We start from the raw sequence: 72,089 nt of genomic DNA on the forward strand, positions 1-72,089 counted from the left end.
TGGTGGTCAAGATGGACGCTGGAACAGCTCGCTCGTTGAATTTTGTTTGCTGGGAGTACTTGAATAGCTAGCTGTTCGTTTAGTAGTGATGGCTTAGTGTTTTTTTTTCGGCACTCACACGTATTGTTACGTGAAGTGCGCTAGGAAACGAGAAGTGGGACGGAAATGGGTAGATTTAAATATGGTTGACAGTTGGTCCAGACAGGTTGTTGAAATATGAATGTACTAAACCTTAAATAAATAATAGTCAAAGTGATGAGTAGATCCAAAATGACACGGCAAATGAAGGTAAAATACGAATTCCACTTGGTTTTATATGTGTTTCGGGATAGCATAGACTCTGATAGAATGAATGACTGGATGTGTCTCCCTTTTCGCTTTGAATTTTCATAATGTATAAAGTCGAACGCATGTATATGAGTTCAATTGTGCACTGAAAAGTCAGTCTGTTCTTTCTTTCTGTTGATTTTTCTGTCTCTCCTTGAAATACAATAAAATCGGGAAAATTGACGATGCAAAAAGAAAAAAAAAATCATTTTTCGGTTAGTATGCTCTATTTCCTTAAAGGTTTATGAATAATTTTGTATTAAAAAGACTTTCGATATCATTTTCATGTAATATTTTTGTTGATGGATAAATCAAATAAGTTAATTAAAGGCCAATAAAATATTTTTTAAATTTATTTATTACCAGCGTTAGCCCAAGTTTTAAAAAAGCTAGTAAATGTACTGATTTTAAATTTACTTCACTACCTACCTATGTACATTAATTTAGGCATATGTAATAATTAAATAAATTAGTGAAGAACTCTATCGTTTTTATTTCTTCTTTTTAAAGAAACCGCAGTATTCTTTTTTAATTTTTTAGTACAAGTACTTTTATTTTTGTGTTTATTTGTTTTTTTATGATAACAACCTGTGTTTTTTTTATTTTTTTTATTAGAAACGCGCGGCATTTATTCTTAGTTTGGCGCGATCTTTATTATGTTAATTTTAATCTTTAAAATTGAATAATTTACATTTTAAAATTGTTTAAAAAGTTAGTAAATAATTGTATTGAAACACTTACTTTTCCATTTCTACTTTTTGTTGTGACACTTATAAGATTAATATGCAGATCCCATTAATTAGTGTCTTGACGAAGAGACGGGTACGTCTCGAAACCGGTACATAGAAAAGTCAGTAAGTGGTTACAGACAATAATTAACTAACATTTTATAAAATGTTTGACCACAAAGTTTATCTTTTCAATACTATTAATATACATTGTCACCCTAAACTGTAATCCTCGTAACTCCATGAACAACAACTTTTCAGGAGAGACTTAAAATGTAATTCCTCAATTATTATTTTGATGAACAAGGATTTTTTCCAAAACACGTTTTGTTTTTTATTTATTGTATTATAATTTTTCGTTTTTACTATTGTATATATTTTTATTACCATTTTAGAACCACTAACGGAGTTAAGAGGTTTACACTTTAGAAAAACAAACACGACGTAGAAATTACAAGCTTTTTATTTTATGTAATCAAACATCAGAAAATTCAATAATAACAATTTAAAAATGAGTAAACAATACAGGAAAATTATAGATATACAGGAAAATTATAATATTTACTTCGATTTTAATATATCTGACAAATTATAAATTTTTTGGAGGGCAATTGAGAATGTTGATGAAGACAGTTGTTTGGACTAATAATTCACATAAAAATTTTACAAAGTTGTTTTAGGGGCCCATTTTTAAATAAAATATTTTTTATTTGTAAAAATAAAAAAATCCAATTAAAAATAGTAGCAATGAACCAGACGCGCGAAAATTAAGAGATTTCAATATAAAATGGCCGGAGGCAAAGAAGTTACGAGTATTGCATTTTGACTTATAAACGAGATGGAGTTTGAAGGTTTGAATTTTGATGTCTAGTCATCTAAAAGTATTTTATACATTTTCAAGGTCACCGCAAAAATATTCGATAATACTTTTGGCCCTCAACCAGTTAATAAGTAATAAGTTTTCAAAAATGACGATGTTTCGCGCTGAATCAGCTGTCATTTCGTATTTAAGTAAGAAAATCAAACCAATTAAATTTAATAATGTGCATTAAACTTTATTAAATAAATATCTAAGGTCGTGAGTTGCAGTTTGTTTTGTAAGAAATGGGTAACATTGTTTCCATCAACATTAGCCAGGCGCTCAACGCAATCAGTTCGGCGGAGTGTAAACTGTTTGCATTTCGGTAGTTTTAAAACGTGTTCGAATTCGAAGTGTGATTAAGTTATATCTTTACTAACAAAAAATAATTTCATCAATATAGATAATTAACAAAATGTTCAAACAGTGATAAACTTTAAACCTCAGTTAAGGGGCCTATAGTAGTATGGAACATTTTTTTAAATAATTTTTAGGTTCAATGTGATCCAAAATGGAACTTTTCAGACCCCTTGTACTCTGATTTCTAAACAAATAAAAAACTTCATACATCATTGGCTCACCTCTAATGTACATGCTTCCACTTTTCATCATGTTGTATCCCAACTCAACACAGGGCTCTTGGCCTCATAGAGTTAGGATACGTTATTATTATTTTTTGAAATATGTATGCATTTGAAAGAATAAAATAAACAAAAAAATATCTCTACCTTAGAGGATAAAACGCGGGAGTACACTTTTTGCCTTTTTGAAGTTAAAAATGCAATAAGCCATTCTTTATGTAAATAAAACACCAAAGACCACATTGCTTTTTGCTTTTTCAAGTAATAAAAATAATAATCAAGTCCACTTTCTTTTAATCCAAAAATCATCCAATCAAACAGTCCCCGATTCGCTATTTTACAATATAATTTTATTTTCAAAATATTTTTTTTTCTACATTGAATGTTCCTGCTAGATTGAAATTATCTCATTTGGTTCAAATGTTATCATATTTTGGAAATCACACAATCACAAAATCTTATTTCCTGAATATTTCGTTGAATTATCGTAACATAACGATAATTTGGATTATTTTAAATGATGACATTAAACATGATATAGTAAATATGATGTCCTGTAAGTAGTATCGCATTTGCTTCATACTATCTGGTAAATTTTCTTTCCCGGTCTTGAAAGGACCTCTTATACTTAAGGCAAGTTTTTCCAAATCCGGCAAAGTTCTCATAGAATTAGAAAAATAAGCTTAGTTGGCGGGTGGAAAATTTACCCTAAAACCTCCATAATTCGACATGTTTCTTTACTCCCGAGGTAATCCGTGAACTAGCTAACTTCCACATACTTCCGGATTAGATAACTGATCTAACTACTCCTTCCTGATGGAACCCGTCGGACCTGGAGAATCCATTAGCCATCATTTAGCTCTGCCAAAATCAAGGATGCCAAAAACACGCGAGGTTTACTTGAGTTTTACAAATTACAACAAAGATGACGAACATTTTAGAGAAGGATAGTGGAAGTGAAAATATTTGCAGGACTCATGACCTGTCATTGGCAGGCCATAACAGTAAAGATTTCTGCTCGTTTACTTAACTTTTTACTTTACCTACATAAAAATACTTTTTAATTACAATATTTGAGTTTGTCCAAATGTTCGTAGACAAAAGACTTAAACCAGCCAATGACAGGTCATAAGCCCTGTAAATGCCTAGACTTCCATATTACCTTATTTAAGGTATTTTCCATCCCTGTTGTAATTTGTTATTTTTTTATTGTTGTTCTTCATCTTAGATCAGCTAGTTTTATAAACAATATTTTTTATTTTTTTTAATTTTTGGAGAAATGAACTGGATTCAACCCCCTTGGGAAGTATTTTTATTAATATATTACAACAGAGATAATGAACATTTTTAATTATTTATTTATCTTACAGAAACAAACATTTAACAATGATACAATAACATGAAAAAGATACGGTTTATAGTGATGGAGCATTATCTTTAATGTTAAAAAGTCAGACATAAATTGTAAAAGAACAAAAAATAATAAAAATAAATAAATGTGTTTAAGTTTAATATTTAGTATACCCTGTTAAGACGGAGTTCTAGTGCCAACTCTAATGTATGGGAGCGAAGTATGGAATTGGAAAAATAATGATGAAAGTAGGTTGAATGCTGTCGAAATGCCATCCCTCGGGCGAATGTGTGGTAAAACTATGTATGATAGGTGCCCAAATGTCGAAATTCGTGAAGTGTAAAAGACTGAGACATGCATTATCGACAGAATCAAGAAAGGGGTGCTGCGTTGGTTCGGACATGTAGATTGAATGGACAGCGAAAGAACAGCTAAATGGATCTACGATGCGAATGTTGATGGATGCATAACACGAGAAAGACATGGCACGATCAAGTCCATAAAACATTTAAATATGCTTGCATGAGAAGATGTATGAATGTAGAGGATGCGAGGTCTGTATGCCAAGATAGAGTGATGTGGCGTTTTATCCTCTCTGCCTACCCCTACGGGGTGGTAGTTTGTTGTTGTTGTTTTTAAAATAAAATAGAATAAGATTCATTTGTATATTATACTTTGATACAGAAGCTTGTGTAGATTCGAAACCGGTCGGTAGAAAAAATAAAAAAATACAAGTGGTTTAAAAAAAAAAGTTTTATTGTTATATAAATCGTAAGGTGTCTGCGAATTTTTTTGAGTGTATATTAGTGAAATTTAGAATATTTTCAAATAATTATTGCTGCGCTAGATGGTTAAAAAATAATTCAGAACCCTATTGGTACATATTGTATACTCTTTCTATGCCTACAATAAAGGTACAAAGTACTGAAGCTCCGATAGAAAGGTTCTAATCTTTGTTGCTTCCGTTAATTAATTTAGATTAAAATTGATTCATTATTTTAGAAATGGGTCAATTAGTGTTTAAATACGTTCCGAGGAAAATCTATATTTACAATATACGCAACATGTATCTTAACGCGATTATCAATTATTCGTAAAATGGTGCGTAGCAAGTTTAAAAATAATATTGCCATTTAAATACTATCAACAATATTTTGAGTTTGTCCAAATTTTTGTAGACAAGGACTGGGTTCAACTCCCTGGAGAGCTGTTTATATTAACATATTACAACAGAGATGAAGAACATTGAAGAGAAGGTAATATAGAAGTCTAGGCATCTACAGGGCTTATGACCTGTCATTGGCTGGTTTAAGTGGCCACTTTACCCACTGTGTAACATTCACCATTCTGCCCATATTTGAATGTCTATATTCCTTCAATTCTTTCATCTGTTGATGTTTGTGAAGTTAAAGAGCTGAAACCTTTATTTATATGGGTGAGATTCATCTAATTAAATTATTTCACCTGCATACTAGCTGGGCAACGCCTGAAAATGTTATTTTTTCAATTTCTATACTTCTTCATGGACCAGGTTGATTTATCAACAATATTTTGAGTTTGTCTAAATTTTTGTAGACAAGGACTGGATTCAACTCCTTGGGGAGCTGTTTATATTAACATACTACAACAGAGATGAAGAACATTTAAGAGAAGGTAATATAGAAGTCTAGGCATCTACAGGGTTTATGACCTGTCATTGGCTGGTTTAAGTGGTTACTTTACACACTGTGTAACATTTACCATTCTGCCCATATTTGAACATCTATATTCCTTCAATTCTTTCATCTGTTGATGTTTGTGAAGTTAAACTTCTATATTACCTTCTCTTAAATGTTCTTCATCTCTGTTGTAATATGTTAGCAAAAAATAATAAATTTTGAAAATCCTTTGTTAAAGCCGCTTAGTTTTTAACATGCGATATTTTTGTCCGTGCCCAGGGGGATAAAAAATAGTTATATGTGTGGAATAGAATCAGAATCTTGGACGAGTGTTTTTGACTCGATGGCTAATATCAGGAAAAAATCGGAAAAAGGAAATCGAGTGGGGATAATTCGGCCTCATAGTGTAGTGCTCGAGGTATTTAGCTTTCGGGTTGAGGTCCCGGGTTCGATTCCTAGTAGGATAGACGTGAAATATTTGGTTTAACAATGCAATATTCCACTGTCCCTGGACTGGTAACTGAAGCGTAAGACTAATCTCCTTACATTTTCTAACAGATGATCGAGGTGAGCTGCATTTGGTTTTCTAACAAAGTGCCATATGCACCATCGTGTGCGGGATAAAGTTATACCTACATAATATATTTTCGTTTATTTTAAATTTAGTATTTTCTAAGTACTTTCTAAGATTTTCTGGCAACTCATCAAACACTTAAGTGATTTTGATAAAAAAGGTTGTATTGCGTTTTAGTCAGTCTCACCTTAGGAAGACTGAACGTCGTCTCCACTTCTCGCGGTGACAATTTGTGTCCACTAATTGTTAGTGGGTGAGCGCTTTTAGCGTCATTCTGTTCTAAGCCAAATGAAATTGATATTTTTTAAACTGTCTAAAAGAGACGTATTTTTTTGGAAATAAAACTTTTCATTTAGTACTCAAAAGTACTCGAGTCTAAGTACTAAGTACCAAAACCAACCAGCTAAGGGAAGGTAGCCCCGACAGAAAAAAAAAGGCAACGGGAAACCACTCTGGTCATCTTTTCCCAGGAAATCACTATGGCGAGTACGTACAATAAGCAATCGTCCTGGCTGTGGAATATAAGAGTAGCGCAGGACCTAGATGCTTTCGCTGTTGTGATCGCCAACGTCAGGGGGACCTGACAAGGTACCGCAAGAAGAAGAAGCAAATTTCTAATCAAATTTAATTCTCAAAGGGTACGTTTTAATTTAACAATTATAAATAAAAAATAATCAAGAGGGATTTCGCTGCTCTTGAAATCGATCAAAGAAGACGTTTAGATGCTAATCAAAACCTCTCACTTAAATATGAAATATTTCACCAAAGAAATTGCCGTTTACGCTTGAGTGAAGCGGCCATCAAGTCTGGAGTTGAAAACGTTATTATTTCCTGGAAAATTGTGCACTTTTTGTCGCGTGACGAGAAGTCTCTTGCTTTGTTTATTAGAGGGGACTCGAGATAAGGGCTCTTTGAGCCCAGACGAAGCACCCCTGTATCCCTCATTAGTAATTTACCTGTAGCGTGACGTTTTCAAGAAAAACAGTTTAATTCTACATTTTCACGAATTCCGTTGACTTTTGTTATGAGCGATCTCAAAAAATATTCATATTGAAAGTAAGGAGAAAAACGTACATTTATAAATTATTTTATCACGTAATTTATTTTGGTATGTGATACAATTATTTTTTTTGCACTTTTAAATTTATTTTGTATATCTTCCGTGCGCGGGAAAGGGGGCTTAAGTCATAAAATGGTAAAAATAATATTAAATGCAAAATTTACAAACCCAAAATGCTAAAGATAATTTTCGAACTATTTAAAACAAAAAATACTAAAAACAGTTTAATCCTTATGATATGAGCTGTTTTCTCGATTTTAAGGCACACTCAAAACTTTGATTGACTCTCCTGGAGAATCTACTTTTTTACTCAAGATTCTTTTTCCGCGCACGGAAGATATACAGAATACAATTCACGTGAAATAAATTTATTTATTTATTTAAGTAAAATAAAGCAAAAACCGTCTGTTTTGGAATCTTACTTATAATAATGTCGGGTTGTGGTCCCGTAACTGGTGTTGCGAACTCACGGATCAGAGATCTGAGGTATCTGGAGATGATTCATTCGAATAAAAATAATTAATGAAAGTCCGAATGTAGTCATTCATTCGAATGAATAAGTAATTGAATGAATGAATAAATAAATAAAATAATAATAATTTAAAATGTATATCTGTTTGGAAGACGTTAGCATTTTCACCTTTATTTTTTAATAGTGAGTTATTAACTTGTTGAAAATGGCCCTTAAATTGAAATATTTGGGTAAATCATAAACACGCTCATATATATATATTTTTTTTTTTACATAAAAAAGGAATCTTTGCCTTCTTATGATTTACTCAAATATTTCAATTATTGTGGCCATTTTCATTGATATTTATCTAATTTCGAAATTACAATAACCTTATGAACAAACGTTATTTATTATTCGGTAATAAAGTATTCTCAGTCTCTTAGCGGATAAATAATATCAGAAACCTGGACGAATACTTTGGACTCGATGGCAACAATCAAGCAAAAACCCTAAAAAAGCAAATTAAGTGAAGATAATTCGTATTGTAGCGGTTGGCACGTTCGCCTACCATGCTTGAGGTCCTGGGTTTGACTCCTGGCAGGTCGATGTAAAGAATTGGTTTCAAAGGTGGTTCTACACTGCAATATTTATTTGTGGTGGTATGTCTTCTTAATTTAACCCGTCATTGCATGATATATTTTTTGGGAGTTTTTTTACTAAAAACTATATTTCACAAGCTAAAAATGGTTGATTTTTTTTGTTTTTTTAATCCTAGATGGAAAATATTTTTTAAAAATAGGGATGTATCAAATGTTCTACACTATGCAATGGTTACACTGGTGAAAATATTAGGTATGAAAAACTGTACTTATCTTAAATACGTTTATTAATAAAAAGCAAGAAAGTAATTTTACTACATTTGATCATCATCATCATCCCATATCCGCTCCCTAGTTGGAACATGTGATGTCCACAAAGAGTCTCTATGCGTCTCTATCGGCTGCAAGCTTTCTTGCGTCCTCCCAAGTAAGGTTTGCGATCCGTAGTTCTGACATAAGCTGCCGTCGAATAGTCAGCAGTAGACGTCCAGGACGTGGAGAGCTTGATGCCTTGTAAAGTAGGCAAGCGTGGCTCTCAGAAGACAACCGTATATGACTCAGCCATCCGTGTCGTATTTTTATATTTTGCAAAACATAATTGTGACAATGACCTCCCTATAACGTACACTCGTATAAGATTTTTTCCTATAACGTTTTGCGGTAGTTTTTCCCTATAACGGTGGTCCCCCGTATAACGTAGTAGGTCCGTGTCCCTTGACCTTGATAGACACGTTCAGCAGAACTAATGTTGATGACTCATCGGCAAATTGCTGCTCTGTCTCAGGGATATTCACATAATACGGTAAGTTAAAACGTTCTACTTGGAATTAATTATGATTAAGTAAATCAATATACACTTGTTTTTAATCAAAACTTTACATGTAAAAATGTGTTCTATAATTTATTAACAGTGTGTGCCATTGTTTGAAAAATATTTCGTTCCAATCACTTTATTTGACGAGCGAGCTATTATTATTATTAGTGCTAACTAGCACCAACTAGGTACCAACTTCGATAAGTGGTAAACTGTGATCTAAAATAATGCATATTTTTTGCGAAAAAAAAGTCAACTGCCTTATTATGATCCTAGGGCTGAACTATGACGGTTTTGGGGTGTGGTCGACCTTACTCACTTTCAAATACGTAAGGTCAATACGTACTTTTTACTTTAATTATCACTTATTAATTTTAGAGTCCCAGTAACGCAGACCTGCGTTGTTCATTTGTTAATAGAACCTGCAATATGTGTCATCAGAAATAAAATTGTATTGATATTAATAACATATCTTTAACTTCCTTTAAAAGTGAATATTCCAAAATTAATTCAAGTTATGATGTTGCGCCTTGAATCCGCTGCCTATATTATGCAGGCTATTTGCAGTTCTGTATGTGGGCACATTATTAATGTTCACTGTATGGTCAACTATATTTGTATTATATATAATAATGTGCAACTGTATGACCAATATTCAAAAGAAGATATATTTTGAATAATATGTATTACACTTACATTTACATTTCTAGTAATATTATAAGATTTGTATGATTAGTTATTTTATGTTATGTTTAATTTGTATGTGACAACATTTACAATAACAATATTATGTGCAAGCTTCTAATTGGACGTCGGTTGGCTTTCCAATGAAATAAAATTAAAATAAAATTACACTGAGGCGTTCGGACCAGGCCCAACGTTCATGCGGTAGATGCCATACGCATTATCTCTCGATGTAGACAATACTTACTTACACAAAAAAAGTTAAACAGTCTCGTTGAAGCACCTTGCCCAAAAGTTTCGGGAAGATTTCGCCATCCGGCGCGAGTCAAGTCCCCCCTATAACATTCCCTCCGATAACATGGTACGTATCTCAACTTTATAGGGGGGTTGACTATATTTATCAAATACGATACACCATGCAATTAAGGGTTTAAACAGTTCTTTTACTGTAAAATAACCGTGTTTTTAATTATGATCTTTGTAATTTGTACCTTAACTTTGTTTTTTTTTGTTTTCGGAAAAAAAAATTTTTAGAAAAAAAAAAAAAGGTTTTACCTACTAATATTAAATTATTCTAGTGCAAATAAGGTTAAACGTGTTGAATAATATTGTTGTATTTTATTTATGCGGTCATACGAAAATAATTATTTTATATGGTTTCACGTCAAAAAGAAATGAGAATTGAGATCTTCTATTCTAAAATTTTAAAGCCATGGTTCTGCGCACCTTTTTTAAATCTAAAAACAAGTCGTTTGCAGTGGTTTTAGAAATGGAAGGAAATAAAAGCAAATAATTACAGGTTTTAATTACTTTTTGATTGAGGTTTGTGTCCGGGGGCTACGTTTTCAAGTGTTTTTGCGGAGTTTAGATTATTTTCTAAGTAATTTAATGGATACCTTTAGAATTTAAGATGACAGAATGAACAAGAAATGTTTATGGAGTGAAATGATACTTTTTTAAGGGTTAAAAAAATATCAAAAAATTATTTTTCATTTGTTTTCGTGGAAATTGTATTTTACTGCCATGTATGGACGAAAGACAGATTTTAAATTTTCTTAATATTTTTTTTCAATCTGTGATTGATTCATAGCTAGATTTTTTAATAAAATTATAAGCTCTCTAAATTAATTTTACGTCATTTTTGTATATTCTAATTTTTTTATGTTTGTGTTCATTTTATTATTCTTTGTTCTTTCTGTTTTGGTTGTTTATAAGCTTCTTATCTAACAGATCTTAAGGCCGATGTTATCTTATTTTAGTAAAAGGCCCTAATAATGGAAAAGAAAAAATATCTACATGGTTCATTGATATATATTATATTATTACTAGATGCAGAACTAAGCACCCGTCTTATGTTCCATTCAACCTAAGTTCCGTAACCTAACTTGTAGTCAGTAAACGTGGAGCAGCGTAAAAAGGCGCGGCGACATACAGCTTTGAATGCACAGTAAACTGGCATAGACAGTTAGTCTTTTTTACACCACTTCGCGTTTTGTTCAAATTAAATTAGTTTAATTCCAGGCGATAACGCTCATTTTTCGGAACATAATTTCAATCAGTCGTTCAATGATGCATCATCTCTATTTAATTATGCCTCAGAGAAAATTTCAAGTGCCTTTTTTTTAATGGAACCATATTTTATGGCATTACGTGTTTTTATGTAATTTCTTTTTTTCCATTTCTTATTTCATATTCTTATTATTATATACTTATGGTTTTACTTTATTTTAGTTTATTTGGGATTTTTACAGCTATTATATAAAAAAATAAGTAGAAATATATTAACAATACTAGAGCCAATTAAAAAAATCCACTGTAAATCTAATAATACACATAAGAAAAATAGTTTACGTAATTGTATGTGTGTGACGTAATTCATAAGACGTGATTCATGTGTGTGTATGTGAATGTGTGTATGTTTGAATGAATGAGGAAGAGTGTGCATTTGCGTGTGTGAATGAATGAGGGAGAGGGTGATAATAGAGAGGTATACACTAGTCAATAATACATTTTTGCAACTAGTGAAATTGCTAGGGTTACATCCTTGCAACTTCGTACTAGCTCCCATTTTGTTTAATCTTTCATGTTTCGCAAATAAATTATATTATTTACTCTCTTTTGACAATTCTCAATTCTCTTGAAAGAGTCCAAAAAAAATTCTTACGGTGTATAAATTTCAAACTCAGAATCTAGAATCTCTAGAATCAGTCATGAATTTTTCAATTATTATTTTTGACTAAAAACATTAAATTTGTTAAAACTTCACGATAGAAGAAAAATTATAGACCTTTTAAATTTATACGAAATTGTAAATTTACTATGGGATTGCCCTGAACTATTATCTCTCATCAACTTCAGGGTGCCTGCAAGAATGACTAGACAGGTACCACCGCTTTGTAGCAACAATTCACGGACAGTTTATACTTGTAATGCCGTATTGAACAGACTTCATGAACTCGGCAATAGTTATTCCCACGCATCGGATATATTTTTTGTAGGGTATTGTTCCTATAAAACAAACCTTTTGAACTTTTTCAAAGATGGTAAATGGTAATTATATTTATTTATTTATACATTTCCTAATATATACAATGTTTAGTTACCTTTGCCCAGCTGTATTAAACAGTACTTATGATTTTCTTGATGTATTTCTATAGAATGTTTTATTATTAAAACTTTCTAAGGAATATGCTGTATAATTTTTAGGTTTATTTTTTTAAATATAAATCTTGTATAATTTTGAGGTTTAATTTTTTTTTTATAAATCTTGGTTATACGGAAATTTATGTTTTAAATATATATATATATATATATATATGTTAATCCAAATATTTTAGTATTATTAATGTTTGTAAAAGGCAGATCTGTCAAAATAAAATAAAATAAATACATGCCCTATTCCGACACTGAAACTGAAATAAAATCAGAATTGCAAACGAGTGTTTTTGGCTCTCTAGCTACTCTTAGGTGAAGACAAAAATCGAGTATAGATACGTTCACTCTGTTCCCTACACATACCTTTCTTTATCATTTATTTATTTATTTATATATAAATACATTACAAAATGGAATATCTTAATTCATACATAAAGAAATAATAAAAATAATTAGGTAGAATTAGGTATATATTTTAAAAAAACACATTAGTGAACATAATATCCAAAGAATAATATGTTAAAAAAGTAAGAGAATCTTGTAACGAAAAACTCCCTCAGAGACGTGAAAAATGTCAATGTCCAAAGTGATATTGTTCAACATAGAGATAGCCCTTCCAACAGGCATAACCATTGGCAGGTTGGTCCTGTATATTGGAATGTGAAACAGTCTATGCTGACGCTGTCTAAGGTAATTATCAGAAACATAAAAGCTAATGCTCCGCATAATTTCAGGGTTGTCAATAATACCGCGCAACAATCGAAAGAAGTGCGTTGTTAAATACACATTCCTTCTAGTCTTCAAACTGCTGTAACCAAGCATACCCTGGAGGAACTCAGTGGGTTAAAGCCACAGATAATATCCACACTCCCTCATGTAGAGAAACCGAAGAAATTTCTTCTGAACCCTCTCCACCATAAGAGAGTACTTCAACTCACACGGTCCCCAAATCATCGAGCCACTCTCGAGTCTACTTCGCACCAACTAGTTATAAAGAATTCTCAGTACTCGTGTCCTACCAAAAACCCTAGCAGTACGCGAGACGAATCCTAACATTTTCAATGAACTACTACAAACTGTTTCGATCTGATCATGAAATGTCAGGGAACTCATAATAGTGATGCCTAGATCTTTAACCTTCGCAATCCGCATAAGATTCTGGTCATTCATCCTTTCCTTTCCTTATCCTTTCAATATCTTTCTCAGTCATTCCATTCCTAGTAAACATAATTCCCAGATACACAAATTCCTGTACTTGTTTTAGTATAACTCCATTCACAGTGGTTTCACATTAAGTCATACTTTCATTTCTTTCAAAAACCATCACATTCGATTTATCGACATTCATCAGCAAATTACTTCTCTTGGTCACTATTTAATCCGAAAATTTAAGCCGTATTCTGCTTGTTCTTCATCTTTTAAGAGATCCTATGATCTGTGTGACAGAAAACTGGTTAATCTTCTGAGATGATGAGGTCCAACTGTTCCTCCATATTTTCGGTGGTCTTCCATTCGGTCGTTGTCCAGATGGGATTTCACTGGCTGCAGTGTTCGCCGCTTGAGTTCATTTTTAAAATAACGAAAACCATGCTAAAGGTTTTAAGTTGGATTCCTGGCAAGGGTGCAGCGTCATAAAATATATGTTTTAAATGTGTTTTAAGACTGCAATATTTCACTGTCCCAGTAAAAGAGAAAACCGAGATAAAAATCCAAATATGCTGCAATTGGAGTACCATTGCAGTTTCCTATGCACCACAGGATGTGGATAAAAAAATGATGGCGCTTTTTGAAATCGGTAGTCAGATGCCAGTGACCATCTGTAATTTTTTTAAATGTTCGGGAGAGCTGAAAAAAGACTAAATTTCAAGACTTCAATCTACAAACTAAAATATTTTAGTGTTATTTTTAAATAACAAATTATCATTCTCAATAATGCTGTTTTTTTTTTCTATGTGTATTTACCGAAATATTTATCAAAACTTTTGAAAACTAAAACACAGAAAAAAATACAGATAGTCCCTTCTGCCATCTGACTACCGAAATATGGCTTTAAAAAACTAAAAATACCGAAGGTAAATATACAGCAATAACTTTTTAATGGTTCATTACTCATTAGGTACATATATTTTTGCTTACACGTAACTCGACTATATTTTAATCTAGATCTAAATTAAATAAGTTCTTCGTTTCCGGAAATAATTAAATATTTCATGTCCACGGTGTTAACTCTTAAAAGGCTGTAGGAAAAATACCTTTGCCCACGGTGCTGTAACATCGTATCACCTCAAGCTTAAACGGAATATTCTGAAGATCAGACATTTGAAAAAAAGGTTAGACACACATAATAATTTATTTTCCATGATTTAAAAAAATAAAAATGTAATTTAGCCCGGTTATAGCAAATTTAATACGCCGGTCACCTTACATGCTTGCACCTATGCTCACAGCCAATAACCGACTGAATCTCTTTAACACAAACACTGGCCACAAAACAGCGTCTCTGTCTTCCTTTTTATAAGTTATATCTTCGAGCTTTCTCTTATTCTGATTTATTTCTTTATTGATGTCACATTCTTTCTCATTCATGGATAAATATTTTTTGTATAAAAATCATGCATAATTAAACAAATTTTGCTTTACAAATCCGGTGTGAAAATGTCCATTTGGAGTACACAAAAAATGTAACTTCATAATTTCAGATAGCTAGGATTTCAACTCTTGTATCTTATGTAGACTAGTATGAAATCACAGCCACACAAGCATTAATGAATGGACATAAAATATTTTATAGAGTCATCATCGTCATCATTTCCTTTCTGCTCCTAGTTGTGCATAGGGCACTGCATTGGTACACCAATCGCAGCTTATCTTGACCATTTTTGTTACATGAAGGTAAGATTAATAGTAGTCTAACGCTTTAGGTCTAGAGACTATGAAATATACTAGTATAAAACACTCTTCTAAATAAACATTTTATGTCGACCCGAGACCTCTTGCATGGTGGGCAAACGGGCATACCACTACACTACAAGCGGAAAAGCTTTTTCTAAGTAAAACTGTTTTACGCTTAAGGTGATTCTAAGCGAAAATATGAAACTAATTATTCATAGATGGCGCTTTTATAATTTTTTATTGAAAAATGCCATTTTTACGTTTATTTTCAATGGAAATTTTACAAAACTTGTTTTGCGGAAACTTTACACTTTAATTGTAACAAATAACATAACAATATCATTTCGGTCCTTTTCACAAAAATGGTGTACAAAACAAACAATAAGAAAAGTTATAAAATGATAAGTTATTTTTTATTTTGTACACCATTTTGTGAAAAAGACCTAAATAATATTATCATGCTATTTGTTACAATCACTGAATAGATAATACACAAGAAGTGCCGTAAGTAAGTTTCACCATGAGAACCGATATGGCCAGTTTACAAAAGACCTTTTGGATTTGGAACGTAAATAACCAATAAGAATAGTCAGTCTTCTATTTCGTTTATACTTGCGGTAACCTTTTCTAATAGTGTTGTCCCGACACAATCGATATTTATATTTGTAAAATTCCGATTAATGACCATTAAATTAGTAATATTTTATTTTGTATGTAGTTTTCGAGTGCTTTGTTATCAGAAGTATTTTGAATTGGGTTAATTATATTATTTAGAGGGAAAAAAAATAAACATACTGTTTTATCATTAAACATAAAACATATTTATTAAAAACAAAATATAGTATATAAGAAAACACAATAATTGCAAAATACAGAAACTGCGTCAGGAAAGGAATCAATGTATTTTAGCAAACTGAATGCAATTTTAAAAATATACATATAAATAAGTATCTACATTTTATTATGTTTTTACTTACTAGATAACCTCAGGTAGATTTACCTGATGTATATGAGTTAATTATGGAATTGAAAAAACAAGGATAAAAGCAGGCTAAATGCTGTCAAAATGCGATTTCTCAGGCAAATGTGTAGCAAAACTATTTCGAGATCCATACTCAACGCTAGGCTGATTATTGACACAATCAGGAAAAGAGTTTTGCATTTATTTGAACATGTAGAGCGAATGGCCAGTGATTGAATACCTAAAAAAAATATGGTACAAATGTTGACGGATGCAGGAATTGAGGAAGACCGAGAAAGATACGACATGACTAAATTCAACAAATACTTGAAGATGGACATATCAGAAGTCAAAATAATCCGGGTGATACGGAAAGAGTACCACTTCACTATTTAGGGTGGCAGTTAAGGTGGAGATAGCCATGATGATCGCCAATGTTTACAGAGCAGACGGCACGGCAGAAAAACACAACTACTCTGGTGGTCACAAATAAGGAAAAAAGTCAAGTTAAATCGAATTGAAACTGCGATACATAAAGTTGAATATTTTAATTAGTAACTCGTTTAGTGAGAAAAAAAAACGTTGTTTTTTTGTAAAAGTAAAATTGATAAATAAACGCAAGGTCTTTAAAATGGTTTCCAGTATAAATAGTAAGAACGGCCGTTTTTTAAAACTTTAAAGGTGTGGAGTAGGAAAAAAACTGGCCAGTAAAATAAAGATATTTCTTAAAAACCTGCCGCTTTGATAAAACTGGCATTGCAGTTTTTGTAAAATAGTATCCATATATTTTTCCATTACGGCTTTAGTGAGCTCAACTATGCGGCTATTCATTGGGAGCTGCTCGTATTCGTGAAAACGAATTCTATCAAATATTCCGAAGCCTATAATATTGCTTAGTTCTTTGGTAACATTTTTTTTTTTTAAATGATAGCCTGACTTTTCTTTGATTTTTTTCCAAAAGAGGGTGCTTTATAATAATCTCATTTTTTGTACAAATATTGATCACATCCCCAGAAGGATACAAGAGCCCTCCCTTATCTTTCAATTGTATAAATTTGTTATTAAAATTAACAAGGGGGTGAAATCTAGTATTTTGTCTACAAACATTTTGACAAACTCAAATATTGTATAAATTTGTGGTTAGCGTCGATTTTATTGGCAAATAATGCACCTAAGCATGTATTTCAACCGTTTTATTATATATTCAACTACAAATCCAGCTATGTATGTTATTAATTGGTTATTATATTCTGATAGATCACCTACTAGTATTTCTAGCTCAGCTAGAAGTTTTTGCAAAAAACATATTTTTTAAATACTAAATAATAATTTTCATAAAAATAAATTTTAATCTGCAGTAGGTTTAGAAACTCGTTTTGATCATTTATTTATATTAATCAATATTTCAAAAACACAAGCTAAAAACAAAATTGCAAATTAAGTCAGAAATAAAACATAATCGATCAATCGACTTATTTTGAAATAAAAATTGATGTTACATCACCATTTTTTTAAACAATCGCATCCTAATGTCAGTTTCAATGGCGGCCTTTGACGTTACGCGACGCGGCGTTACCAGTTCGAAGCGATTGTTGTGCCGGGCTCAATCAAATTTCGTATTAGCTAAATTTTGACTAATGTTTGACACTTCACAAATCTAGGTATTTAAAATATCTGTGGTTGCGTTCAATAAAAAATAATCAAATCATCATCTACGAATAATTAGTTTCATATTTTCGTTTGGAATCACCTTAATCTTATAGGTGTAGAGTATATATTATTATATGTATAAACCGATAAACTACTTTCCTGACATCTATTGTTCAAATCCGAAAACTTTTTTATTGGAACTACCAAAAATTGGTTTTGATATAATATATTTTACTTCTAACATAATAGGTTAAGCTGGCTTTTTAATAAAAAATGACACTAGGAAGTGATATATATATAAATCTAATTTCATGTAAACTTAATAAAAAAAAATACTAAATTATTATTTATTTCTAGCAAGACTTTCCTTTTATTTTTATAATTTCCTGTTTTTATTTCAAATGTGATAATATTTTTAAAAGCAGGTACAGCTGCAAAAAGTTTTTCTTCCTTATTTCCCAAATAATGATGTAAAAATAAAACAGAATCATTTGACAATATTGCTTAAAAATTAGTTTCTGTAGTTTTAAAGCTTAAACATAAAAATATATTCATGTATTACCCCATCTATTGGATTTTTCATATTGTCGTTTTCTTTGCGGTTCATTTCCAGGATATTTTTTTACTTATTACATATAAGCGTATTGGACGTTCCGGAATTAACTAGTGTTATCAGCTGAAAGGTACCAGTTCGAAATACTCGGCAGCTAACGTTATTTTTTTAATCTCCTGGCAGTCACAATTATTATTACAATTCACCAATACCTAGACTACACCGGCTAGGTAACGAATATGGTGAAGTTGATATATTTCGTCTGTCTTTATATAATAAATAAATATAGGTTAAGTATTCAAAAGCTTATAAATTGATTTGTATAAAATTTCTTAATATTGTTCTTTATTTACTATTTTTTTTTCTCAATTTTCTCTATAATAATGTATAAGCTTATATGTACGTATATGTATGTGTGTATGTTTTCATGTGTAAATTTATTAAATATTTTTCTATGTACCCTATACCTATGTTGGTACATTTCCTGATTTTTACTTATTATTGTATCTTTTAGCTTTTCTTATGTTATCTTTAATTCTAACTAAATTTACATACTTATGTTTCACTGCTGCACTTGAATGTAATTTCTAATATATGTAAAAGCCCGTAGGGCGTGTAAATTAATAAATAAATAAATAATATTGATGTTATTAAAGAACGGGTCACAAATGATTTATAAGAAGAAATACGAAAGAGAGATTTTGTCATAAAAGATGAGATGTTATAAAAGATGGAAAAGTACTCCTACAAACAAATCATATGAAAAAGAATATAAATGGTTAAGAAATAATGTAATAAAATTAATTAAGATTAATAAAACTGCTTTTTATAGTAATAAATTTAAAACTGCTTCAATGATACAAAGAAAACTTGGGACGAAATAAATAAGTTGTTAGGAAAAAGGAGTAAAGGCAGTTACGATGAAACTATAAATAAATATTTAATAAAAAATGTAAAAAAAACAATTGATTAACAACCGCAGAGCATGAGCAAAAATAAAAAATGTCGACATAGTTAAAAATTATAAAAATAGTATATTTGCTGGATTTGATAATATTAGAATGTATGATGTAAAAAAAAAATATCGATTTATTAGGACCAGTATTAACACATTTAATTAATTGCATTATACTCCAACCGGAAATACCAGAATTACTTAAATATAGTATAGTCAGACCAATATATAAAAATGGAAAACATTCAGACATTCACTAGAAAAAAGAGAGGGAAATAAATTGTTTAGAAAGATGAACAGGAGGATGTAAAGAAAAGTTTATGTATTGTGTGTATGTATGTTTATGAATGGATTGCAAGTGCCCTGACTCAACACGGATTTTCTAGCGAGTCGGGACAAGTTTACAGGCATGGGTCGTTCCTGATTGTGTCGCTATAAACTGTGTCTCGGCCCCGAATAAATGTATGTACTATGTTATGAGTAAATATTACACGCTATCACTGACTTGTGATTATCAGAAAAGATTAGAATTTATCTATAGTGTACGGCCGATTTGTTAGTACTTTGAGTGGTATTTTTATCAGAAAAATTATAGCAGCAAGAATGCTTTGTGGTATTTTCTAACTAAAAGTTATTTCAATCCCAACACTGGAAACATCAAAGGTATTGATTTATTTTTATATATTTATAATAAATACTACCTGGTGCTCATTCAATAATTTACATCTCAACTTAAGTAAGTGCAGGGTTATGAGATTTTTTCGTCTGGAAAATCCAATCATATACGACTACTTACTGAACGATAAAATATTATCATCTGTGTCTAGTATACGAGATTTAGGTATTATACTTGACACTAAACTTTCTTTTACAATTCATATTGAACATGTTAACAATAAATCCTTAAAACTCCTTGGATTTATTAACTATTTCGCCGCTAAGCATAGATTACGTTTGTCGACACCCGTAAGCGGCGGAATATTTTCAAGCGCTGAAAATCACGAATGAGATTTTTAAATCGTGTAGTTATAAAAGACAAAGGCATTTATCCGTATAATTTATCGTTTAGTTATCTTTCCAAATACTTCAACTTCAATAATCAAATAAGTTTTTATGAGTACACAAAGAAATTACATCAATAATCATTCAAATAAAAGTATTTTAACCGATTTGTTAACAGAGCGCTAGCATTATACCATAAGTACTAATCTAATGGTGAGAATAATCGAATTAAAATAATCGAAATATTCGATTATTAAAAAGATCGAGACATTTCGAAATGCTTACAATTAATCGAGTTCACTGTACTAATCGGGAAAATAATCGAGATATCTCGAGTGAATTCATTCGAAATGGTTTTCCGAGACAATCGAGATACGAATTTGGACTTGAGATTTCGAGACCGTCGAATGGGCAACTTAGAAACCTGGACACTCCAATACATGACAGTAAAAATTTTATTGTCTTTGAATTTCATAGAGTTTTTACCATCGAAAAAAAAGAAGATTGGAAATTCGATCAACTGACAGCTGAAATTAGATGTGTATTATTTGAATAGATTGTCTATTACAGAAAAATTCTTCTTCTTTCTTCTTATAGAAAAATAAATACGAAAAATACGCATTTTTATTTTTTGAAATAAAAAAATATAAAGTAAATTAGAAGAACTAATTATAAAGAATATACATGAACAATATTAAGGAAAACACAAAAATAGAATTTAAAAATATATTATTAAGTGTTACAAATATAATCTATAGACGGGATAGCGATTAAAAATAATTGGAAAAAAGCGATAAATACATAAACATATTAAAATAAGATTTATACATAAACATATTAAAATTAGAATTATACTTACACAAAAATAAGAATTATAGATGTACAAAAATTATAATATAATTAGGCGGCTACCTACACTGATAAATTTCGAAACACCACGCATCTCGGCTTCGCCATGAATTTCTTATAAAACAATTTCGTCACGTCACAAAGTTGCCCCTGAGTAGCGAAAATATAGCGTGGAATTGGGGATTCCTAAAAAGCTTATAAGACTCACTTAAATGACAATGTCTAAAACACAATGCTTGGTGAAGGTTCAAACCAGCAAGTCAGATCCATTCCAGACGTACAACGGTCTAAGGCAAGGTGATGCACTGGCATGCCTGTTGTTTAATATTGCTCTTGGAAAATTCATAAGAGATGCAGGAGTAGAAACAACAAGAACTATTTTTATGACCTAGAGTTAATTTCCAGAACTGTCCCGGGATTAAAAGATGATTTCTTAAAGCTTGAAATGGCTGCAAATAACATGGGTCTTAAAACAAATACATCTAAGACTAAGTATATGTTTGCAAGAAAGTCACAAATAAACTATGTACAACAGGCAATCGACGTTGGGTCACACCACATAGACAATGTCAATTCCTTAAAATATTTGGGTACTGAAATGACGAATGATAACAATTATAGTACCGAGATTAGAGCACGGCTATTGGCAGCAAACATATGTTATTATGGCTTGTTTAAACATCTGGGATCCGAATTGCTCACTAGAAAAACTAAGACCATTATTTACAAAACTTTCCTTAGACCAGTCATTACATATGATGCTGAATGCTGGGTTATTACCAAAAGAGAAGAAAATATGGTATTAGTATTCGAAAGAAAAATATTAATTAAAATATTTGATACTGTCAACCAAAACGGAGTGTGGAGGAGACGGTTCAATCAAGAATCAGGGGCACTGTATGGCGAACTCAACATTGCACAGTTCATCAAAATAAGACGAAATCAATGGTTGTGCCATGTGCACAGAATGAATGATAACCGCACCCCTAAAAAGATTCTTTATTCCACTCCGGAAGGCAGACGAAGCAGAGGCAGACCAAAATTAAGATGGCTGGATAATGTGGAAGTGACATTAGAGCGATTGGCCTGACGAACTGGAGAAGATACGCGGGGTGCAGGGACGAATGAAGACAAATTCTGGAGGAGGCTAGAACCCACAACGGGCCGTAACGCCACTGATGATGATTATCAGCACTATGATTTTAATTTTGATTTAATTTTAAAATTACTCTGCGTGTGACGTATTAAGTTCACGTCTGTTAGTTTGTTTCCCGGAAATAGGATAACTATCATCATCATCATTCCCTTTCCACACCTAATCGTGCATAGGGCACTACATTTGTAAACCAATCGCAGCGTATTTTGATCATTTGTATATAACATAAAAATTTGTTTAGCCTCCTACTAGTCTGACGATGTCCGTCACGACGAAACCTGGTCACCGGTAAAAAATATAAATAAAAGTTAAATAAAACCATACACGTATTTTTAAAATTAAAATTAAAAAATTTATTATGAATTAAAACTATACAATATCCGAATTTTAATTTTTATATTTTATATATAGTTTTTCCTCATAAAAACAAAGCACATTATAGAATTTATACTTTAAATTGTCATCATCATCATAGCTTTAATCAGATTCAAATATGACAATTAGGGTTTACATAGATTTTTTTGTTGATTTTAAAAATATTTTTATTTATTCAAAGTTGTTGTTAGTATATAAAAAATATGTATTCTTCTCTGTTAAGTCAAAAATTCTCGTTTTGTTTTTATTCGAGGTTCCCTCTGCTTAAAAAATCATTTTTTTTACTAAAGGTATCCTTTCTTTTCAGTATCAAACGTCTAGAGAATATCTTCTTTTTTATACGCACTAAGATACAGTTTACCTCAACATGGCTGTAGTTAACGAAGCATGTACGCCGTGCCCGCAGCCAAACAAAGTCTGTAAATATTCCGGACTATCAGAATACCACAACCGCATTTACACTTTTGCAAATTGGCCCAAACACATGCGTCAGACTCCGGCAAAACTTGCAGAAGCGGGTTTGTTTTACTTTGGCACTGGAGATCAAGTAATTTGTCATTTCTGTGGAATTGGTATTATGAGCTGGGAAGACAATGATATCCCCTGGGAGGAACACGCCTACTTGAAAAGAGATTGCCATTTTGTATTTTTCCACAAAGGACAGAATTTTATAAATAAGGTAATAGAGTGCAAAGAAACGTGCCAAAAAGATGGCTTAAACACAATGCTTTGCCAACACGCTGATTTTCTCCAAAGAGAATCTACAGAAACCTATGCTCCAAACATAATTCTCAACATGGCGAAGTTGATGAGTGATAATGGCAACGCGTCAACATCGTCTGTTTCACAAAAAACTTGCGTGCTGTGTTCGATAAATACGCCAAATATTTGTTTTATCGAGTGTGGTCATGTAATAACGTGTAACAAATGTATAGAAGCAATGGAGAATGATAGCGCATTTTACAATTGTATGAAGTGCAATGAAAAACGACACATAGTGAAAATATTTATGACATAAATTATTAAAAATGTAAAATATGTAAAAAAGGATCAATTTACGTTGACTAGAAGAAAGAATGGCAAACAAATAAACATATTTATTGAGTTGAAGTTTATTTTGTAGAAATCCATGTTAGGAACATAATCTAAAATGAAACACTGATTTGGGTGTACTTTTTTATATATTTTTTAATCGGGTTCGATTCAGACGACTTTAATTGGTTCGGCCTATTAGGGCATTTTCAAACGAATGTCAAGATTAAGTAGACCTTATTTGCTTATTTTTTTCATCTTATGTCATATCAGGTGTCCCTGACGTTGGCAATCACTTCTAAAAATGCCCCTCTGTCTAGCGCTGCCAGGAACAAATCTTCCGCACATCTTATTCCGGTCCAGACTCTTATGTTGCGCAGCCAAGACGTTTGCTTTCTGCCAGGTCAACGCTGTTCCTCAATCTTGCCCATTAGAATAAGTTGGAGGATTATGTGGTTGTCTCCACGCAGGATGTAACCCAGATAGGAGGTTTAACAGACTTTTATACATTTTAACAACTGTCTGTTGTAATTAGATCTCCTCCAGACCTCTACATTGCTGACCAAGTCTGTCCACGGTATACGGAGGATTATTCTGTGAAGCCATCCGACGAATGCCTCCAACCGGTTCATAGTGTGTGATTTCAAAGTCCAGGATTCTGAGTCATACAACAGAACAGACCAAACATAACATTTTGCAACACCATTATCTGCCTAAGTTTTGAATTCAATGTATCTTTGTCTGCAATCTTGCGTATTCTGATACGGTTATCATTTTGTTGAATGTGCTACGGGCTATTTCGATCCTGCATTTTATCTCCACATATGGGTCTACATACGTTGTTATAATACTACCGAGGTATTTAAATTGACCTAGTATCTCCAATAGTGTTCTAGCCTTAAATAATGCTAGAGTAGTCTGCTCTGCCAAATGCCATTCACCTTTTCTTTTTTATGTGGATGCTTAACCCCTAATTCCTCTCCTGCATCATTTATTTTGTTATCAGCCAAAATAACAGTGTCATAGGCATATCCTTTATTGTTGATATATGTACCGTTAATCTTCACTCCTTTCGAAGAGTTTGCAAGGACTTTTTTAAAGACGTAATCGGAGTACTCATTGAACAATAGCGGCGACAATATGCAACCTGCCGTACGCCACTTCTGATTTTTAATTTCATGAGAACAGGCATTACCAATTCTAATTTCGGCAGTCTGGAACCAGCAAAGATTTTTTTGCAAGTTTTTTGACCTCATATAAATAATAAAGGAAATACGTAACATTCTCAAATCAGTGTTTGATTTAATATTAAGATCAAATTAACTGTTGATGCCAAATATTACGAATTTTCCATAAAAACAATTTAAAAACGCATTGAATCTTATAAGCTTAACCAATTCATCTACTAGGCGACGCCTGAAATGGAAGATTTAAGGAAATGTGGAAGTTTAATCATGGGCAGAATGGTGAATGGTACACAGTGTGAAGAGTGGACACTTAAACAAGCCAATGATAGGTCCAATACCTAGACTTTCAAATTCCCTTTTCAAAAATGTTTTTCCTCTGTATTGCAACAAATTGAAATTGTATAATTTTTTTATTTACTATATCATGTACATAAAATTATACATTTGTACAAAATTTATTGACAATCTAACCAAGTTTATGTAACCCGTTTTAATATAATCAAAATATAAAAATAGTAATCAATACATACTAAAAACAAATTTATAACAATATTTTTAGAAAAAAGTAGTACACGTAGTAAAAAACATAGTAAAAAAAAAAACAAAGTAAAAATACACAATAAGAAACACAGTTAATTACGAAATAAAATAACCTAGTAAAAACAATAAAAAACGAAGTAAAAGACGTATTAAAAAACATGGTTTAGAGGAAACAGTAAAAAACATAGTAAAGTAGTAAAAAAAAATTTAAAAAAATAAAAGGAAAACAGTAAAAAATGAAGCAAAACACCTAGTAAAAAAATCGTAAAAAACGTTGTAAAACACATTAAAAAACAAAGCGGAAAAGAAAAAGAGTACAAAGCTTATTTAAACATAAATATAAAAAAAACTGTAGTAAAAGACGTAATAAAAAACTTAATAAAAGGAATATGGTAAAAAATATAGTAAAATACGTGGTGAAAGTAAACATAGTAAAAAATGTAGTAAAAGACATTAAAAAAACACGGTTAAGAACATAGTTAAAAGAAGAGTGAAAAACGTAGTTCAATACGTAATAAAAAACAAAATAAAAAACACAGTAAAAAGAAAAGAGTAAAAAATATTTAAATATGCAACATTTCATCGACCCCTTGGAAAAACAAGGTTCCATCTGACAATGTTAACTGTATTAACTCGATGCAGTTAAAAAATTTAACTCTTCGTCAGCTGTTTTCACTCAGTAACAAAATTGTTAGTTAAATCCTTGTAATTCCAAGGGGGTTGTCCCATTTTTTTTATATATGAAGGATTAAAAAATTCGAATAGGTTGTAAAAATTTAAAACACATATATATGGTCACACATTTTATTATTTCCAAAAAAATCATCAATCTTACGAAATAAATTCACTTACAAATTATGAAAAAAAAATTGGATTATAATTTTTAAGATTCGCTTAATTTTTTAAACAAATCGTGTTTCAACTTAACAAAAATACAACAAATAATTGAATATCAGTTTAAAATATTAAATTAAAAGGTACTAAATATAAAAAAATAATATAATTGTGAGACTTAAAGGTTAAAGGGTTTTATCGATAGCAGATTTGATAGTGTTTGGTTCAAGAAACAATCCTTATTAAAATCGTTGTGAGTTTAACAAACTACCACATTACACTACTACTACGACATTTATAAGTAAAAATATGTTTCTACTTCTACAGAGTCTGATAAAATTCACATTTAATTCAATGAATTATTTATTATTCATTATCCCTTAATTAGATTTTCAAGATTCTCACAAATTAATATTAATGTTTAACACTCATACAAAAATTTTATTTGCTGTAAGAGCTGTTTTTTTTCGGCTTAGAAAATATGCTTATACTTAACAATGACATTCAAAAACAGCTTGGTCGATGTGTTTTTACAGCAAAGACAGCCATACAAAAAACAGTTCAGCTCGCTCTTTAATAGATAAAAATTGCCGATGAGGCTGTATCTTTTCTTTCTGAAATATGTCTTATACTTCAAGAGTGTAAGTGTTAAATATTTTATGTGCTAAGGCTATGCTTAATCCTGAAAATGAAATAATTAAAAGCAGCTAGGCCAAATATGTTTCTACAGCAAAGCAGCCATACAAAAAAACAGTAGAAGCTCACTCTTAAATAGATAAAACTTGCCGGTATGGCAATATGTTGTCTTTCTGGGACGCATTGTCTTTTAAGAAGTGTCATGAGGTTTAACCTCCTAATTGTTTTTTTTCCTTGTTGAAGCAATGAAGCATTCATTATATACAGATAAGGAATGATAATAAATATCATGAGAGCGCATTTGAAGCGATTTTTCACCAAAATGGCTATATGTATACAAATGAGTCAAAAAAAATTTTACACAGAAACGCTGTATCTAAAAATCAATGAAATATTAATATTAACTATCCCTCATTTCACTTAGCTACCATATTGTGTATTCATTTAAATATTATAAGAAATTTAGCTAGTAAAATAAAAAGAAACAAACGTAACATCAGTTGGGGTGAGACAATGCTGATAAAAATTCGTTGTGATGTTTCACAAATTTAATATGACTTTACGTATATACGGTATAAATTAGCCAAATATTATCATTAACCGTTTCGAATTTACTAAACCACCGTAATATGCGTAGGTTCATTGAAATGCGATTAAGTTTAATAATAATTTCAATTTATAAAAATAAATACCAAATGCATTATTAGACCAATTAAAGTCCTTAAAATATAACTTGATTAGAATGACAGCTGTCAAATTAATTTCATTAGCGATGGGAAATTAGTGATCACTGATCAAATCGATTTTATCAGTTATTTCATGCAATCATGAAACTCTGTTTCCGAAAATTGATATAAAAAACGCAAAAACAAGTGTGTTTAACACAATTATTCACCAAAAAAATGAGACATTCATACTTTTTTCATGAACATCAAATTAGTTATTTTTTTATTTGATCAATTTACATTGATCAATTTGTCCCATCTCTAACGTTTTTGTAAAATGATGTAACCTTGAAAGAACGTCGTTAATAATTAAGTATATTGTAGTTTTCTTTTAGTTTTAAAGCTGATTTTATAAATTAATGTTGATTTATGTTTCAAGCATTGTACTAAAAGAATAAATTAACACGCCAGATACAAATGATTTTTCGTGAGTCAATATAAATAACTCCTTTGACGTTACTACAAAGTTATGTCGTCACTTTTTCTGACAACTGTCATTCTAATCATGTTACATTTTAAGGACTATAGGTAAGGTATGAGGCACGCTCAATAAGTAATTGTACTAGATTTTTATATATTTTTATAAAACTGTGTTTGAAAAAATATTACAGGATATCGTCGATACATTTGTTGATTATTTTTTCATATAATTGTTATCCTGTTCTAATGCATGTGGTGGGCTGCGCCTCTTTCTGCACCTGCTTGTCGGTTGAAAATGTAATTCTACCCGCGTGTGCCTTCAGGAAGGAGAAAAGATGATAATCTCTTCAGACTTCCTTCGAATACGAATACATCAGTGGAATACGGCGGGTGGTTCAAAACATCCCAACCAAATGTGTCCAAAAGCGCCTTGGTGGCTAAGGCTGTGTGACGACGGGCTCATTTAGTTTTCCACCGAGGAGCTGGTGCAAAAAGAGGTTCTGAGGCGGGGAAAGGAGCTGGCGGGAGAGTTCTTCGAGGAGGGCGTAAAAAATCTTGTCCCACGGCTCACCTGCATTGAACGAGATGACTATTATGTGGAAAATATAATTATGCGGCAACCTCTGTGTGTAGTGGTTAAGACGCTTGACTCACGTCCGGAAGGTTCCGGGTTTGATTCCCGATAAGAACATTAAAATTTAATTTGATTTTTCTCAAGTCTAGGTTTCGTAATTCACCACTGTTATTGGGCTTTCTGACCTGTTGCAGTGCAAAAAGTATTGGAATTGAATTGTTAAAAATAATCAATAAGTGTATTTTTTAAAAAGGAATAACCCACCAAGCCTCTATTTAGAAGCTTGTCAGCCGGTGGGATATAAGGAATATGGAAGGAGGTAGTGAAAAATACATCACAACACCCAGACCAATTGAGAAAAATCTTTCTTGGTTTTTTTTTTCTTGCAACTGGCGGGAATTGAACCCGCGACGCCGGTTTCACAGAAGGCCGTCTAACCAACTGCGCCACGGAGCCTGTCAACAATATTCTGTAATAACTATTCAAAAACACTTTTTCTAAAAAAATATAAAAATCTATTACACTTATTTTCTGAACGTACCTCGCATAAAATGACCGGGAACATGATGGACGCGTCGTATCAATGTGATTTACGAAAAAAAATATCTTAACTCTTAATACTAGGCTAAATAATATCCACCTGCAATATGTATGTAACGTCGTTGTTACATTAAACAAAAAACAGAACATTCTGAAAAACAGGTATTTAAAAAAAAAATAACAGCAAAAAAATATACTGTTTTTAATTGTCTTTTACATAATTTGTAAAAACAATCATAAAATTTAAGACTGTTCTAGCAACACGACAATGTAGTTGTTTTTTTTAATTCAATTTAAATTTAAATTCTTATATCCTATGTAGACGCATGTGACAAAAGGTTAAGTTAATAATTAAAGTTAATTTGTCAAATACTTTTATTTTTCACAAAAATGGCCTCGTGTCACTAAACCAAAACAATTGAAATGCTTCTAATTTCACAGAAATGGCCTCGTGTGAATTAACCCGATGTCATTAAATCGTTTCAAATTTCACTAAAACTTTGCTATTAAAAATAAGTATTAAGTTCAGTTAGCGAGACGCAATGGCGTTGAGATCGCGCGCTAGGGGCGAGTTGATCCATACGGGCACCCCAGCAGTTGGTCGGCAATCCTACCAGCCTCACGAAGTCCGCTTAAAAATGCTCCATGGACAGTTGCCGGGTAGTTGCGCATGGTATGTTCACCTAAAATATACAAAAAATCATGTATTAAAATATTTCAAAAAATATTTTTTAAATGCTGAAATACATCTAAGAATTCACAATTATAGAAATAAGTAATAACAAATCTTTCGCTTATCAATAAAAAAATAAAAAAGCTTTTTGCATAAGAGCCCTTAACTTATTTCTAAACCATTAGAATAAATAAGTCATAACCAAATTTGAGGGTACTATTAGCAAACCCGGCATAATCCAAAATCTAAAAAAAGTGAGATATCAATTGAAACTTATTCAGAATACATTTTTTTACAATAATTATAACATTTTCAGTTAAAAATACGGCTTTATTTGTAAGAACTTTTTTAAATTATCGGGTTTGTTGCAAACATGGCAACCTCTACTTGAGTATTGCAAAGTTGAAATGCATAAAATTAAATTTATTATTTCACTACTGTTTCTTGACATAATTATGCTTATGTCATCACTGCTTATGGTATCACTGCTTACGTATAAAATATTTAGGTACTGATTATAATAAAAAAATGAGGTTTAAAACAAAAGTGGAAGTTAAGTTAGAAGTTGGTTATTGTATCAGTTTATTGTGATTTGCTCGAAATAAAGAAAAAATTAATTTTGCCGGGTTCGCAAAAAGTTCTCATTTATTGATTTTTAAAATCCGAATCTGAATAGACCAACAAAAAACATCCTTAATATAAGTTTTTTTATCTCTGACGTTCTGAGCAGTTATTTAGTTTTTCTACTAAGTTTTTCGTTTTTTCTTTTTTTTTCTCTTTATCTATCCTCGTTTCTATTGCATACACCATGATTAGTCTGACGCACGTTTTGCATATCCGGATATTGATTCCACTTCACGTGTGTTTCATCCTACCGTATGACATTTCTAAGGCATCCAGATGTTTTACTAGCTGAGATGGATATGTTCTCATTACCACTGCGGAGAGGTAAACTATGAACCGATAAGCGTTGAATTTTAAAACGGGAGTATATAGGTGAGTCAGGACTATAAAGTGCAGATAACAGACGTGAGAGGGAGTGATAGTCTATTCGCTGTCCAATTTTTAAGCATTTGAAAGGAAGAGTAGTTGTGTACCGAAACCAGTCGGCATAATATTATATGTATATATATATATATATATACATATATATATATATATAAGATATTATAGTTATTACAGTTATTAGACGCAACGGTACTAGCTACGCATCACCGGGGAGGGAGAGTTAAATAGTACCATCGTTTACTTTGTACAAACATAATGATTTACGTAGCTACGTACATTTCATTTATATATATATAAATGAAATGTACGTAGCGAAATGTATATATACGTATATATATATATATATTTATATACGTATATATACATTTCGCATATATATATATATATAAACGTATATATACATTTCGCTACGAACATTTCATTTATATATATATTTATATATATATATAAATGAATGTACGTAGCTACGTAAATCATTATGTTTGTACAAAGTAAACGATGGTACTATTGTACTGTTGTACTATTGTACCATCGTTTACTTTGTACAAACATAATGATTTGTTTAGTTAAATATAACTCTCCCTCCCCGGTGATGCGTAGCTAGTACACATTGCGTCTAATAACTATAATATCTTTATAAATGTAATAAATATTGGGTTTAGATTTTCAGTATTCCTCCATTACATATTTACGTATCGACTGAAATATTTTTTTATTAAATAATAAGTACTTATTAGGCACAAAAAAAGCATTTTATCGGAAATCGGGGATAAATTACAAATATCATCAAAAGTATACTCTCAGTCAGTCACGAGTCCAGTACTAATATAGCTACTTAGTAGCTCTCGGGAAGTTGGCGGGGGTGCACGTTTCGCCCGAGTTGTTAGCGGTTAGGTTAGGTTATGTTTTCAGCATTTAGATTTGAAATATCATCTTTGAATTAAATTATGGTTAATTAAGCCATTCCCTATAAATATTATATTTTTCCCTTTTTAAATCTCTTATTTTTTAAATATGTAGTGACTACACAGCACCGTATTAAGGACAGTTAGGGAAAGGTTAATGTACCATTTATAGTTGATAATTTTAATTACCTGCGAAAAAGAGAGTAGGATTTCCAGGAGTTAACTCAACAGGGGCCGCAAGCAGGTCGTAGTCCGTCCCGGATGATCCAACAGCGACAAAAGAATAAGAGCCCCTGGCGTACGGATCCGCTCTCCATCTTACATGGAAAAAAGTAAATTAAAATTAAAATAAAAAACCTTTTTCTTTGCCGTCCAAATTCTACCATTTTTGCTTTAAGCAACATTATTGGTATTTTATAATGATTTATGAATTATTGAATACTGTATGAAAAAAAACATATGCAGGGTTTAAAAACATTGTTTACACAACGCCAACGTACTGAATATTATATATGAAAACATTGTTTACACACGGTACGTAGAAAATATTTTTACGAGGTTTTTATAAAAAAAATATTTTTCAAATATTTATACTACAAACCCAAGTAGTAGTTTTAAATAATAAGATATATGAATTATTTTTTTATCGTTTAGTGTTATTTAAAATTGTTTGCATTTTTTTTCTTGTTTTATTAATAAATTTCATAAAAGGTACATGTTTTTAAAAAAATCTACACATATCCACTTTTACACATCTAATAAATGTTATCACTGTAACTCTGCAAAAAAAGAGACTAACTCTTGTACTTGGAGAGTGACTTACACTGTTGTAGTTGTTTATTTATAAGAGTTTTTCAATTTTAAATACGAGTACATGAGGAAAAAATTAAAACATAGGATATATAAATAAAAATCATAAAAAAATAATACATTCATACTAATTAAATTTTAATGTTGTTTTAACACGTGTTCAAAAAATTTCTTTAGGTTTACTATAATTTTTTTTTCTGACATATTGTTTTTAATAGTTTTTAGATTATTGGGAAGATTATTATAATTTTTTACACCTTTAAAGACAAAACTATTTTGACCGTGACTTGTGTGGAATTTAGGAATTTTAAAATTATGTTGGTATCTGAGTTACTTATTCATCTCGAACATGTAAGATCGCAGTTAGTTTTGTTGCAATTGCTTGGGTGAATAATTACTTTTACTACTGAATCTAAATTTGTTTTGTTGATAAAAAATGGGATAATTTTTGTCTTTTCCGTATTAAGAGATAATATATTTTTGTCAAACCATAATTTCAATTTATTTATAACGTCATTAGCTACTAAATTTTCTGAGTTCCAGTTAACTCCCTCAACTAAAACAAACGTATCATCGGCATATGATATTATTTTTTTATTTAAATTTTGACAAAATATGTCGATTTCCTTTAATATGTTTTGCTAAGTTAATTTTTTTACAGACTAATTTTTAAATATTTTATTTCTCTTACCAAATCATTATTTTTTATAAATATTTTAATAACTGGTAATATAGTTTTTATTCTGTTTATATTTTTTTTACCTCTTAATTTGTGAATAACTGTCGACTATTAATTTGTTTTAAATGCTGTACTTAACTTTAAATAATTCCACTTATATGTATCAATATTATTGTGTTTTGCAACTAATATGTAAAAGGCACTAAGTGCCGTTTATTTAAATAAAATATAATTTATTCTTGAATTGTTTAAACTTTCTACTGAATATGTAATTTATATGAATTTATAATTTTATGGTTAATTTTTTTTTATAAATCTTGTATAATTTTTAGATTTAACTTTTTTAATAAATCTTGTGTAAATGGAAATTTGCGTTTTAAAAAAATATATTTTAAGTTAACTATGTAAGTTTTATAGTTTTTTATAAAAGGCAGACATGCCGTTTATGTTAATCAAATAAATAAATAAATAAAAACATAAGCCTTTAAAGTCTAAACATAATTCTTTTATTATTTTTTTGTATATGTACTTTCGTATATTATTTTTATTTTAAATAAAATACACCATAAAACAGGTTTGTCCGTGACCGGGCGGATGAAAGATACAGTTTTATGAGAGAAAGAAAACCAGAATACTCGACGGTCACGTCGGCGTCGGCGTCGCGCGTCGGTTAAAATACTGGAAAAGGAAATCGAGTTCGCCCCGTAGTGGAGCTGTTCGTCTATTCAACTGCCATGCTCGAGTCGCGGGTGCTATTTAATCGATAACATGCGCCGCACTTGGTTCAGCAATGCAGTGCCCTATGCACCACTGGGTGCAGATCCCCTATCTGATAAAATAGATAAACGTTATATGGTAATTTATGACATTTGCGATAAAACCGCACAGAGATCAAAAGTTCAATGACTACTATCGAGGTACCGAACTAGCCCAGTAAAAATCCGTTGAAAAAACATACCTGGTGACTACGCATTCTTTGGGTTGAGGAACAGCGCTCTGGCCGAAGATTCCCTTCAAAACTGCGATACACCTTCCGACGATGACGTCGTCTGTGACGTTTTCCATTATGGCAGCTGCTTCACCCGCAACAAGCGCCAAAAGAACAGGAGCGGAATACAAATTCCAGAAAAGGAAAAGTTCGCCTGAAAATAGTAAAATTCTTTGTCATTTTAAATGCGACGATAGAAAAACAAAAACAGAACAAAATAACAACTATGACCCTGGAGTAAGAAAGCATAATCTCGGATATTGTTCTTGATATAGGAAAACAAGCATGGATCCACATGCAAAATCGATAATCTCATTACATATCGTCCTTCGTCATCTTGATGGTAAAAAACCAAAGTACGTAAGGTTTCTTTTATGTATATAATATAATATCATACACCTTATGATGAAACGGATAGAGGTTTGTCTTTATTCGGCGGAACCGAGGGACGCAAGATTGACGAGCGAGGAGTTTTTTTTATCGACTTTATACTAAAACTATTGTGTTATGATATATAATTTCCCCTCATAACAGCACTTTTGCTAGTTGGGAATATTTCGTACAAATAAAATATGTAATACAATGTAATATGTAAAGTTTAAAAAACATCGTATTTTTTCATAAATATAACATAAATGTAGGTGTTGCATTGTTGATATTTTTCCTTTAACATGTTAAAATATTTTATTTACTTGTAAAAATCAAAACAATTCTCTAGCGGTATAAAACATATAATAATTGTGTTCTCACCTCGACTTGCCGTTGTGGTTCCCACGTGACCGAATAGGTTGGCGTTAGGATCCCAGAATATCTTCTCGAAGCAGAGGACCACCTTGTTGAGGTTGCCGTATCCGAGTCTTTGGATCGCTCTGACCTTCCAGTCCGGTAGAGGAGGCGAGAAACGGACGCAGTTCTGCTGCAAGGATCCTGGAGTGACAGATATTTTCAGGACCCCGAGAGGCAGCGTGCAGAGAACGACATCACCTTGAACAATTACATAATTTTTTTAACAAAGATATTCAGAAACGAAAGAGTCAAGATTTGCCATTTATTTTAATTTTAAATTTAAAGTCAGTAAGTTTTAAATAATCTGTAAAACCGTAGGACAAGAACATGCAGAGAACTCTGGAGCTCAATCACAGATGGCTATCGACATGCTAAAAAACGTGCTAAGTATTTGAGCGATCACCACGAACAATCATGAACACGCTGAAGTTAAAGCGGTCGCGTTGCAAAACGCCATAGATAAGTTCCGTATCCGTAGTCCGTGGTCAAACGTCAAATCAAAAAAGTCAACACGCGTGTAATCTCGTGCCGGTTTGTTATTTCGTTTTCAAGTTACAAACAATTACTATGGCGACTGCTTTTCTTAACATTTGGCTTGCCGACCGCCGGCTAAATGCAATACGGCACTCGAGAAAAATTGAAAGAAGGCGTGTGCGAGATTCAACCAATCCTCTTGAACTGACCGAAGTTGAATTTCGTTTTGCAACGCGACCGCGATAACTTCAGCGTGTTCATGATTGTTCGTGGTGATCGCTCAAATACTTAGCACGTTTTTTAGCATGTCGATAGCCATCTGTGATTGAGCTCCTGATTAGATACCGGAAAATTGCAAGTTATAATATTTTCATTTTCAATTTTATTTATTCATATATTATAAAATAGAATGTCTTAATTCATACATATAGAAATAATTAAAATAACTAGGTAAAATTAGGTATATATAAAATATTTAAAAAAACATAAGTGTACATAATATCCAGAGAATAATAAGTTAAAAAAGTAAGAGAATCTTGTAACGAATTACTCCCTCAGAGACGTGAAAAATGTCAGTCCAAAGCAATATTGTTCAACATAGAGATATCCCTTCCAACAGGCATAACCATTGGCAGGTTGGTCCTGTATATTGGAATGTAAAACAGTCTGTGCTGACGCTGTCTAAGGTAATATCCGGAACAAAAAAGCTAATGCTCCGCATAATTTCAGGGTTGTCAATAATAGCACGCAACAATCGAAAGTAGTGCGTTGTTAAAAACACATTCCTTCTAGTCTTCAAACTGCTGTAACCAAGCATAAACTGGAGAAACTCATGGATAATATTATAGCAGAATCAACGCAAAATGTAAAACTATGGTCCAGTAGCTCAATCACAATTAACTATTTTGTGTGTTTAAAAACATTGTAAGCATTTGAGCGATCACAATGAACAATAATGAACACGCTTAAGTTATCGCTGTCATAAGTCAACGCTCGTGTCGGTTTGTTTTTTGTTTTCCGCGTAAATAAATACAGCTCACTGGCGAAAAATCGGCGTTCACTATAAAAAATAATATAATATATTGCACTTGCAAAATAGTAATTATTATTATGGATAACTTATATAGCGCCACTTTCGTAATATAATACCTCAAGGGCGCCTTACAAAGTAATTATATAAATCATTGATTTCTTGGTATTGTTGCAATGTATATTGAATGCCCTAGGTACAATACTAACTCAACCGTTTTAAAAATAAAATGATTTAGAGAACAACGAAATATGTGATTCCGCTACAGGATTATACGTCGCGAAACGTAAATATTTTAAGATTTAATATTGGGTGTTCACGGATGTTCCATTGTAATCGCGAATACGATAAACAACCATGGTGAGAAATTGCTATCACGTTGCTTATTAGCACGTCAATGGTTATTTGTGATTGAGCTACTGGTATTTTATTTATTTCACAAAGACATTAGGACGGTCCTTAAAAACTGGCATTTAATCCGAATTAATTCAGATTAATTAATTCGGAAAAACTAGCGAAGTACATTTTCAAAAATCTTCCCCGTACAATATAATGCTCGAAGCTTTACTGCGCGTAAGGAAATATTTTTTAAATCTAATTTCCCGTAGCACTGAACTTCCTCATTGTCCTAGAAAATAGCAATCAGGTTGTGGTAGAACGTGGTTTAAACAAACTCGACACAAACTTTAATAAATTCAAAATTAATTAACGTTGTGAAAAAGAATTCTTACCTTTGAAGGTAACGGGAGGAGCTGCAGGGTTCCGAGAACTATTGGTGACCACTTCCACTCCAGTCGTCGTGTACCGGATCTGCGAAGCAGCCGTACTGAGACGTATGTCTAGACCTTCGGACAGCGCCACGGGCACACAGGAATAGCCATTACGAACTGGAAATAAAAAAGTTCCATTTATATAAGCACTTGTTGGACATAGAGTAGCACAATTTACTTTTAAGAGGCGTTCACACGGGGACAATACAATATTTTCCCGTCCCAGCATCGGAACTAATGTGCTCGTGTAAACAGCAATTTAAAGAACAGGACAATAGACATGGACATAGGCTAAAAAAATGTATAGGCAAGCTATCTCCACAGGACAATGGATTACCCCCCCCCCCCACCACGCGCTTGTCTACTTGCTTCGTGTAAATGCGCACGGACATGACAGTAAACCAATAGCCACTTGCTCGGCGCGTACGTGTTGCTCCCGCGCATTATTTCTGCCGAAAATGTCGGCAGAAAAACGTCTTTTTATTATACAGGGTGTTCCTTAAACCCTGTCACATCCGAAACCACGATGATCAGTATGATCAAGAAGACATAGTTCGTTCTTCAGCAATTCCAATACATCATGGTATAAAACCAATTATATTTTTCGCGAACTCACAAATTTTCGCAGAGTTTCACGTGCGTTCCTGTTGTATTGTCCATTGTCATGTCCTGCGGGGCCGGGGCTGTTCACAGAGCTGGGACAGGACAATATTGTGGTGTCTCTTGTATTGTTCTCGTGTATACCCAGCTTAAGTATTAACAAAGGGGAGATAACAAATATTGTATGTTAGTAACGCGGAACATAAATTGATCGCAAAATGTTGATAACCTTATTTAGGCTTATCTAGATACTTTTATAACTATGTATTTGAGTCGTAAACAAAATGCATGATTATAAAACGTGCATCCTCATTTTTATAAGTGAACAAGTCTTCTGTATGCGGATGATGCCGTGCTTCTTGCTAGCAGCAAAGAAGACCTTCAATTTTTGGTAACAAAAGTCTACGAGGTATGCAAGAAAAGCGATTTGCTTATGAATGTTGATAAATCGAAAGTGATGGTTTTTGAAAGGGATGAAAATATAACTAAATGTGAGATCAGCGTGAACGGAGATATTCTGAATCAGGTAGAAGAATTTGTGTACCTGGGAAGTATGTTTACTAGGGACGGAAAGGCCGATAAAGATATTGAAAGGAGGGTGAGTGCCGGGAACAGGGTGAACGGTGCACTAAAATCTACTTTGGCAAACAAATGTTTATCGCAGGAGGCTAAACTAGCAGTTCACAACGGAGTTCTAGTTCCAACTCTAATAATGTATGGAAGCGAAGTATGGAATTGGAAAAATAATGATGAAAGTAGGTTGAATGCTGTCGAAATGCGATCCCTCAGGCGAATGTGTGGTAAAACGATGTAGGATAGGTGCACAAATATCGAGATCCGCGAAGTGTGTAAGGCTGAGACATGCATTATTGACAGAATTAAGAAAGGGGTGCTGCGTTGGTTTGGACATGTAGAGCGAATGGACAGCGAAAGAACGACTAAAAGGATTTACGATGCAAATGTTGTTGGATGCAGAAAACGAGGAAGACCGAGAAAGACATGGCACGATCAAGTCCCTCAAATACTTGAAGATGGACATGTCAAAAGTAGGAATAATCGGCGTGCGTGCATAAGAAGATGTATGAATGTAGAGGAAGCGAGGTCTGTATGCCAAGATAGAGTGTTATGGCGTTCTATCCTCTCTGCCTACTCCTACGGGGAAACGGCGTGATGGTTTGTTGTTGTTGCTGTTGTTGTTGCTGTTGTTGTTGTTGCTGTTGTTGTTGTTGTTGTTGAACAAGTAAAAAAATTTCAACTGATATAAATATGGAAGCTAAGGCATTACAGGGTTTACAATCTGTCATTAGCTAGTTGTATCTGTGTAATATTCACTATTCTCCCTATTTTTGAACATTTAAATAACTTCAATTATAATATCTACTACTGTTATTATTTGTAAACGAAAGGAGTCAAAACCTTTATTTATTATTTCACCCACTAGAAATGCTTGAAAATATTTCATTTCTATTTCCTAGTATATTATACTAGTATAAATATTTCCATTATCAATTATGAATCATTGATAGATCATTCTTATCTATTATGTACACCGATAGTTGATTTCTAACAATACTTATTCACTTTATTTTTTCAATGGCAGCAAAACAAACTTTTTATCACAACCAAGAAAACAGAGATGGACATTAATTTTATGACAAGAGACATCTTTCGGAAACTCGCCGCACTAATTTAGTAAACCAAAATTACTGAAAGCTTTTAAATATCAAAACTAGGGGAATTCAAAAGCCAAACGAGTGCTTTGCCAAGCAAAAAGCTAATATTACTAAATAATTTTTTTTAAAGATTTTTTATATGTGACAAATTTATTATTTAATAAAATTGTCTTGAAAAAGAGAAATAAAGGATAAATAAAATTGCTGATATTACTGCCATCTATCAGAAATTACTGAAACTTATTTTAAGAGTTTTAACTAAAGAGAAAAATTAAAAGCTTCATGTTAAGAATATATTTTTTTATTTGTTTAAAAAATTGTCTTGTTGATGGGTACTCAATTAATAAATTGATTTGGATTGTCGACTGGTGAAGAGATAAATACTTCCGCAATGCATATTTTTTTTAAACCTTAGTTTTTTAATTACAGTTTTTTGGTAGGTAATTATTTTTTTAACAGATTATTATAAATACGACTAGAGAAAATAGTAAAGGTTTTTTTAAAGAAAAATCGATTTATGATTTTTAATTGACGTTTTTATTGATGAAATTTCATCGTTCCTAGTGGTGAATTTTTATTTAAAATCAATGTTTATATCGCACTGAGCATATTGTTTTGTTAATATCGGCGTTCCCATGGTTTTTCCAAATATGTTCATTAATGAGCCGTGAAATACGAAGAAATATTCGCGTTAGAGGATAAAAAACCTCTTCGTTCTAATTCTCAAAGCACTCTGTTAATACCCATCCACAATTTATTTTTCTTCTCTTACTCATATAGCGTCAATGCGGCTCGACTGTGGAATCATCTCCCATCCACCATCAAAGATGTTACCACATTATCTCTGTTTAAATCATGTCTGAAGAAACATCTCCTTTCTCTTCCTGCCCGCCTGCCCGCCCGCCAAAGTACAATTAACATTATGTACGAAAAGTTAAATACATACAATTAAAATAAACTAGTGGTGATGCGAGTTTCGAACGTAGGACCTTTGGATCTGGAGTCTACGGCATAACTACGAGGCGGAAACCCATCTTGAATGATCGATAGCATCACTACCATCCCCGTTTCCGCACCAAATGGTGCTTAAGGTACTAATTTGGTAAACCAAATGCTGCATATTTCGATCATCTGCTACACTTGGGTAAGGTAATTAGCCTCACGCTTCAGGTGCAAGTTCAGGGAAAATAAAATATAGATAAAAAAAATAATATTTAAAGTCCACCTTGCCAGGAATCGATCCCAGGACCTCAAGAACGGTAGGCGAAAACAAGCACTTAAGCACACATAATAAGGCGGACTTATGTCTACTTGATTTTGTTATCAATGAATCTTTGCCTGAGAGCAGCCATCAAGTCGAAAGGACTCGTCCAGGGTTTAGGTTATATTTCACACGCATAACTGTGTGTGAATAGAATAGAATATTAATTTTATTCAAACTTTGCGAAATTCAATGACCAAATTGCAACTACATGAATACCTATACCGCCAGACACAATATTTCGATATCACTAATACATAAATAAATTATATACTGATTGTACCAAAGCGTACAACTGAATTTGTCAGCATTCGTCTCTATCCGAGTATAAACACAAATTGGTACATGATTACAACACCAGGTTTACTAGTATGGAAAGGCTAGCTGTTCCTAGATATTGCAATAAATATGTCAAAAGGACACTGCAGTACAATATACGTAAAATATGTAAGTTAGGGTATTAATATTACAATATAAGAATAGTTAAAAACATTTTTTAAGACAAGATCTGGACTATTTATTTAGTGCTCGATTAAATCGTTGTAAACTTAAAACCAAAAAAGTCAAGATCTTGTCTTGAGTTAACAATCGACGAAGACAATTATCATTGAAGAATTAGGCCGTAGTTTGTTCAATGCTCATCGATGAACAGTACTTCGTTGTTTCTCAACCATAGAGTCGAAATATGGAATTTTACCTGTCCCAGTAATGATGGCTAATCGATTATACCATTTAGTATGCCGAACATATATTATATTGAGTCAATATTAGTTCTACGTTTTTGTACAATCAATATTAAGAATAGTGAATTAAATACAGGAGGGAAATGTTATATGTTCAAATTGGAATGGAAAAACGTTTTTCATATTAATGATAGTTTTAGTTTTTAATAATACAATAACACATGGTATGATATGTTATTGTATTATTATAATGATTTCAAATAAAATTGTTTTTAATTCCGATTGATCCGTGGTATTACGATCAACTTAGATGTAATGGAGAGTATTTTTCTTTATTTTCCTAATGACTACCTTAGACATAGACAGCTTAAGCTGTTTTATCTTCCTGCTTGCAGAACCAACCTGCCGATGGTAACGCCAGTAGGAAGAGCAATGTCTTTACTCAACCGTATCTCTTCGGATATTGACTTCTTTTATATTAGTGAAAAAAAGTTCAGAGAGGATAGCATTCTTTCTCTATGATTGCTGGGTATTTTTATTATAACATTTTTGTATATTTAAATTTAAGTATTAATTTTTTCGTTTTATGTATGCATTGAACTTTTTTGTAATATACATAAACGTTTATAAAATAAATAAATTTAAAATTGAAAATTGAAATTGTAGGTTAAGTATGAAAAAATAGGTATATGAGAACCTGCTGACGAGTTGTGTGCTTAAAATTCAACAAGAAGTTAATTTTAAGATTATTGTGTAAATATTTTTCAAAAGAAAAAAATGAAAATTATCTTTCTGGGCACAAAGGTCAAAACATATCTAAGTGTAAATAAATAGAGCAGGTGAAATAAAAGTGGATTCCTAGACGCCAAAATGAATCCCGAATTCTGATCCTTTTCACGCAACGTAAAGACCAGGAATTCGTACGTCTTTGATAATTACAGGATGAATTGTACACCCGTGCTGTGCACGAGGGTATAAATCGTTTGCGTGCCTACATAAATATCGCAGTTGCTATTACACAGTCCTCTGCTCCGGAATACACCACGGATAGTCCACGATAATAATTATTTCCACTAATGAAATTAAATGGAAAGTAAATTTTAATAGTTTGCGGCGTGGAGGAATTATTTTAATTGCGGCATTATACCCAGGGGCGTATTGCAGGCATGCGTATTTGCATGAGAGACTGATGGTAACCATTATAATAAACCTTCTTAGGGCTTTTCAAGTGGGTCTACCAGATATGCACATTATAATGTATTTACATTTATGTAGACACGAGTCCCGTATTGAGAATCATTTGATAAAATAACGGAATAGAAAAATTGTCTCGTGTCCAGGCGGATAAATAAAACAGTTTTGTGACTGAAATAGATCCAGAACCCTAGACGAGTGTTTTCGACTCGATAGCTGCTCTCAAGGAAAGTGGTTGGCGCGTTCGCATACGATTCTTGAGATCCTGGGTTTGATTCCTGGCGAGGAGGGCGTTAAAAATTGGTTTGTAAGGTCGTTTAAACTGCAATATTGAGTAATAAATAGAAAACCACAATCGGCCTAAAATTTTGGTTTATTTGTAAACGTTGTATTTTTGTTATAATGGCTGCTGTTTTCTCGAAATAAACTTATATTTCATTGTCCCTGGACTGGCACCTGAAGCGTAAGACTGATCGCCTTACCTTCATGTAGCAGATTATCGAAATACGCTGCATTTAGTTTACCAATGTTAAAGGGGAATGAAGAATAAATTAATAAAATGAAGTCATAAACACGTAACGTATTAACACGTAAATATATGGAAAACAGCTGAGAAAAATATGTAATTTACATGCAACAAACCGATTAATAAATGAAAATAAGTATGTAAATTGCATGTACATCTAATGCACTGTATTTTAAATATAAAAAATATAAATGGAAATCATTATTAACAGATGTGTTCGTCCAGGCGGTTTTTAAACACACTAAACGAGCGTGTACAAATCACTTTACTGGGAAGGTTTCATTGCTACACAACTAGGTTTGATAGGTTCTTCCAGGGCCCTTATTATGATGGGAAGATAAAGACGTCATACCTTCACCTTGACGGTATAGTTAAAGATAAATTCGCTCTAGCGATTACAAAGGTATACTACCGACCCCCCACTTTCAAGTTTCGGGAAGGTACATCGATATGAAACAAGGGGAAGTGTACGTCACGATACACACATCTACGCTTTAAAACAACATAGCTTCAGTATGACGTCATAGTTGAAGATAAAATTCTCCCGACCGACTACAAAGAAATACTACCGATCTCCCCACTATTAAGTTTAGATGTAAGTACATCGGTTTACACCGACGGGTCTAGAACCCTTTGATAAGTTTATCTACGCACTAACAGTGTCAAAATTTTTGTTACACAATTCAATTCAATCAATAAATTTAACATGTAAAAAATAAATTGAGTTATTATTTTTTTCCCTCTGTTTTACTATCTTCCGGAGTGTACGTATCGAGACGTTAAAAGAGCCGGCTTTATAGTCGCTCGGTAGATAAATACAGACGATCGTTAACCATATCGTCTTGGCAAGTGTCAAAAATCTTTTAAAAATCATGCTCAAGCGAGCTTTTTTTGCTCGAATTGAAATTTATTGATGTTTATAATCGCTTCGAAGTGGGCACTTTCTTTCATAGAAGCCTATTGAAAATATAAATGAGAACTTTTGTAAATGTGAATGACGTAATGAACGCGGACTAATTGTTTGCGATCATTCATTGGCTTGTTTCGATCATATGATGTCGATATGACAAGTAGGTAGAACATACCGAGGTAAGATACAGATAGTACAGAAGTTAAGTATACCGTCTCGATATATACAAATGAAGATAGCGTACATAATCGAGGCACAGGGCTCCGGTTACAATGGAAAGTTATCATTTAAATTCAATTTTATCTACAAAGTAAAATTAAGTTTTTTGTATGAAAAGCTGTATACGCATGCATTTTTTTCTTGTAAACATGTTCAATTATAGGTTACCGATGGAGATACTTTAAATATTTTTATCAATTTTTCTTTACAGACAGTCGAAGATAACTCTGTTAACTTTCCATTGTGATCAGAAGTTATACATCAAATCTTCCGAAAGAAATTATGTTTTTGTCTCCATGTCCATATTGTGTAGAAAAGCGAGTTTTTTAGGATAAATCTTCCTGCATTTCACAGATTCCTCAATTCAAAATGCAGTGTGGGATGAAGGATGATTGACATAATAAAACTTTGATTTTTGTTAGAATCTTATTCTCCAAGTAATTGTCTTTCTTTTGTTTTTGTACACGTTTCATGCAATAAAGTGATGTAGTTACCATATGCCGTAAATAAAAATAAATAAATACACAGAATTAGGGAAAAATTAATAGAAAGAAACCTGTTCACTAGAATACCACGGAATAGAGTGGACAGCGTGGTATTCCATCTTTTTTAAACCCAATAAAATTCAACAATTAATTTATTTTGTGTCAAGGATTTTTACAGTTAATACACAAAAAAAAAGTAGAAATACGCTCATAATACTAGAGCCAATTTAAAAAATCCACTGTTAACCCTTTGCTCCCTGACGCTACAAATTTGACCAAGTGTAAAATAACTCATATTATATCTCTTATATGAGAATGCATTTGATGCAACTATTCATTGTTGGCATTTTTTACAGTTACGGTCATTTTATAGTAATTAATTCCAAAAAATTACTCCCGGGGATCAGTTTTGCGTACCGCTGTCACCCATTTAGTTGTGTGAAATTGAGGACCGTTTTCAAAAACCCGCCATTCGCATAAAATAATTTTTCAGAAAAATGTTTTTTTGCGATCTGCGTCAAATCGCGTGAACAATCTTTGTTTAAAAAATTACACCTCACAAGTAATCCTGAAGGTTATCTAATGTATAATTTACATACCGTTTATCATTTTCTTTTATGTTTCGTTAGCACTCAATATTAATTATTGAAATAAGGGATATATACACGGTAAAATAATTGTTTACAATATACTCCGAGCTAAATCATGCCAATTTATCTTCGTCCTACGCTGTTTTAGTGGCAAAGAGAAATATGAAAAGCCGGAAAATCTATTACAAAGAATTCCAAGTTATGTGACGAATTAACTAATCTACAAATTCTGGACATTGGGGCATAAAAATAAAAGTTGCTCTTGGTTTCGAGACGTACCCGTCTCTTCGTCAGGACACCAATTAAACCAACGTGTAAAACCCACTATACACCTTCACCATAATTGTTACACAAAAATATAAAACTAACACGACATGCATTTAAATAAGTAACCTTTATATGCACTGATTAGGTTATGAAATTATTTTATGTTATGGGAGAAAAAGTTGAAAAAGGGGGTATACCTATTAAATTCACGCCCTCCCTTCATCCCCTTCCTCTTTTTTCACTATTTCTTCCACAACATAAAATATTTTCATAACCTAATCAGTGCATGTAAGGGTTGGTTATAAAAATGCATGCCGTGTTGGTTTTATATTTTTGTGCAACAACTGTGATGAAGAAGAAGATTTCATAAATAGCAGATTTTGACTTCTAGTGATATTATTAAAATGTTCACAAGTTCTTTTTCCTAAATACGTTTTTATTCAATCATACCACTATAGAACAGAAGGCACAATTAAAGTGGTGAATTACAGAACAAAATATCTAGGCTTGTTAAAATCGCCGAAAGAAATGTAACATTATGAAGTTAATAGGTGATGCAAAGTTAGTGCTACAAAGTTTAATTACACAATTTTCATCATATTTAATAATTGAACGTAGTTATACAGAAAGCAGCCAGCCATGGAAAAGTGAAACTGGGATAATAGCCATTTTGTGAAAAGAGTCAATTATAAAATCTACTCAATAGTTTGAAGGTTTTTGACTTTAACAAACGATTAACAATGAATACATAAGTTTTTTTATATATTACAAACATGAATTTTATTGTGTATTTGAGCAGTTTAAAATATTTTTAAAGTACTCTAAGATTTTTCTAGTTTTGTGGATGTTTTCAGCAAATTGAGAAATGCCGTATTTGTGATCGACACCTTTTTCCGGAGGTGATTAATACAGTTTTTTTTATATGAAAGCGGTCCAGCTGTTTTTAGCAGAACATAGAATCGACCTTACTGCACCCGATAACATCGAAATCTAATTTTTCCAAAATTGTGGACTGGCTGCTTTCTGCATAACTACGTTCAATTATTGTTCTACCCATGTAAATATCGTTAAGTTTGATACAAGAATCAGCAATATAAGCATATCAGTTTATTATCTAAAATAAAATATGACAGCAGCCGAGTCCCGTGGTTAAACAGATAGGTAAGGTGAGAATAATATTTTATCGAAATGTGAGAGAATAAATCATTGTTCTATCAGAAACAACGAAAAGCGGGTTCTAACTGCCTGGCGTTTATAATAAAGAGCTTTGAAGCTAGATATGATAACACATTTGTTCGATAAATTGTTAAATTAAATGAAAAAAATACAGTGGCGTACGAGCAACGACAAAATACTTAATATATAAGCGACATACCTATGTACATATCTCCGTCAAATAGGTCAATCCGCCACTCAACTAGGCGGCTTGGCTTTTCATTTAATGTCGATGCTAGGCTAAAAGGCTAGACCGTTCATTCAATGAATTAAGATAGCGCAACGTTCAACGAGCTGCCTGGTTTAAAACTAGCCCATTGGAAACGGCAGAACCAAAAGCCGCCGGGTTAGGTTAGGAAAGGTTGGGTAAAGTTGAATAATAATAAAAAAAAATTTAGCACTTAACTAATTAAGTTTGTTTAAGGATTCATTATTAAGTTAAGTAAAGGATTGAGTAAAGATTTTTTAAAAATTATTAAACTTAATTCAACCTATCCTAACAATCATTACAGTTGTATTAAAATAAAAAAAGGCTAAGCGACGTTCAACCCTTTCGTTAAATATTCATACAGCAAATGGCCAAGCCATTCAGTTAAATACCGGCATTTAATGAACATCCTGGCTGCTTAGTTGAGCGGATGATCATATTTGACGGCGATATTTAATAAATGCCTTGACTTTCATATTCTCATCTCAAAAATGTTTTTCCTATACATATATATGTATATATAAACATTTTTGTACATATATATCTATATATGTATATAAAGAACATTTTTGAAATAAGTATATGAAATTCTAGGCATTTATTAATTGGTTAAAGTGATCACATTTACTAAAATGCATATATTCAAACATAAAAAAAAACAAATTAACTATCACGCCGTTTCCCCATAGGGTTAGGCCGAGAGGATAAAACGTCATATCACTCAGTTTGTGCATAAAGAGCTTGCTTCTTCTGTATTCATAGATCTTCTCATGCACGCGCATTAATTATTTCAACTTTTGACAGGTACATCTACAAGCATTTGTTGGATTTGATCAGATCATGCCATGTATTTCTCGGTCCAGCTTTCTTATTTCTGCATCCATCAGCATTCACACTGTAGATTTTTTTAGCTTTTCTTGTAAATATCTATGTTTTAAAATTATACTATGATAGAGAAGATTTGAACTTCAGACTTTTAATCCGTGAGTCCGCTACACGGGACCAGAACCTGGAACGCGATAATAATGAAATTTACAAATTTTCTTTAATTTAATTGAAGTTACGTAGAATAGCATATGCGATACAAACGAAATAAAAACAAAAAACCGAATTATTTAAACGTAAAATGGTAAGCAACGAGGTACCATAGACAACCGTTGAATTTTATGTGCACGAAAATGTGTTGTTGTATAAATATCATTGCCGGTAACCAGTAATTGAACAAGTTTTAAAAAAACTAATACAAATGAACAAATTTCTGTACAGAAAAATTGATTTTACTTTACAAAAAAATTAAAGATATCTCTCAATTTGTTGCAATAAGGAAGGTAACATTTTCGAGAGTAAAATATAAAACTCTGGCACTTACAGGGCTTATGACCTCTCATTGGTTGGTTTAAATAGTCACTTTACCAACTATATAACATTCACCATTCTACCAATGTTTTGATATCCAAATTTCCTCAACTCGTACATCTGTTAACTTCTTAGTAAAAGAGCTGAAACTTTTATTGATGCGAGTGATATTCATCTAGCTGAAATATTTAAACCAGCCAATGACAAGTCATAAGACCTGTAAACGCCCAAACTTCCATATTTCCTCCTCAGAAATGTTTTTCCTCTCTGTTACAACAAATTTAGATCATAATAACTTTACTCTACAAACATTTAGGCATACTCAAAACATTGATGAAAGATAAGTATGATAACTTTCCATTGTAAAAGTATGGGCCGTGGATCTAAACACCTTTTTTTTTATTGACTTTTTTTAACAGAAGCGTTTTTTAAACAAGTATTTAATTCCCGCCAAATTACAAAAGGAGTTTTTTGCAGTGATTTCCCTCTTCAAATATTAAAGTAACACAATATAATGTTCGCATAAAAAAAATCTTAAATATATCAACAAAATAAAAGTTTAAAAAAAATAAAAAAATATGAGTAAATCAAGTCTTTTTTTGATCCCGAAAAATATAAAAATAATAAAAAAACAACACTTTTTTTAACACTGTTTCAAACTGTTCTTTGAATTTGAGAAAAAGATTTTTAAAATGTTTTTTTATTTTTTATTCCATGAATTTATAAAATTGGTTTTAGCGGCACATTAATAAATAAAATGATTTTTCACGACCTGCCACTGAAACTGGTCCACACAGTGTCTCTATAAGATATAGCCACATTAAAGAAGATACATTCCATACAAGCCAGTGGTGTTAAAGATATAATTCATTGGAGGTATGAGGTCGCTTGTTCAACCACGCGACATGACCATTCTAGATTCCCATTCTAGCGACCATTGCATTGCGTCAAATCTATTAGGGACATAATACTTTAATTGCATTAAATTTAAACACCAACTGAAAACATTTCGCTTTGAGGTAATGCAAACTAGAAAATTTAACAAGAAATCACTATCCCATTTTGTTTGTTCATTATTTTTTATGGAACTTTGTAGAACATAGATTGTTTTTTAATATCTGAAAATGAAAATGGAAGACATTCAAATAAGTTGTAATTCTGTATAGAAAAAAAGTCGTTCTATCCAAAAATATTCAATGACAATAGGGAAATATTAGTTTGATTTTTACAATTTTAAATTAATAAGGGTAGTGGAAAACCGAATTCCCACGCGGATGCGGGGCGCGAAAAAGCAGGGGGCGAAGCCTTAAAATTTCTACCATATTATTGAGCGGAGTGGACTGCAATTAAATTTAATGAAAACAAGTTAGTATCTTAGCTATGCGGTATGCAGAGCAGTGTAAATCGGTCACAACCCTAAAAAATGAGATGAATTAGGAAGGGATGCCTGTATGCCACTTACTATATCTTCGTTGTTGATGGATGGACTTGCCGGATCCAACTTGATACTTGCGAGCGGCACTAACACGATGGCAGGATCCGATCTGGAGCTCAACACTGGTGGTTGGTGGAAACAAAGTTTTATTTTTTTTTATTTTTTTTATTTTATGCGGCACACGTTTAACGAAATAAACGCGCGATGTACGACACGAGATCTTAATGTGGCGGATGATCAAAAGATACTGAGGTGGGAGGTAAACAATGGTTGTGGGTAAAAAGGAGGTAGAAGTTTTGACAATACTTGACCCATGCATACCCACATATTTCGCAAACAAAAAGTTTTTGAAATACTGTCAAGTAAAAAAAAAAAAATTTTAGTACTATAAAAAATATTATATAAATTTATAATTTTTAATTCTTGCGAAAACGGTTCATTGCATTGGCCACGCCCCTAATACGTCACGATTCGGTTGAATTTTTTACTTTGTTTGTGAACGCTCAAATATAAATAGAACATGGTCACGAATCTAAAGTCGAGATCTACAAAAAGTCGTAAGATTTATCCCAAAGAATTCCAAGTTGTGTGACAAATTGACTAATCTACACATTCTGGACATTGAGGCATAAAAAAAGTTGCAATTAGAAAATTTGATAAATAGCACGGTTGTGAACACGAAAATAAATACTTTTCACTTAATGATTAATAATTTTAAATGGAATACTTTTTAATAAAACGGACATGTTCATATTAGTTCTTAATATGTTAAAAATATCGTTCGTAATAAGTATAGATAATTTGCTATCGTAATAACTTGTTAACACGATACCTACTGCCATTTATTCAAATATCTATTTTTATAAATTTAGAAAGAAAAAAAAATATATCCAAAATTACGTACAATAATTTTATATTACCTTTCTAATGGAGCAAAATTTTCGTGTTTAGAGGGTAACTTAATTTTTCAAAAATGTTAAGAACTAACTCAATAAATCATAAATAATCCCATATGGGAGTATATTTAGGTAAAAAATACTGAATTATTCAACTAGTCAGTGACACACAAGCCCTGTCCAGTACACTGAGATCGAATGTTTAATAAGCCTATGTTTATGTTTGCGTAGCAAAAAGTTTTCGCACAAATCATTCTAGTGTGAGTAATTACAGAAGCAAAAAATGTATGTTTACTCTGTTCACCGGCAGGCAGGGTTATTAAATATTCGAGTGCACTGTAAATGCCAAATATTACCTTATAAATTTTACGCATCTGACCTTAAATCCGACCTTCTAGTCCTATTTAAAATTCTCACTCTGTGATTCGCCTGAACTACTGAGCTCAATAAAATTAAATATCCCAACCAGAAACCTCAGACAAAACTTACTCTTTCATACCAATAACCGTACAACTAACTATGGTTTTCATTCCCCTGTGCCCAGAATTCTTAGGTCTGCCAACGAACATACCAGTCTTGATTTCTTTGTTAACAAGTTGTCTTCCTTTAAACGATCACTGAATCAAATTAAATAATAAATACCTCTCTCCCGCTTCCACTCCCACAAAGTCTACTTTATACCATTGTGTCTTTCTACTTTTCTTTATAATAATTTTATATGTATAAATATGTCCTTAAAAATGCCCATTGGGCGTATATGTAAATAAATAAATCTAGATAAAAATACCTACCTAGGTATTTAAATTAATATTTAAGCTTTTGTTTGTATAATTATCATATTTATATGATCATAAAGCGAAAATCGAGATATAAAAGGTACGGCAAAATAATCCGCCAATTTTAAAACGTTGATAAAAATACAACATTGACCGTAATATACATTTTATTTTAATGCAAGAAAAAACACGCTTTGCCATTTTGTTTTCGCATTAATATCACTTTGTTTTCAAAAATATGCCGTACAAATGCCTGCCCCTCGAACTATACAATCCCAAAGCTTCATCCTAAAATTTATCATAATTCGCAGTCATCGCCTCTGGTATTGCTGCGATTGAAAGACAAATATCTTCCTCCAGTTGATCATTGGCTGTAAAACGTGTTTGAAGACTTCCGCCTTCAGGTATCCCCAAAGAACGAAATCGCATGGCGAGAGATCAGGAGTTCGAGCTGGCTACGGATATCACCAAATGATGAGATAAGCTGACCATTGAGCTGAGCACGATGCTCACCATTCCACATCATGATGGAAACTAAAATGGCTAATGCTCGGGAAGTCAAAACGATACCCAAGCCTCTGCGACGCCAATTTCAAATGAGTAAATCATTCTGCCGAATCCCTTGTTGAAAATAATTAGACTCAAAGACAGATATATTTAACAACTATTAATTATTTTAATATTTTTGGTGAACGATTTCTAAATGAGTTTTGAAAAAAAAAAAAATTTAATGTTTGGGTGGCGTCTACCAAACGGACAAATGTCATTCGCTTACATTGACTCTAATCAGTTTTCACAATCTTTGTTAATAGTGAGCTAGGGCGTTCCGTGTATACAGAAGGGTCGGATAATCGTTATGTACGAAGTCGTATATAAGCATAATTATTTCATTACGATTATTTTGTTTCCGGTATTTACTTGAGCTTGGTATAATAAGATTTAAGGATTCTACCTTCAATGAATGACTCGTCAAGTACCTCCGTTTAGTTGCAACAATTCGCGAACCGTATATTCGTATAATGCTATTCTGAATCGACTCCATGTACTCGGCAATAACTATTCCGACGTTGCTGATATTTTTCACTAAAAGTATAGCTTATATAAATCAACTCTATTTAATCATTTCAAAGATGATGAACGGTATTATAGATTGTTTAGATTATAGTGCTTTTTATGTTTACTTTTGTATGGGTACTATTTGTACCATATTTACGTGTATACTTATTTGTTAAATTACTTTAATTGCCATTATTATAACTTTTTTTTAAATTTATTTTTTTTGAGACAAAAGAATTTTATTGTATTTAATATACTTATATTTTGTACCTTTAAAAGAAAAATATATAAAAAATATTTTCCTCTTAAAATTTATGTGCACACATTGTTTAATTATTTTTTTATATCTAAATATATTATTTATACAAAACTGCTGTGTTATATATAGTATTTATGTAAAATAATACTCTTGTATTTAATTTTAAGTTTTTCACATTATATTGAAATGTTTATATTATTTTTAATATGTATCTTTTAGGTAAAATACACTGCGTGCCGTGTATATTAATAAATAAATACATTTGGGTACTAACTTTGGTTAGGAAGAAAATCGATATAATTCTGAATAACATTTCAGATGAGAGAGGGAACCCAATATATTATTTGCTTTCGTGTGTCAACAAGCCTTTGTATTCAAATAACTGCTTATAAGGACATAGTTTTACAAAACTTCATTCAGAAGCATATTTTCCAATACAAATAACAAGTCACATGACATAAGATTTGATATTAATTGATTTTAATGTTGATCCGGAGTAAGAAAATATTTTTTTAAGATATGTGCTTTAAGCTTTGTTCTAAATAGCTTTCTCCCTTTTGTTGTTAATATTTTATATTTAATTAAATTGAGAGGTGGCAAACATACATTAATTATCATAGAATTATTAAAAACAGGGTAAAAGTCTTGTGAAAAAGCCAAGGACTATAGAATCAGAGGTCCGAGGTTCAAATTCAGCTATACCACAAATCAATTATTATTATTTTTTTTTTATTTTTTTTTTAACTGAGTCAAACCAAACTCTTTTCTTAAATCGTAAGATTTCCAATGTTTATCGGATTGAATAAAAACACTTACATTTGACAAGCACAAATAGGATTTGATACAAAAGTTAATTTTTTTTAATGTTTTATGTAAACTTATTTGAAGCTTAAGATAGGCGAATGAAAAATACTTGTATCAAATAGACCAGTTTATTCAACTTGACAATAAAAAATTATCAGTATGAAATTCTGAAAAAGATAATCAAGTGGAGAAAACCCGGCCGCGTAGTAAAGTGGTTGGCACGTTCGCATATCATACTAAAGTTTTTAAAAACTTGATAGAGATACGGTGCATTTAGTTTAGCAATGCAGTGCCCTATGAACAATAAGGTGCAGAAAAGGTAGTGATGATGATGAGAATAATATGTTTTAATGTTCCATCGTCATTCTGATCGGCCTTAAGCTTGTAAATAGTACATACAACTCTCCGTGTTCAGGCGAACGCAGAAAACCGTTTTATGGGAGAAAAAATACAAGATTGCTGGATAAGTGTTTAAGATTCGATGACTACATACGTCTACCATGCTCGACGAACCAGTGAAAGCACTTCCTCTACATACTCGGATATAAAGACCTTGCGTCTTCCTGTTGATTTCGCTCATACGAAAAAGCATTATGGGACATAAAATACTATGGAACATTAAAAAGCATCGCGGCTCAGGAATTTTCGCCAGTGGTTTGGAATACCAGATGCAGCGATGGTCATCACAATGTACCAGTATCGAGAGGAGTTTTAAATGATAGTCGCTAACCTCCAATAGGAAAGGCACAAGAAAAGTAAGAAGAAGACTCCTATTTCAAATGGGACCAAGCCCGTAACTAATGCTGGGCAATCTTAATCAAAATCATGTTTAAGAGAAGTGTACAAGTCTAAGGGAAGGAAGGATTGCAGGAGACTGTTATTATTATTATTATTATGAATAACTTATATAGCGCCATTTTCGTAATAAAATACCTCAAGGGCGCTTTATATAGTGATTCTTTTAAATTTGTAATTTAATTAAAATAATTTATTTTGTTGTCACATGCTACGGATTTATTCAAATGATTTAGAGAACAAGTAGGTTTTGAGTTTTTTCCGAAACATCACTTCACTTTCACAGCGTCGCACCTCTGCTGGGAGAGCATTCCATGCCATAGGGCCTGCGACCGCAAATGCGCGTTTACTAAATTTAGTGCGCTGTTTGCGTAGAGGTATAATAACTTTTTCTCTCACCGTAGACGTAGCCGATCTAAGCGCGAGACGCCTGTCAACTAGTTCATCTGGAATGCATAGTTCCCTTTGATATTCCGGAGCAGAGTTGTGCAGTGACTTATACATAAGCCAACAGAGTTTGTATTCCACCCTCTGTGGAAAACGTAGCCAGTGCAATTCCCGAAGTAGTGGAGTGATATGACTGAATTCCAAAGAGATTCCAAAAAAAAGTCTCGCTGCGGCATTCAATACAGATTGTAGGCGAGTCAATTTGTTCATTGGTAGACCTGCATAGATACCATTACAATAATCGACTCTAGACACTACAAACGCATTTATCAATTGACGGGCGGCATCAACCGGCAATTTTTTGCGTGTGCATTTAATTTGTCTCAGCTGGCAGAAGCATGAACTTATCGTTCTACTAATTTGAGCGTCAAGAGAAAGGTCAGAATTGAGTAACTCCCAGTAGTTTAACGGTGGGTAAAGCGGTACTCCCTACATTGGGTAGGGCCGTATCCTGGATCAAATTCTGTCTGGCTGAAGCCACCCAGAGTTGTTCAGTTTTTGATGGGTTTGATGTTAGTCTGTTTTCAGCCATCCAGTTTCCTATTTTCTCGATGCATCCATCAGTTAAAATTGACAAGCACTTTTCTCTCACCTGGTTTGCAATAAAAATAAATCTAAGTATCGTGTCTCCCAAAATAGTATTTACTGTGTTGTCCAGTTATTGATTGAATGTTCGTGTAACGATTGAACGTAGTTATGGATTAAGCAGCAAGTCCACAATTTTGAAAAAAAAATATTGGTGATATCGGATGCAGTAATGTCAATTCTATGTTCTGCTAAAAACAGTTGGTCCGCTTTCATACATAAAACAGTGATAATAATCTTCTGAAAATAGTGTTGATCACGAAAACAGCATTTTTCAATTTACAGAAAACACCCACAGCACTAGAAAAATCTTACGGCATAGATGCTGATGGGAAGATTAATGTCTCCAGAAATCTGTTTCTCTTCAATAAATTCAAGTGGATAATATGGAATTATAAATGAATTCATTTAAAATTAGCTGCAATGAAAAAAAATCGTTTTAATACAGAATGTCACCTCATTCATACATTCAAAGTTTGAATGAGGTGTCATTCAATATTAGATTTGGCTGATTTCTGCTAAATCTATATTTTAGATTGTGTGGTCAGCCAGACTTTAAAAAATCACCAAGATTTCTTTTACACGTCATAATTCAATTAGTTTTAAAGTTGTTATAACACATAAATTAAGTGAGTCTTTACAATTAAGTACCCTAATATAAGTGTAAAATAATAATAAATGTTCGATACATAATGACGCAGCATACATTAGGGGGTTTTACTAGGGCTGACTGTTTTCAGCAAAATGCACATCTTTGGTTGTGTGGTCAGTCAGACTTTAAAAATCATTGAAACTAGTCAAATACATACTTAAATTCTTTTTTGTGTTTTAAAAAAACGAATGTGTGCATTATTTATCAAAGTCAAAAACATTCCAACTGTTGTGTAGATTTGATTATTCACTATTTTCACAAAAGTGCTATTATCTCAGTCTAACTTTTCTATGGCTGGCTTCTTTCTGCATAACTACGTTAAATTGATGTTTGTGTAATAATTGGATTCTTTAAAAATACATATGCTTTCACTTTTCTCAACTCAACACAGGGCTCTTGGCCTCATAGAGGATTTTTTAATTTTTAAAAATATATATTTGGACCCCTGAATTGAGTAGCCTTACGTGTCATGTACAATGCTAAGGTACTCTGAAAAATCGTTTTTGTTTATCTTAGAAATGGAATGTTCGACCACTGATTTTGGTTTATTACCTTTATGAAGCCAATCACCATTGTTGCAAAGTCCAAGAACAATGCGCGTGATAACTACTTTTGACGACAGTGTGGATATCTGTTCAACAATGTTTGAGTATGTCCAAATGCTTGCAGACTGGCTGGATTTCCTCCCTAGGGAGTTATTCATATTAAAATTTAATGTTACACAGTGTGTAATGTGGCCATTTCAACCAGCCAATGACAGGTCACAAGCCCTGTAAATTCCTAGACTTCCATATTCCCTTCTCAATATTGTTTTCCCTCTCTGTTGCAATAAATTTAAATATGGATATATGTTAAAGATATTCCTGCATTCTGCTTCAAGATGATGGCGTTGTAAACTAAAAATTGGCACTGAAATAACAGATGTTCGATACTCTGTGAAGAAATATCATCGCATGGACAAAAGTCCTCATTCCTTCATTTAAAAAGTAACTTTTCATAGCTACGTGTCCGGTAAAAATTGGAGTCGTTTCGAAAGTACTTTGGTGATGACGACGGAAGTTTTCTGGATTAGCCAGCGTTGGAAAAAACATTTTGGTGATTTTACCTGTAGAAGAAGCGCGGTATTGATCCTCCCAACGCTGCTGCGTATTTTCGTTTATACAGCGTTTAGCAAAGCTAAGGGGAAATTCTGAGAAGAAAGGTGACGTTCTTTTACAAATTGCGGCTCTTGCTCGTTCATCTGCTCTCTCATTTCCTACTATACGAGCACGTCCTCTTATCCAGCATATTTGAATAATCATTTCTCTGATTTTTAGATGCTTAATTTTACTCTGAATATCCCTCATGGAGGATACGTTATTATATTTTTGTAATAAATATCTTTGTATGAAAAAAATATTGAAAAAATGATTCTAAAGCGTTAACTACGAGAAGGATCTAGAACGTGGTTAGATCTACAGGATTTTATCTTGAGTGATTCCACTGAACATAAAAGCGGTGACCACATTAAGAAGTTAGTTAACCCAGTGGTAGTGGTTAGCGACTGACCGACAAATTCGTGCGATAATCATGTCTTAGCCAGGTGACGTTTGACGAGGGTACAAATAACTATCAATTCATATGTATGTAAGATAACGTTATACAAGGACTTAAAACCAGACCTTAATGATCGTGTATTGCATTAAAAGTATTTTTACCATAGGTGTTTTGATAAGGTATCAATAAAAATGAAAACTATCTACCTAATGCAGCCTTTATTAATTTTAATTTTCATTATTTTAATTACATGCATAAATTTTAATAACATTACTAATGATATTTGGATGGTGTTATGCAAAAATGTACAAGTCATTTGGTCGAAAAAAAATAGATAGGGTCAGAATCCAAAAGTGATATTCACTCAACGATGTTTTGAGTATGTCCAGATCTAGATTTGAATAACTCCCTAGGGAAGAAATCCAGCCTGTCTGCAAACATTTGAACAAACTCAAAACATTGTTAAATTAACTAACTGGTAAAAGAAGGTTTAAGTCGTTGGTTTAAATTGTTAAACAAATGAGTTATTTTACCAATGATTTTATACGTTTAACTTATGATTTCAAATATTCTTCCAAACACTAAAAAAATGGTTTATCATTGTCATCTCTTGTACAGTCTTCTCTTTCTTATGGAGTAATTGGATGGGGAGGAGCCTTTAATAATTATATTAAGCCTTTCGAAACCGTAAAAAACTGATTGTTAATATTATACTTCACAAAAATTAAACTTTTCTTTGGGAAAAACAATTATTTTAGGAAGCCAAACTTTTGAAGCTACGAGAAATCTATTGCCAGCAATGTCTAAAATATGTTTTCATGCGCCAACATTTATTTTCTAAAAATGTTCATAGATCTAGTCGAAAATTGAATAGTTTACTTGGAATCTCTTATCGTAAGTCCAGACTCGGTCAAAGACACTCATTTTTCATAGCTCCAAAACTGTTTAATGCATTTGAGATGGACAGTTTGATAGATATCAATTAATCGAATATATTTTGATTAATATTTTTGTTGCAATTATGGATAAAAAAACGGATTTAAATGCCTTCTTTTTTTAATGAATAGAATATATTTTTACTATATTTTTATCATTTTTAGTGACAACAAAATTGTGTTCTAATATCACTATTCATTTTTTTAACTTACTGATATCTATTGTTTTCTTCCTTTATTTCATTTAAAAATAAAATGTATACCCACAAACTGGCCATGCCTTTGTGGATACTAAAATTTACACAACAGTTGGAATGTTTTTGGGTTGGATTGGGTTTTGCATGTTAGTTAAATCCATGTCCTGACAACGAGACGGGTACGTTTCGAAACCGGTAGATATAGACATGTTGGTAAGTGGTAATATAAAACTATTGAATAACATTTAAAAAAAAAATTGTATCGGCATTCACTTCGTAACACTTCATTATAAGTGTTTAATTTCAAAAGTTTTATATCACCCGTCGATGGGAGGAGTGCTCTCCCGAAACTGTAGTTGTGTTCTTGTAAAAGAAAAAAATTGTGTAACACTAAAAACAAAGTTTTATTGAATGGATGTTCAAACATGGGCAGAATGGTGAATGTTACACAGTGTGTAAAGTGACCACTTAAACCAGCCAATGACAAGTCATAAGCCCTGTAAATGCCCAGACTTCCATATTCCCGTATCACAAATGTTTTCCTCTGTGTCGCAACAAATTTAGATGTAATATTCATTTATTTAAAAAAAACAGTTTGATGAATTTGAACATAGGTAGGTACTCATCCTCTGTAATAGCTAAATTTGCTAACCAAAAATAATGCAAATGGACTTAATTAATGTAACACTGCTTTAAGATGCTAAAAAGATTTTATTTATTTATTTATTGTGGATAACTTATATAGCGCCATTTTCGTAATAAAATACGTCAAGGGCGCTTTACATGGTGATTCTATTGTTAAGTTAATTTAATTGAAGCTTTTAAATTTGTAAAAACATTGTTGCGTATAAAAATCAATATGTGTCTACATGCTAACAGTATTGCAAAAATGTAGTTGTAAAGACGCTTTCTTTGTCAAAATTGCCAACAGGTTTTGTTTGGCAACTAACTTTTTGTAATTTGGGGATTCATATTGGAAGTTAATCCCAAATTATTTTTAATGTTAGGTTTGGAAAATGAAGCTTTTTTTTCAACTTTGTTTATTTTTTACTCAAAAATTTCCATCACAATAAAATATATACTGTTGATAATTTTATATTAAAAAAAGAGATAATTTTTTTTTTGGGATGTAACATTGTTTAAAATATTTTTGCGTTTTGTTAAAGATTTTGTAAACACGTATTATATTATCTCATATTTTTCTTAAATTTCATATTGGAAAATTATAAATACAAAAAATTCACCTTTTGTTTGTTTTATTAATAACTTTTAATGTAACAAACTTAACAGCCAAGCTAAATAATAAATATTTTTTTTTTACAAAAAATTATCTCAGTTTGACGTTGGTGTGTCAAAAAAATGACGCATTTCAAAATTAAAAAACTATTTTTTTAAGAAGATCCCGATGGTGCATAAGACCTGGAGCAAACACAACATTTTTTGTAAAAATTCATTACCATTAAAAATCATTTATTGTTAAAAATACCTGCAGTGTAATGTTTTAAAAGTAAATTGCATGTACACTAAGATATAAGATTGCTTCGGGAATAAATATGTAATATCGATGCCGTCTTCATTATTATCCATATACGTATTTATGTATATCATCTTTGAATAAACATAATAGTGATGCATAATTATTTGTAAATATATATTTTAACTTTATTATTATGTTTATTAAATTACATATTCTACCATATATGTAAATGTGTTACAATTATTATTTTATTGCATTATTTTGTATTTATTTTTACTATCAATTAATTACCGAATTGAATTAAAATATTACTATAAATTATAAATAACATATTGCCATGTATTATTATATAACTTTTCTGCATTTAATTTTTCGACATGTACAAATTTTTAATATTTATATTTTTCTATTATTATTTTGTACATGGTTTTGATTATTTTGTATATTATTTACTATGTCAATAAATGTTTTTGATTTATAATAGACGAGTCCCGACTTAACATGGAATTTTCCAACAAGTCGGGACATAATAAAATATAATAGTGCTATATGATTGTGTATTTTGTGCATTAAATAAATAAATAATAAGTTCTATGAAACGACACGGAAAAAATATCTTGAGAAGTGGTTATTTTTTAGCACATGCAAAAGTGTACCTTTTTTTAATCTAATTCATTAAGTTTTTGAAATACCATGTGGCTGGTTTTTTATACCTTATCTTAAAGAAAATGTTAGTGTCCGCGTCTCTGATACACTGTTGAGAAACACTATCATGCAATAAAAAATAAGATTTTAATAATACTTCCGATTGAACAACTCCTGTTATTTTTTTTTTCAATAATATACTAAATATTTAACAAACGAAGAAAATTTTTTTTGAAAAAAGATAAATATATTTATCACAAAAAAAATATTCAGACGACAGAAGCAAAATCAACTAAAAAAACATATAACAGAAACGGTTCACAGTTGATTTAAAACATTTGCCTTTTCTACGGCCCTTGGGGTTCTCTACCCCCTGCATTTATTTTAACGTCAACTATTTGACCATACCGTACATTAAAGGATTTAATTTTATTAAAATAAATGGAGTTTTCAAATGGTTGGAACAAAATTAGCAGCTTGTTTATTTTTTTTTTATTTCATTTGTCTTTAGTGCGTGGCTAACCATGTAGGTGATATAGAGACCAATTCCTACAAATGTACCCCTATTTTTGTATACTTAGATAGTAAATACATTTATGTGCATCGATTTAAAACGATTTCACACAGACGAGGGGGTGTGCGTATGGCGCCGTTTCGTATCTAATATAGTTCAGACAAGGGTTCAATTTGATCAAAGATAAAATGTATACAGGCGCCATTAATATTTATAAAACGCATATTTCGACATTAATCGATTATTTCGTTTTAATCGAAAACTAGAAAATAAATTGGTAATTTAAAAGCACTTACGCATTTTTATTAATAAACCAACCCAAAGCGAATCAGCAATGCAAATGGCAATAATAAAAAGCAGGTAAACATAATCACATTATTTTTACTATACAATCATCACCCATCATACACGTATGGTGTATAGGGCACTGCATTGGTACAGCAAATGAATCGTTTCTGGATCATCTATTACATGAATGTACTAAGGTGACCCGTGATTTATTATAAATTTTAGATGCCGGCACAGGGCCGCAATTACAAACGCTCTTTTCACCGGTACAAATCGAGACGGTATAAAGTAAAATCGATATTTATTAACGAAAATGTGAACATTTGTATGAAAATTTAAACTATACCCATCGGTAACCTGTAATTGAACATGTAACAAATTTATTTTATTTATTATAAATACGGCCTAAGCAAATTACAACAGTTACGCGAAGAAACATAAATCCAAGAAACTGAACAAAAAGAACATAAAACTATTTAGCAAAGACAAACAAGGGCAAAACAATAATTGCATACAATAAATTCATAAAAACGAAGGAACTAAGACTTCGAGCTAAACCATGCCAATCCACTTTCATCCCACACTGTTTAGTCGCAAAGAGATCTACGAAAAGCCGGAAGATCTATTCCAAAGAATTCCAAGTCGTGCAATGAATTGACTAATCTACACATTCTGGACATTAGGGCATAAAAACCAAAGTTGCTCTTAGAAGATTTTATAAATAGCAGATTTTGACTTCTGGTGACACGGTTGGGAACATGAAAAGAAATAGATTGCAACAGAGATGGCACATCACTTAAAGCATTAAGTATTTTCAAAATGCATATAAGGTCCATCTCAGTTCTACGTCTCTCCAATGAAGACAGATTAAGAGATTGCTCTATTTCAAATTATGATTTCCTTCTATGTTTAAAGGCAGAATGGTGAATGTTACACTTAAAGTTAAGTTTCCACTTAAAACAGCCAATGACAGGACTTAAGACATGTAGGTGTCTAGATTTAAAAAAATATATATATAAAGTTACAACATGTTAACAAAATTAAATATATAATAAAGCGAAAGTACAGAAACAAAAAACGAAACGAAATACCACACCAAAAAAGAAGCAATTTCTTGTGCTTGCTGTGGGATTACAATATTAATAATTTAAGTACAAAATACACATATATTTCAAAAATAAATCAAGGTGAAAATGGCTCCTACAATGGTAGCCAAAACGTCGGAACAAATCTAACACACACGGTTTTACCCGAAAAAATAAACAAATTGATAGCATTGACCGTGAAAACCTTCGTACCTATTTATCTAAAACATTTTTTTTATAAATAAGTGCATATACATACATATGCATGCAAATGAGCATGCGTGCGCACGTATGTATAATTATACACATATATACACGCACACGCACACTCACTCACACGCACATACACATTCACCCACATACATAATCTAACATGGTGAAGAAAATTATAAAATAAGGTTTTCAAGTTACTTAATAAAATAACTTTAAGTACTGTAGAAAAAAACATTAGAAAAAAAAACAAAAAAAAAACATTTATCCTTAATTTTAAAATAAAAAACTTAAATATGATTTAAATGTTACAAAGCAACATTTAATTAAGGAGGTTGATTAACAAATATTCTAACAGTTAGATTGAATTTTGTGAAGATATTGATAATATTTATTTCGTCGGGCAAATTGATATAGAAATTTATTCCCTGATAAATATAACTTTTTTCAAAATGTTTAGTATTAAATTTTGGCATATTAATATAATTTTAGCGTCTACGTGAATAACTTAATGTATTTATTTTTTAAATATTTTATTTCTATATTCTCTTCTCTAAAATGTTCTTCATCACTGTTGTAAGCATCTCCAAATATAATAAAACTAAGATGAAGAAATGATTTTGTTTATAAAATATTGAATAATTGTCAAATTTTAAGAAAACAGCTGCTAACCCACCCCCCGCTAAATTTCAATTAATCAATCTAGAGGATGGGAATCCAAGACCACATCCCCACGTCAACCGTGAATCTGACGACATTTGCTTGGAGGTTGGTAACACTGCACAGAACATTATTATTAAGATTGAACCGGGTTGTGGTCCCGTGGCCTCAAGGACCAAGGACCAAAGGTCTTAGGTTCAAATCCCACTCTACCACAACTCGATATTCATTTTTCCAGCACAAGTTATTTAAGACTTTTAGGAAATGGTCTAAAAATTTAAATATTTCAGCACATAATAAGACCTGAAGTATTTATTTTTTTCTTAAAAAAAAAAAGAAATTATTGCGGGAAGAATTTAGATTAAGGATATAAGACTACCAAACAACGGAAAGAGCATTATCAATTATATCTAGGTATATAATATGCATACGAAAGAAGAAACATGAATTCGTCATATCAATCACACGAACCGGCCATTGCGTACGAACAAGTGAACGTGTAAAACATACATGTTCGTTAGGAAAGATTGACCGTGTAATGATACTTTTATATCAGTGGTGTTTAAACAGCGGTCAGCGAACAAAAACATAAAGTGACTTACTTCATTCGTATCTCTTGACTATCAGCCAAGCCGAAATTAATAAAAAATGGAAACTTTTAGTAAATAACAGATAAAATATTTGTGTTTGAGTGGTTTGTTGGTCAGCTATCTGGTGCAAATCGCTTCTTTATATTTTTAGTCAGATTCATTTTTATTGATCAATATAATTACATAATTTATAGATGTTTTTTTTTTCGATGCAATCTACTTTAATTATTTTTTTATGTCATAGCTGTAACTTTAAAAAAAGAAACTAGCTCTTGCGCTTGCAGTGAGAAATATAGTGTTATATTTACTTAGTAATTTGAAGTTGTATAATTTCGAATATTATACACGAGAAAAAAATTTAGGTTATACCAAATGGAAAAAAAACTAAAATAATAATACAGTCATACTTATTAAAATAAAGAGCCGTTTTCATCTCATCGTTTATCTCCTTAAACCTTTCTACGTGATTCTACTTCCTAGTCATTCCTCATCGAAAATATATTTAAGTAAAAACAGCATAAGATTAATACTTTAATTTGAATAATAAGTTATATATTTTTATCATTTTTTTTGTATGTACTCGTAGGTATAAGCAGTATCAGCCTACATATCAAACAACTTGAAAATCTGTGCGTATTTACAAACTTTGACCGGTTTCCAAAACATCAATCTGTTTTTGGTTGGTTCGAATATATTGCTTAAAGCAATAAGCCCTTTATTATACATACGAGTACATAAATATTTATTTAAGGACAAGTAAAATAAATAATAAATATCACAATCACCGCGTCCATAGAGGTAGTGGCGGGTAAACAAAAAAACGACTCGAATGTCTAGATCCCAGTAGTCAACTTTCTGATAAATACCAAAAAGTTTGATACCTCTGCTTTATAGAACTGCGATATGGAAATTAAAACGTCATTTGAATTCTTTCACATTAAGACCTCTTGACACGATGAGATAATCTCTCCGGCGTCAAATTAAATAACACGCCGTGTCAAATTTAAGACGAATCTTTTTACCTACTGCACCATCTCTATATCCGAAGTAGCGATAAAAATAACTGGTTACCACAATCGAGTAACACGATACTTTAGACAATCGAATAATATGATTATAGCAATGAATTAAACAATAAAAGGAATATAACTAATGAGTTATTTCATTTTAAAAAAATGTAAAGTTTAAAAAAGCTTTCATAGTTTACGTAAAAATATAACAATACACAAATACTGAATCAGTTGAACACTCATAATACGCCACCCGCTTATAGAGTCGCCCATACGGACAAAAACAATTCTGCGTTTATCAATCACGAAGGTGGCTTCCGTTTACAGCAATACAACGGGCTGTAGATACTTACATTGCAAGCGTTAACCTAAACTGACCGTTGCACGTTTGTTGTTAAACTAAAAACCAAAACAAAATTTGGAACGTTTTAGTTATATGCAATAGAGCGAAAAGGCATCTCTACAAGCTGGAGCGAATTATTACTATAAGGTTCAACATCTATTTTTAAGAAGGATAAGCTGTAGTCTTGTCCAGAAGCGAATATACATTATTAGCTATTAGTAAGAAGCTTATTTAAAAAACAAATATTTGCGTTCTTATTTTGACGGCCATTTTTAACGAATTGTAAAAACTCACTATTAGAAAATGGGAATCAAGTTGGGGTAGAGTGGGATTCGAACCACGGACTTTTGAGCCGCGAGTCCGAGACACTAGTCACGGGACCACAGCCCAATTCTAAAAAAATCTAATAATTTAATTTTCGCGTTATACGTCGACCGGTTTCGAGGTTACTTCCTTATCATCAGGACTTGAACTGACTTAGAATTACTCGCTTTGCTATTAACATTATAAAATATTGTAAAAACGAACCAGAAGAATGGAAGAAGAAGAGAGAAAGAATATTACATGAATCATAACTTCTGTTTTCTTCATACAATATTTTATAACATAAATAGCAACGCGAGTAATTCTAAGTTAGTTGAAGCCCGATAATGAGCAAGTAAACTAAACCCGTCAATGTATTATTTGGAAGTTGAAGTGGTAATTTCTAATAAAAATATGTCAATCGAAGCAGTGCACAACGGAGTTTTAGTCCCAACACTTATGTGTGGAAGTGAAACATGGAACTGGCAGAGGAAGGATGAAAGACGAGTGAACGCGGTTGAAATGCGATCTCTTAGACGAATGTGTGGGAAATCAATGTATGACAGGGTTACGAATGATGAAATCAGGCGAGAGTGTAAATCAGAGACAAGTATAATTGATAAGATTGAGAAAGGGTCTCTGAGATGGTTTGGTACCGTAGAACGCATAGACGACGAAAGAATAGTAAAACAAGTATATATATGGCGAAAATGAACGGCAACGTTAGACGAGGACGACCAAGGAAGACGTGGCATGATCAGATAAACCAAAATATTAAGTCTGGTCATGTCAAAAGCAGACAGAACCGAAGGGCATGTATGACAAGATGTATGAATGTGGAAGAGGCTAGGATTGTATGCCGGGATAGACGTGTGTGGCGGTCCATTCTCTCTGCCTACCCCTACGGAGAAATGGCGTGATGGTAGTTGTAATAGTAGTAGAAAAATAAATCGTGTTATTTCACAGTCAACCCAAATTTTTGTAGACAAGAACTGGATTCAAAATTAAAAGTTTAAAAAATAGTGAATAACCAAATAAACAATATTTCTTTTAGTCCACTCCTGTCTGGTTTTAAAGATTGTATCCATCTCGCATTACGCTTCCCATCGTAACAAGACAATGAGACTTGATTTATTAGCTCCACATGTAGAATTTAGTAAACATGGATAAAATAAAATAGGGTAGAAAATTATTAGTTAAGTATACCTTACCTTTTAAGGTGGTAAAAAACGAAGTCGATTTTATTTATCTATTTTATTAAAATAAATAACCACAAAGTTTGTTCTTAAAATATAAAATTTAAATAAAAATAAAATTATTAAATTAAACTTAAAGTAGTTTGACTTAACTGGAGTAAAAATAAAAGCTTTATTGATTATTTGTAAAGGAAAAAAACACCTTAGCAATAAAATAACGACAGCTGGATTGAATTTGCCTATGAAGTATGCCTTTGGATTGTAAGTGTATATGAGATAAATTGAAGAGTGTCAATTAAATTATGTCTTGAAGGACACAATGGCGTTATGTATGGAAAACGGCACATTCTGACAGGTGTGGGGGCGCTCGAACAATATACGCACTGGCTATCAGCGATGAAATTCAAAACCGTTACAAAAATAAATCTTCATCATTTACCTATCAGCATCCAGTGGTGCATAGGGCACTACATCGGTAGTCCAATTGCAGCGTATCTTGATCTTTTTTGGCTATGCCCGTGCGCGTAGTGTAAAAACTACTAAGGCGCTTGCCTTAACAACAAACAACAGACAAAACGTAATGAAAGTATTCGTTAAAATATTACAACAAAGATGAAGAACATTTGAGAAAAGGAATTCTTGGGATTTACAATGTGAGGTATAGTTTGATATATCGTTATTAAATCTGTGTGAAACTAAATATTTTTTCAGTCTATATTTAATTGCTCTCCCACTTTTTCCTATATATGAACCAGGACAAGTACATGTTAATTCATATATTAGTGCGCTAAATGAAAGGGCTAATTGGTCAAATAAATAAATGGAAGTATACCAAGTATTTTTAAATTAATAACTTATACGTTAATGTGAGTTATTACATCATTACAATGGAATTCCATCGAAAATTGTCAATAAATAATTTAGATAAAATAATGGTTGCATTACGATGTTCATTCGTCAAATTTATTCATACTATTTTGATCGTACAATATAAAATCCGATTCGATAAATACGTCTTGCATGTAATTTGTTATAACTGCCTTAAGTGCAAACAGAGAGGATGAAAAGGCACATGATTTTATCCTCGCGTACATTTCTAGCTTATTTCACATTCATACATATTATCATCATACATGTCATGTCTTTAATCTTCGCAAATTCAACCACATAACCAAATATCGCACGCAACTACACTGGCTCAGTATCAGGCATAGAAGAAACATTCACATTTGATCTCTTTTTCACAATATATTAAACAATCCCACTTCGCCTGATTATCTGAGAGAGCTCTTCCAACCACATTCACAGCATGGGCTATCTCTTCGTTCTAGCAACGGAAGAACCCTTTCGGGAATTGGGTTGTGGTCCCGTGGCTAGGTTCGTGGTTCGAATCCTACTCTACCCCAAATTCATTCCCATTTTCTGATAGTGAGTTATTTTCAACTCGTTGAAAATGGCCCTCAGAATTAAATATTTGGGTAAATCATAAGAACGCGAATATTTATTTTTCCTTCCTTCCTTTCCTTCCTTCATTTCCCTTCCTCTGTGAAATAATGTAAAATAATATACCCACTAATGTCAAAGACGTCACTTCCTTAATGTTTAGTTTTCCCTTTCTCCTCCCTCTTTCTTTTCCTCTTTACCCCCTCCTCTCTTCATAGTTTAGTATAGATATTTACTCAATTTTCATTCCTAAAAAAATATATACTTACAATATTGTTTTGTTTTAAAATGAAACTTTTATAAATGCATACCTACAATATGTTCACATGCCATTGATTTTCTCAAATTAAACGGTTTGGATAGGTAGGAAGAACTTGCCTTAAGGCGATATGCCATCCCTTATGCATATGTATATAAACTGTTTGTATGTGAAGTGTTTAAATAAACAAATATCCTTTGATTGTGTCTACTTTTGACATAACCGGCTTCTGATCTCGCTAAGTCTGGTAGAAATTTGCAGTCTATTCACCTATGAAAAATAGAATTTCCTCGGTTTAAAAAACGTACGCACTGTAACAATGTCGCACAATAAGTTTATCTGTGTTATTTATTATGCCGTGTGTCATTTGCACTCTTTTCAGATGCTTCGGATCGCATTACAGATGTAAATTGTGCAATGTAGGTTGATGTCAACCCTGATGATGGATGCTGAAAAGCATTCCTGCGCACGACACACGGCATAATATTTCAGAAATACTAATTATACATCTGATGGTAATGCAAATTTTAGAAATTAAATGTACCAAAGTCACTTAGTACCATTTTTTATTCGATTTCAATCGACATCAGAACCCCTTGCTTAGTTTGTCCACAGATGAAAAAATTGAAGGAATATAGACGTTTAAATATGGGCAGAATGGTGAATGTTACACAGAGTGTAAAGTGGCCAATTAAACCAGTCATTGACAGGTCATAGGCCCTGTAGATGCCTAGACTTCTATATTAATGTATTTACTCAACCGTATCTCTTCGGATATTGACATCTTTCATATTAGCGAAAAAAAGTTCAGAGAGGATTGCATTCTTTCTCTATAATTCCTGGGTATTTTATATTTTACCATTTTTGTATATTTAAATTTTAGTGTTCATTTTTTCGTTTTATGTATGCATTGATTTTTTTTGTTATGTACATAAACGTTTTTAAAATAAATAAATTGAAATAAATTGAAATTGAAATTACCTTCTTTGAAATGTTCTTCATCTCTGTTGTAATATATTAATATAAACAGCTCCCAAACAGAGTTGAATCCAGTCCTTGTCTACAAAAATTTGGACTAACTCAAACTGTTGTTGTTGAAATATTCTAGTTAGCCTACTAACACAAATGAATTTTGTATGTTTACTTGGTTCACCGTCAGGCACTTACACATTAATGAAGGTTGATTAAACATTCGAACGCACCATACAAGGATACGAATTTGTTTCAACATCGCTGTTGCGTCTTACGCAAGCGCATGAACCCTTGTGATTGTCACAGAAGATAATACAAAGAGAGCCATCCAACTGTCGGACTAACTCAAGCTGATACAGATCGGCAGAACAAGTGCCGTGCTCTTTTGTCCGTCCCATGTAAATTATGGACGAAATTTATCACACCACGAAAACGAGACGATTTGAAAACATATTTTGCGTGAATTAAAATATAACGGTTTTTTCAACTCTGGTCACAACTTGGCTTTTAAGAAGTAGGTACCCAGTGCCTAGATTTAAATTTGCGATTAAATTGTCATTTTATTATTCAACTTTCTATGCAAAATAAAATGTTAGCATTGGAATCCTCGTCGCTAAAGGAAACATCTTCCAAACAACAAAGACACGATCTACTAAAATTGGTGTGATTTAGCCCTAACTTATTATTTCGTAAAAAAAAATTAGTAAATTAAGAAATACCGTGATAAATATGCTTTGAAATAAAAAAATATCTAAAACTAATTCAATATAATATGTAATGTTCTACTACTCAGCATTAACTTTATAGAATAACATGATAATTTTTTTATATTTTTTAAACTTGGTTTTAAGATCACTTGAGTTTATTTTGAAGCACTACTAGATCCTTCCATCTACAGGTGTATAAACATAAATACAGAAATGAAAAATCTAGATACTGACAGGGACAGAAAAAGCGAATACATTATTTAAATATATTTTCTTAGCTATCAATTATTTGGCCTTTACTTGTTACAGACTGAAGAAGTTGGATTTCATTTGAATCGGAAAAAGTACCTAAATTTTCAATTCCTGTACATTTATGTTTAGTTAATAATAACATCCGTAGATGGAAGAATCTGTGCGTTCCAAAACTAGAAGTGCTTCAAAAAAAAACTAGTGTTTAATTTAATTTTAACGACCCTATCTCCCTAAGTTCTAGAATGACCATTTCCTCCATTCTTAAAACGGTTAATATATATTTTTTTTGTTGAATACATTTTAATAAATATACATTTAATATAATACAGATAATAATACATATAATAAAAATAACAATAATACATTTGACCTGTTAGAGCTTTATTAGGAATACAAATATTCAAAATCTGCCAAATTATATTTATGTTATGAAGCATTCGTGATTTTTTTCAGTCGGTTATATCTTATTTGATTAAAAACACGATTTATCATCGATAAATAAAACTCCCTGTATTGTCTTTTTTAAGCGATCCAGTGTTGGTTGGCTTTGTTCCAACGTTTCGGCTACCATTACAAGAGCCATCTTCAAGGTTAATTACGTGTTGTGTTGAAAAAAATAAGCGATATATATTCGGTGTCATTTTGTTGTTTGTCGTGTGTAACATACATAGTGCTGAGAACCATGTTGAGTTTGATTCAGCCGGTCGTCGTCTCTGTTTATGTTATTTGGATAGCTGTGTATTTCAATTGCTTCTTTTATTTTCCCTGCAAGTATAAACTTCCCGGGTATTTGCAAAATCTCTGATATATGACTTGTTTCGATGACGTCTTTCACTATGGCTGATTGTTCAGGGTGTTCGAGTATACACGCTCTTTTTGTGGGTTAATTATTTTCCTTGCTGCACGCGTACGCCCTGTTGGTCCGATGTATACTTTTTCACCTCCCTGGAAACTCAGTTTATGAACCAATTCACATGAAATCACCCAAAAATAAAACACATTGATAACACAGAGACGGTGAAAATTTACGCACCTGTTTAAGAAAAACAAGGTTTACAACTAGTACATTAGCGGGCGTTCTTTCCTAGGTACTTAAATCAACATATTATACATTATATTTTACAGTTGTGTTTCATCTGGCTTCCAGGACTTGCTTTCGCCTCTTCCAGTGTGTAACCTAAATTTAACTGAGTATATACAATTGGAAAATTAGTATCAATGGTTTTC

General features: G+C 32.0%; 2 protein-coding genes across 2 annotated transcripts; one reads left to right on the top strand and one right to left on the bottom strand.

Annotated features, from left to right (window-relative positions):
• Positions 1–19,941: 19,941 nt before the first annotated feature.
• LOC148273026 (death-associated inhibitor of apoptosis 1-like) lies at positions 19,942–28,052 on the top strand. The gene is made up of 2 exons (XM_088239256.1): positions 19,942–20,018; positions 23,045–28,052. The coding sequence occupies exon 2, from the start codon at positions 23,105–23,107 to the stop codon at positions 23,753–23,755; it is 651 nt and encodes a 216-aa protein (XP_088095382.1). The 5' UTR covers positions 19,942–20,018; positions 23,045–23,104; the 3' UTR covers positions 23,756–28,052.
• A 1,005-nt stretch (positions 28,053–29,057) lies between these two features.
• LOC148273027 (lysine-specific histone demethylase 1A-like) lies at positions 29,058–37,665 on the bottom strand. Its single transcript, XM_088239257.1, has 5 exons — positions 37,310–37,665; positions 35,039–35,272; positions 34,259–34,442; positions 32,001–32,128; positions 29,058–29,908 (listed from the first exon to the last, which is right to left on the bottom strand). Exons 1-5 carry the CDS (start codon positions 37,575–37,577, stop codon positions 29,787–29,789), a joined length of 936 nt encoding a protein of 311 aa, XP_088095383.1. The 5' UTR covers positions 37,578–37,665; the 3' UTR covers positions 29,058–29,786.
• Positions 37,666–72,089: the final 34,424 nt, after the last annotated feature.

The sequence above is a fragment of the Micrasema longulum genome, unplaced genomic scaffold, assembly GCF_059751315.1.
Source record: "Micrasema longulum isolate JH-2025_06_02 unplaced genomic scaffold, ASM5975131v1 h1tg002102l, whole genome shotgun sequence".
Lineage (NCBI taxonomy): Eukaryota > Metazoa > Arthropoda > Insecta > Trichoptera > Brachycentridae > Micrasema > Micrasema longulum.

Excerpts from the sequence above, each read along its gene's own strand:
- LOC148273026 (XM_088239256.1), top strand. The coding sequence starts at position 23,105 with ATGGCTGTAGTTAACGAAGCATGTACGCCGTGCCCGCAGCCAAACAAA.
- LOC148273027 (XM_088239257.1), bottom strand. The coding sequence starts at position 37,577 with ATGCTGGGACGGGAAAATATTGTATTGTCCCCGTGTGAACGCCTCTTA. Across the intron at positions 34,443-35,038 it reads AACCACAACGGCAAGTCGAG|GCGAACTTTTCCTTTTCTGG; the intron begins GTGAGAACACAA and ends TACTATTTTCAG. Across the intron at positions 32,129-34,258 it reads AAAGAATGCGTAGTCACCAG|ATGGAGAGCGGATCCGTACG; the intron begins GTATGTTTTTTC and ends TTTCCATGTAAG.